Below are 72,089 nucleotides of genomic sequence, written 5' to 3' on the forward strand. Positions count from 1 at the left end.
CTTCTTGTATAAAAGTTGGCTACAAGGACACATGAAACCTAGGATGTCACAACATGCCAGAGAAACTCATGTGTCCAAAAGATATTCTTTGAGAGCCCTCTAAGTGTCATTGCCATTTCTCGCACACTTGATGTGATCCTGTAGTCCAGGAGGTAGCCAGATAGAGCAGGAAAAGTATTGACTTTTCAGCTAGATGAGTTGTGATTGTGTTTGATGTCTTGCCTTCCTGAGTAGCAACATTACAATAAAGGGAAGAATACATATGTATCAGTCAAAGTCTAATCAGGTAACAGAAACCACTTCAAGGGTTGAACCAGAGTAGATTTATTCAGAGAATTGTTTACACAAATGATAGAGGAGCTGAGAAACCAAATGAGGTGGTGAGACAACCCTGAGATTAGCAACAATAGGAAGCACCTACCTACCACTCCTGGGACTGCAAGGGCAAAAGGAGGGAGTGGTGATACTGGAGAATCAGAGATAAGAAGAACACTCAGCCACCACTGGAGACCATGTAGATGCAGACAGAAGGCAGGTAAGGGAAGTATCTTGGGTGGCTTCTCTTCCCCTGCTATCTTTGGGCAAACAAGAACCAAGACATGTTCACCATGATATGTCTTTGGTAGAAATTCACAGGTGGGATTTTTTGATGGCCCTTGATCTATTTGCTGCATTTCAGAGTTGAAGTGGAAATGATGTTTCAACCAGGTCAGAGAAGTACAAGGTCTTTCTCCATGATTTGGAGGCTTCTTCAGTCTTTGCTAGTTTTTGTTTGGGAAAATTGTGTTCTCTTTTCTTTTCTATCACTTTCACACCGAGCAAACACTTGCTACTGAGTTATATCAGCCATGTCCTGGAAACATGCAGGGTAGTTGGGAACAACCACATCTCCCGAAGCAGCTGACCTAGGCCTTTTGTTTCTCGCCCATTGTGGACAAAGTCCTGGTAATTTTCATTAAGCCAGCTGAGGAGATCAGCATTTGGCTATAGGCCCACCCATCCCTATAACTTCATAGTTCTGAGCCTGCCAAAGTGTAATTAAAAGACAGGCCATCCATGGGAAATAACCCCATCGACAAATTCCAAGAAAGGAGACAGAACTTCCTGAAACTCTTTGGTCATCTTCTCTGCCTTGTTTTATGTCTCCATGGGATGTGCCAAGCCAAGAGAGCTAGAAGGTCATTGAGCAAAGTTACTCATTTATGGGTTCTTTATTTGGTCCAGCCCCAATTTGTTATAGTTTGCTTCTCAACAGCAAGCAAGGAACAGCCTCAGCCTGGCAAGGAAATACTGCCTAATCTTTGTTGATATTGGGAGGGCCTGCAGTTCATCAAGTGGAAAATTGGGATTTAATGGGAAATGACTCTCAGGGAGGAACTGAGACATCTTCTTGTGTTTTACATGTTACAAAGGGTTGCGTGACTTCTAACTGCTTAATTATGGAGCCATTCATTCACCAAACATTTGTTGAGTAATCTGTTAGTGAGTCTTCTCGGTTTTTCCTCAGAAAACAAAACTGATGTGGGCAAAACCATGATAAACCTTTGGTAAAGATGAGAGATCCCCTTCGATATTTTTTCTTTTCAAGAAAGAGAAAATCAGTTTCACTAAAATCTGAGCAATTTTTAAGAACAGCTAAATTTCAGGTGAGGAAGATGTTTTACTAACTCAATCCCACAGAAGGATGATGTTTCCAAGAGGAAGGAGTTCATACTCTGAAGGCAGAATTGGATCTGATTCCTGAATCTGCCATCATCAGCTGCTTGGATATGAGTGAATCACATCCTTTCTGATCTTCAATTTTCTCGTCAAAAGAATGACCATCACAGTATTGGCTATGTAAGGGAAGACATCGAGATAAAGAAATCTCTAATATGTTAACAGTCTATTAGGCACATATTAAGTGATCGCATAATTATGAATATTATTATTTACTCAATATCCTCAGACATGCCTCTTTGCCAAACTAAAGTGCGCTCACAGTATTTCTCTCTGCCCCAGACCCATAGCTTTCTCCCTTCATTCCCTCATTAGATTAACCGGGAACCCAGTGCTGTGTCGTCTCTGATCAGGCTCCTAGTGCTGCATTTTATGAGCAGTCTTCACCCTTCCCCCACCTCCAAGTAGCTGATGCCACTGTGCCATTCTTGGTTTGTATAAATGCAAAAAGCATAGTGCCTGGCACGGAGTAGGTTCTTGGTACATATTTGTTGAGTGAGTGAACAAGTAATCTGACCTAATAAGAGAAATGATGGAACAGCATGCAAATTTCTTATTAACTCTAAGCACCTTGGGTATGTTTTAGGATGAGACTACTGACACTGGCAAATAACCCAAAGGAGGATCACTAATGTGAGAATTGTGAGAATTCTCATATTAGAATTGTGGGGCAATGAGTAGGGCAAATCCTTTTGGGAGAGGTAATTCTCAGATGGGTGTTCTTCAAATCATACCCTGACATTGTACTCCCACACCCTCTATGAAGCATTGCTTATTCTAGGAAGTATAGAAATTGGTGGTTGGATAATTATTGAATAATTACTAGGAATGACTTATAAGGCTTTAAAACAACTTGTGGAAAGATATATTCGAATGCCTGAGTATCTCGCCTCTAACATATACCTAGTACACACACTGCAAAATTATTTTGGGGGCAGTGGCAATGGATGTGCTCAGGCCTCCTTGTAATAATGGCAGGACACCAAAGCCTGGACTATGTAGTCTGTGCCCATATAACTCTGGTGCCCATGTGCCTGAACCTCCTAATTTGTCCTCATCACCCTCCAGGCTCTGACCAAAAGAGCTACCCACCCACAGACTGGAGACAAATAATCAGAGTTCCAGGTTTGTCACAGTGTCCCTTTTTGAAAAAAAAAAAAAAGCCAAATATTGAATATTTGGTGTTTTCTCCTGATGTTGAATATGGGAATTTTTTGGGGGTATAAAAGTTATAACTTACATATTTTATATTACTCTTCTATGCATTTTATACCCCACAAAAATAAACGGGGTGGATTGCTGGTTGTTTTTCACTTGCAGCCTCCCATCTGCTCTCTGCCCTTCTGCATCCTACTCTGTGCTTAGAGAAGGATGGAGTGGACTCTCCAGACTGTATCTCCCAGGCTCCCTAAGCCCTAGCTTCCGGTTGTTCTCAGCCAAAGGAAAGCACCAGCAAGAGATTATAGGGCAAGAGAGAAGAGTCAGGGTATTTTTTCCTTTACTGCCTTGCTGCTCTGCTCTTTGTTCTGGCAGTAACTGCATCTGTAAGTCTATACCTTCTCTAAGGAACCCTCTCTTTACAGCCTCAATTCTCATCAGGCTCCAGAAACACTTTTCTCACTTGCTCCTTTAGGGCTAGGAGGTAATGGCTTCTCTCTGTTGAAAGCCACTAAATTCCCTGACATTTTTTGTTGGTTTCTTAAATCTTTCCCATACCTGTATAAAGACTCCCCAGTAATTAATTTTTTTCAATATCCAAGCTGAGTACAGCTTCTGTTTTTTGTTGGGATCCTAAATCCTATAGATAATTATAACATTATATCTGTTTTGTAGTTAAAGTGTCATGCTCAGAATGTCTTGCACAAGAACATCCAACTTAGAATATAGAAAATACAGGAACTGACCTCAAGACTTCAAACTCAATACCCTCAACATGTCACTTTATGGACAATAGAAATTGTCTCCAGATTACAATGCTCTCTGTTTCCTATAGAACACACTCATTTCTTATATCATTGAAAGGGTCTCACCCTTATGTGGTTGTACCAAGACCGAATACATTTGTAAAAATTCATCCATTCATCTAACATCCAACATAACATTTATGTAGTGCCTACCTTGGGGCAGAATTTGGAGATGTAAGACAAGACATGGCTCCTGTCTTTGAGGAACTTTTCCATTCTAAAATATGGAAGTTGATCTAAAAAATGGGGAGGTATCCTTGAATTGAGTCTTGAGGATTAGGTAGGTAATCATCAGATAGATAGGATCAGAGACAGAATTCTATGAAATTCCCAAGGGAGGGAGCAGTTTAACAATGATGGAATAAAGAGATTGAAATGACCCAATTTGTTCAAGGTACTTCAGAATATCTACTATTGCACCTAAGGTGCAAACAGAAGAGAGAAGAAGGGGACAAAATAAGAGATTTGATTGCAGAATTAAGAAAGGACCAGAGCATAACAGGTCTTATATTTGATGCTTAGGAGTTTAGACTTCTTATTTAGGTTAGTGTATCAACTGAGGGCATTTCCATTGGAAAGTGGCATGATGGTATTGATAGGATTTGAGATAGAGTAATCTGAGGTTATTATGAAGGTTATATTAAAGGAGAACTGTAACTGGACACTTGGAGACCAACAAGATGTTACAAGAATATTGTAGCAGTCCAAACCCGATATGATGGATATGATGTCAGTTGGAGGAAGCTGGTAGCTAAGCAGGTGGAAAGAAGGGAAAAAATCCAAGAGATGTCAAATGCAACAACAAATCCAAGTGACAGCCAGGGTCTCATCAGGAGACAGAAGCCACATAGTAATTTGAATGGAAAAGTTTAATATAATTATCTATAAAAAGAGATTGTGGTAACGAAGAATTGGCTAGTAAAGAGAATTCTAAAGAATATAAGGATGGCATGTACAAAGATCACATATACCCCCTAAAACTCAGAAAGATTGCCCAAAGAAAAGGAAAATGACAGATCTAATTAAAAAGAAAAATCATAATTTTAAAAGTTAACAAAATAGACAAACTACTAGTTAGCTTGATCAAGAAAACAAGGAGTAGGCACAAACATATCAACTAAGAAGTGGCAAGGGAGATAAAACTATAAAAGCAGAATAAATTTAAAATATAATAAAAAGCCACTTCACAGGTTTCTAAGGCAAAAAATTTGAAAGCCTAGATAAGGTGGATAATTTCTTGGGTAAATGAAGATTACCAAATTTGACACCATTGGAGTAAAAGCTTAAACAGACTAATTTCTAAAACATGTAAAATTAATAAGGAAGTAGCCTACACCAAAAACGTTACCATGCCCTCTTGATTTCATGAGTGATTTCTACCAAATCTTCAAAGACAAGATTGTTCTAGTAATTGTTTTAAAACATTGAAAAGAAAGAAAAAATTCATAATTCCTTTATGAGCAAGCATAAAACTGATACATATATTAGAGAAAAAGTATCAAGAAAGAAAACTACAGAAAAATATCATTTGTGAACATTCTTGTAAAAATTCTGAATGAAAAATTCCCAACCCAGTTGGGATTTTGAAAAAAAAAAATTGGAATGGAGTCTTTTTAAATGTATGGCAAAAGTTAAGGGAATCAACAAACAAAATATTAGGAAATAGAATCCATTACCACATTAAAAAGAATAATACAGGCCCGATGAGGTGGCTCATGCCTGTAATCCCAGTACTTTGGGAGGCTGAGGCGAGCGGATCATGAAGTCAGGAAATCGAGACCATCCTGGCCAACAGGGTGAAACCCCGTCTCTACTAAAATACAAAAAAAAATATTAGCTGGGTGTGGTGGTGCGCGACTGTAGTCCCAGCTACTCGGGAGGCTGATGCTAGGGAATCACTTGAACCCGGGAAGCAGAGATTGCAGTGACCCGAGATGGCACCACTATACTCCAGCCTGGCAACAGAGTGAGATTCTGCCTCAAAAAAAAAAAAATAATAATAATAATAATACATGACCAAATAGCATATATTTAAAGAATACAAGTTGGCTCAATATTAGGAAATCTATTTATAAAATACACTATATTGATAAATCTAAGGAAAATGTATATGTCTATTTCTATAGATCCTGAGAATGCCTTTGACAAAATTCATTACCCATTCATAATAAAAACCCTCAAGGAAATAGGAATTGAGGGCTACTTCCTCAACATTATAAAGTATGTATATCTCAGTCCTAAAGTTAGTATTTTATTTAATGAGGAAACACTAGAGGTATTTTTATTGTAATCAGCAACATGCAGGATTTAAACATTGTACTGAATGTGTTGGCCAATGCACTTAGATGAGAGATCAATTAGAGGCATAAGAATGGGAAAAGAAGTAGTAAAACTGCTTGTATTTGTAGGTGATACAATAGTATACTTTGAAAAAACCAGAGAATCAATAATAAAACCAACTCAATAAAGTAATTCAGTGAAGTAGCAGGTTATAAAATTAACATACCAAATCAGTAGACTTCATATATAAAACAACAGTTAGAAGGAGTAAAAGTAAGGAATGCCCATTTATATTAGCAGCAAAGGAGATTAAGTGCGTAGGAATACATTTAACCAGAAATGGGCAAAACCTATATCTGGACAATTTGTAAGCACTCATGAAAGACACAAAAGCAGACTTGAACAACTGGAAATTCATTTCCTGTTCTTGGCTAGGATAACAAGATTAAGAGATATCAGTTCTCCCTAAGTTAATTTCTAAATGCAATGCAATTCCAATAAAAATATCAAGCTATTTTATAGACAAGTTGTACTAAAGGTCATACGGCAAAACAAACATGCAAGAATCACTAGGAAACATTGAAAAAGAACACCTACAAGGGGGGATTAGCACTAACAGACATGAAAACATAATATAAAGCTCCTGTAATTAAAATAGTGTGGTACTGGGACATGAATAGACAAATACTATAGTCAGTAGAATGGAATAGAAAGTTCAACATTTGACCCAAATACGTATGGATCTCTCTGTACTTCTCTCTTTCTGCCACGTGAGTATATAAGGAGAAGTCAGCAGTTTGCAGTCTGGGAGAGGGCCCTCACCAGAACTCCACCATCTTGGCACTCTGACCTTGGGCTTGCAGCCTCCAGAACTGCTATAAATATTTATTATTTAAGCCACTCAGTTTATAGTAACTTGTTATAACAGGCCAAACTGACTAAAACATGAGCCCTCATACATTGCTGGCAGGAATATGAAATGGTGTAACTGCTTATAGAAAACAGTTTGACAGTTTCTCAAAAAGTTAAACATAGAATTACTATATGACCCAGAAATTCCTCTCCAGGTTATATACCCAAGATAACTGAAAACAAACATTGACACCAAAACATGTGCATGAATCTTCATAGCATTATTATCTACAATAGCCAAAAAGTAGAAACAACCCAAATGTCCATCAACTGAATAATTAAAAATATAGATAGACAAAATATGGCACATCCATACCATGGAATATTATTCAGCCAAGAAAAGGAATGAAGTACTAATATTTGCTACAGCATGGATAAACCTTGAAAACATTTTACAAAGTGAAAGAAGCCAGATACAACAAAAGGTGACATATTGTATGAAGAGTCAAATCCACACAGACAGAAAGTAGACTAGTGGTTGCCAGGGGATAGGTGAAGGAGGGGGCAATTGGGAGTAATTGTGAACAGTTACAGGGTTTCTATTGGGTGATGGAAATGTTATGGAATTAGATAGTGATAATGGTTACACAACTTTGTGAATATACTGAAAAAGTTGCAGAATTTCATATTTTAAAATAGTAAACTTTAGGTTAAGTTTCACCTAATAATTAAAAAAAAACACACACGCACACAAACAAAAAACATTTTGCCATCTAGCAAAGGAAAAAATATTTATAGAAAGGGTAAGCTCCAGTTTCACAGAGGCCTAGATTTGAAGAAGAGACATGATACTAAATTGATCAATGGAAAAATCTGCCCCTTTGGTGACTCACTTTCCGTATGCACTCTACACATTTGAACTCTTGTTCACTCTGAAAACAGAAAGTTCAACATAAATGTGAATAATTTCACAAGATCTGCTTACATTCTGATATCCTTTTCTCTGCCTCTTCTCTCTCTGAAAACAACTCCATTTGAATTCTAAATTCTTTAGGATCCCATAGGGTGATTTTACATCACTGCACCACACAAAAGGAAGAGATAAAGGTTATATGCGACTTTTCTATCTTTAGTGAATCTAGAGCCAAACACAGATAAAACCAAATGAGATAGGTAGTGTGGGTGAAATCGCCTGGGAAAGCCCTGAACTTTTTCAGTCTTCAGAATAAAAAGGGGCCTTGCATTCACCCATCCTGTGTTCTTAGTAAAAGGAAAAAGTAGGAATAGCAGGGCTGCTTATCCGCCCCTGCCCATCCTTTTTCTGGACCAGCTCTACAGATTCTCAGTCTTCCTTAGCAAGGTCAGACTATGCAGGAGTGGCGGGGAACTCAGAGCTGTGGCTTCAAATGGAAATGTCTAGAATAAAGTATTATATATATTTTTCCTGCATACTGACGAGCTTGACGATAATTCCATTAGACACATTGGTCTTTCACATCTTCCTCTGCATGTTTGATTGTTCGTTGTTGTTGTTTGCCCTGAGAAGCCTATTTATGCATAGACCGGAGTGAATTCACTCTGAAAGTGAGTAATTCTTGATTGCCAGGTAACACAGTGAGGTCTATTGTCTAATTCTGCATGAAGCCCTTAAAAGATTTGTATTCATGTTAAGGTATATCAAGCGGTGAGTATTCCTCATAAGAGTGTGTCCCTTCTCCTTGTGGCGAGGTAACAAAACAGATGGCTTTGGTGCGCATTTCTCTCACCTAAACCGTCAGTGAACCAGCCATCTTGTCTCGATTACACCAACATTCCAGTCCTTGCAAGATGTGGAACAACTGAGGGTCTTCATTCAGCATTGGCTTCAGTTGTGAAAAAAACAGAAAGCATTTTTCCTTTCACATAATAGTGATCACCTAGGAGGTGCTGTATTTTCCTATAAGTTGATTTGAGTGATTTTGTTTTCAAGTAACCTTTTTTTTTTTTTGAGACAGAGTCTGACTCTGTTGCCCAGGCTGGAGTGCAGTGGTGCCACCTTGGCTCACTGCAACCTCTCCCTCCTGGGTTCAAGTTATTCTCTTGCCTCAGCTTCCTGAGTAGCTGGGACTACAGGCACCCACCACCACGCCTGGTTAATTTTTTTTTTTTTTTGGATTTTTAGTAGAGACAGGGGTTTTACCCTGTTGGCCAGGCTGGTCTTGAACTCCTGACCTCAAGTAATCTGCCTGCCTTGGCCTCCCAAAGTACTGGGATTACAGCCATGCACCCCCGGGCCCAGCCACATTTTCGTGATTATAGGAATTCAGTCTATTCTATTTTTCTGAAGTAAAATTTTCTACTGTCATTTTGGGTGGACAAGAACTGGGTGAGTGGAAGAGAGTGGAATTTCAAGCATTCACCATCAGTTTTAACGAGGGCCTTCAACCAACAGGAACTTCCCTCCTTTAGGAGAGGGAGCAAAATTTTAAGAACTCGTATCGAAGAACTTTAAACAATTTCCCGAGTATTTCTTGGGATCAGTTTACCTTCTAGATCTCTATCTCAGAAATAGATCTTTTGAGCCTGATGTTCAAAAAGATAAACCTAACTAACTAGAGGATTCCCAGTGATCAAAAGAAAGACTTCAAATGTGGTCATTCTACTACTCTACTGAGTAAGACATGAAAGATGGTTAATGCATTTATAAAAACTAAAATTGGGGGTTAATGTTTAATTAATTATCCAATTCAGTTGATTTGGGCCACAAACTTTCTGAGTAATTAAGATTTAATGAGGATTTATACATAAAGCTGTGTGCATACATGCCCTCTTTAAGAATTCCTAGAAACATTTATTTGACTATAAAGACCTTGCCCTAAAAATATGGTATATAATTAAGTTACTTTTTTTTTTTTTTCAGCGAAAACATTCATTCAAAGATAGTGCCGTGTTTTAATCTGGAAACATTATTTAGCCCTTGCTTTGTTTGAGAGAATCCTGCCTTGGCATCCCTCAATAAACCCGCATTTGACTTCCACTGGCCAAAATCCATTGATTAGAGGCCCCTCTGGGAGTTAATGGGGCAAGTGTGGGGGCAAAAGGAAAATAAAGGATGCAATATCCAGTTCCCACCACCAATTCGCCGGCCCAGGCTTGTCTCACAAGCTTTGTGATTAATCATGCTCCTTCACCTACCCTTTGTTTACATTTGACAGAGTCCCACTGAACAGAAAATAGCTAAAGTAGCAAGGAGAAGCAAATTTGGCAGAGCTCTTCAATTAGAAGCTAATGATTAAATTCATTTGGTATTCTTTGTGCCATAATGACATTATTTATAAGAAATTCTTTTGGTGGGAATGTAGCTGCCTTTTACTCTTCCAGCAACATTTCTCATCCATTATCACTAAATAATCTTTAGTTCTTGTAAATCCCTTAGCAAAGTCTTCTTATAAAAGAACTTAAAAAGGAAAGAAACCTCTGAGATATTACAGGGTTCTTGCTGTGTACCTCCCATAGACTTGGATGAGAACTGCTCAGCTTAAACTCTGTACATTGCTTTGAAGATCCAATTCATGTGCCCATAATTCAGGAGGGGAGAAAAAAAAAAGACAGCCATAAATATTTGCAACAGAGCTAACATCTGCACTGGTTTGTGGTATTTTGGGGATGGAAAAAATAGGAGAGTAAAACTCTGAGGTTTTTTTGCAGCCCCCTTTTTGGGGAGAATATCAGTGTATCTCTTGGGTGAAAGGAATTAGAATTTACTTTGGAGAGCGTGGATTGGGCAGAACTGGAAGACTAGGGTGGGGATAGAAATGAGAAGAAGAGAAAGTAAATAATGTTTGACATCTAACTTTTATTATTAAGAAGCCACTTATATGTTTGTTCATATATGCCTCTGAAATGTAGCCTTTTTTCCCCAAAAGGGCATGGATGAACACCTGTCACACGCTGCTTTCTGCAGCTGCCAGTGATTTCAGCTTCCCAAGGTATGGTCTTGCAGCTGCCAGATGAGCGACTTTCATGATTGCAGAGTTTCCTATTTTTAGTCAGACTTGCAGGAAATTGCGGGCATCTCTGTTTTATTTACTTGGTTTTAAAATGTTTCCTGCATGAGTTTCTTTTTTCAGCAGAGAAAATAAATTGTAGACAATATTATCTGTGGACTTCAAAAACATTCCCCGTTGGGCAGTGAGCTCCTCTTTTTACAGTCTGTAATGTAGGTTTTGAATGTTTAAAAAAGTCCTGAGTTTCTCACCATCAGTTTCTATAAGTGATTTTTCTTCCTTTATTTCAGAAGTGAAAGAAATAATCTAATAAATGGAATTTTACTGGGTATATGTTGAGTAGTACTGCTTTCTGCTGCAACACCAGTATGGTCAGGAGAGAGCTAGATAACTTCCTCTCCACTCCACCATGCTGAGTAAATTCTCATAACACCGACTCAGCAAATGAAGGCTCAGGATCAAGATTGTTAATTACTATATTTTATCTATGAGGCTGCTAAACAAGAAAAAAAACTGCCAATTAATTCTGATGCCCCATCAATTGAATGACTGATTTCACTGTTGAATGTAACAAAGTGTGTATCTTTGAATTGAAGAAAAGTCGTAATTAGTCTACAATTATTTCCTGAGCAGTTTGTGTGCCTGCCCCTTGGATGCTACAGTGGAAATATGAGACATGGCCCTGGTGTCAGGGAAAGTATGAGGAGATAAGACTATCACACATGGACCTAAAAGACAAACAGCCGCCCAAATATAATGAACAAAACTGAATGCCATGAGACTGCAGAGAAAGCAGAGGTGGGAGTTGGGAGAAAATCTCAAGAGAGTAATTTAGAGGAATAATACAAACTGCATCTTAAGGATAGCCCTATGGGTAGAGGAGAACATTCTAGGGAAAGACAAAAGCTCTAATAACAGGGGAAATGACAGGCAAAGATGTAGTGTGGACAGGCTCCAGAAGCAAGCTACCTGAATTCAAATCTCAGCTCAGCCTTGCTTTAACCTCTTCCTGCTTCAGTTCACCCATTTGTTGAAGGGAATTAGATTTATTACTGTGGTTATGTTACTTTATGAACAACAGGTAATTAATAGGAAATAACTCAAAAAGTAATAACAATGGCATGTGTAGAGGAGAAAAAATACTTTTCTGTCACTCTCTTAGGTTCAGTTCCTAAGGTCTGTGAAGTAAACTGACAAAAGACAGAATAATAGGAGAAAAGGCCTACACTCTTTATTGATGTTAATATGTTTGCATAAACAGAGGCTTCATAGAACAGAAGTAAAAATCCAAAGAAGTGGTTTGACTTAGGGGTTTCTATACCATTTTTACAAAGGGTGATAAATTGTGGAAAAGTAACTAGACAAAGGAAAAGGGGTTGGGCTTCTAGGGCCAATAAATTGTGGGAAAGTGACTAGGAAATATATTGGGAGGAGTGACAAAAGGTAAGGGTTATTTTAGGAAGATCTATTAATGGACACTCTTCTCAGTGCTGACTTTCCACCTCTGGGGACGAGGGTCATTTTCCTCATTGTGGTACAGAAAAATCAGGAGTATTCATGCTATCTTCACAATGGGAAAATTAGGCCTTGCTTCTAGGAAGAAAACTTTTCCTTTATGTGTTTATTCTAATTGTCTAGAGTAAAAATAATCAATATGCCAAAGTTGCATATTTGGGGGTATTATATCCTGGTCCCTTTCACATATAAATGACTTAAGTGACTGGAACATGAAGGTAGAGGAAGAGAACCTGGAAGAAAAAATTGTTGTTGGATATTTGGAAGGGTGAAGCTGCATTGACCTCTATACTATTCCTTAAACACAGGAACACATTGAAGTGCCAGGGCCTTTGCATAAGCTAATTCCCTGGCCTAGAATGCTCCTTCTTTAGCTGGCCATCTGACTTGCTCCTTTATATTTCCTTCTGGCCTTTGTTGAAATTAGATGCAATCTTTTTTTTTTTTTTTTTTTTTTTCCTGAATCACATTCTTACTCTGTTGCCCAGGCTGGAGTGCAATGGCATGATCTTGGCTCATTGCAACCTCCACCGCCTGGGTTCAAGTAATTCTCATGCCTCAACCTCCCAAGTAGCTGGGATTACAAGTGCCCGCCACCACATCTGGATAATTTTTGTATTTTCAGTAGAGACGGGGTTTCACCGTGTTAGCCAGGCTGGTCTCAAACTCCTGACCTGAAGTGATCTGCCCACCTCAGCCTCCCAAAGTGCTGGGATTACAGATGTGTGCCACTGCGCCTGGCCTGGCCTGTTGAAATGCAATCTGATCAGTGAGGCCTTGTCTGACCACCCTATATGAAATAGTATCACTATCTCTGCTCTGCTACTTTCCATTTCCCTTATCATACTTAAAAATTAGTTCTTGTTAATAAATATTTTATGTGTATATTTATTTGGTTAAGGGGGTGTGTGTGTGTATATATATGTTTGTGTGTTATTATTCTCCAACAACTAGAATGGATTAAGAAGGCAGGGCTTAGATGGATAAGAATAATAGGAAAGAACAAGTCTTCAAGGCTGAAAGACTTGGAATATCTGTATTAATAAAACACCAATGGATTCCACTGCCTCTGATATATAGTTTACTTTTAAATAACAACAGCAAAAACTGTGGAGCCACTTGAAGGCAGAGAGTATACCAATTTTTGTAACCTCAGTACCTACTCATATCCTATTCTATGAGTGAATGAAGAAGCAGCATCTCCCTAGATGGAGATGTCTCCATGGGAGAGAAACACATTCTCCCGGCTCATTAATTGACACCATGGCTCAGAGAGTTTGGGATTATTCACTGTGATAGACCAAATGATGGCCCCTCAAGGTATCCAGGTTCCAAACTCTGGAAAATGTGAATGTTACCTTATAGGCAAAAAGGACTTTGCAGATGTAAATTAAAGATTTTTGAGATAAGGAGATTATGCTAGATTATCTGGGGTGGACTCTAAATGAAATCACAAGTGTTCTTACAAGGGGGAAGTAGGAGATTTGACTATAAAAGAAGAAGCCAATGTGATGACGGAAGCAAGATGCTACATCGCCGGCTTTGAGGATGGAGGAAGAGGCCAGGTGCTAAGAAATGCAAAGAATGCAGCTCTAGAGAACGGAAGGAAGAGAAGGAAATGGATTTTCCCCTAGAGCCTCAGCAGTGTGCGTGGCCCTGAGCTTCTGATCTCCAGAGCTGTAAGAGAATAAATGTGTGTTGTTTTAAGCCACAATTGGTAGTCATCACTAATTTGTTACAGTGGCTATAGGAAGCTAATACACTCACCACATTACTTTGGTGTTACTTCATAGACATCATACTCAGTGTGCATTTGTTCAGGCAGTCATAGTTCAAGCTAACACACCTAGCTGTCTTAATGAGGACGTTTCAAATTTTGTGAAGGCTTAAAGTGGAACTTTATTTTACACTTCCCTTCATCAAAATGTTCAATCACTGGCTATAAATAGTGGTTCTCATCGTTTTTCAGCTTGTCCTACTTTAGGACAAAAGGCAATGTGAACCAACCAATGAGAATTATCTGAGGACCTACTATGTGTTGGCAACTGAGGCGTAAAGGAGCTTTTGACCAGTTAGCCTAACCTCTATTACACTGGTAATGGAATTGGGATGTGAAGAACTCATTTAAAAAGTACATAAAGAAAGCTTTGAAAAAGAAAATGCTACACGTATAAATGTATTTTTATTGGCTAATATTGTGTCAGGCCCATGTACAGAATCAATAAATATAATATTTAAATGACACAAGTTCTGTTGTTAAGATGTTTACAACTAGAGAAAAATATTTACATGGGAAATAATAGAGTTTCTAGATAATAAAATATTTTTCAAAACCCTAACAGTTGAAGCAATATGATCCTGGTGCAGGAATCAACAGATAACTGGAATGTCACAAACCTCTAAGAATAGAATAAGAATTTAATTTATAACATAAGAAGCATTTCAAATAATGGAGAAAAAACAGATTAGTATGACAAAACCATGTAACATTTTGGGGGGGAAAGTTTGGTTCCCTATTACATACCTTATATCACAATATCTTATCAGGGTTATGGATTTTAAAAAACACATGACACAATAAATTAATAAAAGAGTACAGGTTAATATTTATTTTGGAGTTCAAAAAGTATTTTTTAAAACAGTGCTCAAAATAAAATGCCATAAATTAAAATTTTTTAAAGTTTTATCACACAAAAAATTAATTTGTTGGTTTGTCCAAAGAGATCATACATATTCCAAATACAAAGAATCTAAAAACTAATTCAGAAGTGTGAAAGTATTTAGCTATAAGAGGTTCATTGCAATATATACAATGTGTGTGTGTATTTCTAGGTATAGACATAGATATGTGCATGTATGTATAAAAATGTAGAAGAGAAACATCAATATATTAACAGTGGTTATATTCTGTTAGTAGAATTACAGTAGACTGTGTCTATCTATGTATTGAGACATATATATTTCGTTTACTTGTTTATCTGATAATTTAACTCCTGGTAAATGACGACTCCACTATCTCATTTAATTTTTGGAGCAACAAGCACATCTCTTAACATGGATTGAAGTTTTGGTTTAGTACGAAAATAGAGTAGAATGAACTCTGAAGGGAAGCAGAAAACACTTAGAATTTTCTACTCCTTCCTCAATTTATTGCTAGGGATTTCATTGTTATTTTAAAGGCAGAATAGTTGGAGCGACTAGACAACTGCATATGGGTTATTCTTAAATTCCTTCATTTATTCTGCAAAATGAATTTCAAATTCTGGTGTGATTAATGTTTAATTTACTATGGGTGATTTAAAATATTTTGTGAGTTGACTTTAGAAACAAATCCTACATATATGCAGCTCCACTGTATAGGTGAGTTTTCTTGCTTTTTTAAAAAACAATTATTTTAGGCTGAGCACAGTCTCTCATGCCTGTTATCCCAGCACCTTGGGAGGTTGAGGCAGTTGGATCAAATGAGGTCAGGAGTTCGAGACCAGCCTGGACAACATGGTGAAACCCCATCTCTACTAAAAATACAAAAGTTAGCTGATCATGGTGGTGCATGTCTGTAATCCCAGCTACTCAGGAAGCTGAGGTAGGAGAATCACTTGAACCCAGGAGGCAGAGGTTGCAGTGAGCTGAGATCAAGTCACTTTACTCCAGCCTGGGCAAAGAGCAAGGCTCTGTCTCAAAAGAAAAACAAAAACAAAACAAAACAACAAAAAAAGAAAATGTATTTTAATGTGGGGAAAAAAAAAAAAACAAACCTACTTTGCTTTTCTTCTTCTTTTTTCTAATTTGTAACATTTGAAGGCTAAAATTGAGAGGCAGGAATAGCACACCCCAGAGGCTGGCCTACAAATGCCTTCCCGCAAAGGAGGATAAAGATGAAGCCCTAGGGTTTTCTTATTGCTAGCGATTCTGCTACAATCATAGTGAAATAATCGGCATATGAGCATAGTGAATAATGAGTGTAGTGAATAATGCTCCAAATGTGAGATGAGAATTTGGAAATGAGGGACCAGGTAAGAAGGAGCAAGCAGGAAAGTCCTTGACAGATTCCCATGACTCTGGGAGTTGATCCTGGGAAGGCAGCCCCAAAAATGGGAGAAGCCAAGTGGACCTGGAGAATGGCCACTCACAGGAACACTATTCAAATGCCTATGAGAGCCCAGTATTTCCCAACAAAGTGCCCAGACCCATAGAGTGGCATCTTCTGTTACCAAAACAAGGGGCCTCATGCTAGCAGATTCTCTGGGTGGGAAGCTGGTTGCTCGGAACCTCCCCAGTTATCTGACCATCGGGAGTTGTGCCTGTTCCTGTCCCAGTGCTTGATATGACACCCCCGTCTACAATATCCAAGATACTTTTCAGCTCAGAAATTGTGTGTGAGGGCTTGGGAGGACTGAATTCCTACATTGGTGGTGATGAGCATGCCAAATTGAGTAGTTGGAAAGAACTGGGCTGGGTTATGGTTAGCAACACCTCTGACGTGCGTTTTCTAACTTATGCAAACGTTAAATAAGAAAAACCTTAAGCAATGAATAAATCACAGAGGAAAATATCTATATATACCTTAAAAACAAACAAACAAAAACTCTCTGCTTCCACCAATAATATTAACCAGATTAAAAGGCACACAGTATAATGGGGGGAAATAATTGCAACCGCTCTACCTTCGTATCCCCAGATGGCATGAAGTATCTGCTAGAATTCAGACTGACAACAGGGATGCTGGTGTGGGAGGCTGTTTGTTTTGGTTAATTGCTGGAATGACTGGGGATTGGCCTTCATTTTCTGAGCACATGAATCCAGAGACCTTGAAAATTGGGAGGTACTAGAGAGCTTTGCCTTTTCCAGTGGAAGACAGAGACATACTAGGATACTGTCTGATGAAGATCTGATCCTACTGGGCCAAAAAGGAGAACTCACTAGCTGAGACTGACTACAATGAGAAATTGAGGAGGAGGAGGAGTACAGTCTGATTGATTTGTTATTGATGTAAACTAGACTGAAGACTTTATTTATAGGACTCTGTGAATTTTATAATGGGATGAGTTAATGTGTCCAAATTTAATGTGCTTTATTTAGGCGTATTTTGAGACTTTTAGTGAAATGTGTTGAATAAAATAAATGACCATAATTTGAAATAGAAAATAATAAATATTATGGAGGCAAAGTACACGATAGTATTAAGTGGTTATCTGGATACTAAGATTAGGAGTGACTTTTTGTCATATGTGCTTTTCTCTTTTCCTATGTGTTTTTTTTTTTGAGATTCCTCAATGTGCATACATTTTATAATACAAGCAAAAAATTGTTTTAAAAATTTAAAAACTAACTAACCCACAGCACTGCAGCACATCTATATTTTTCCTGTATTGTTAGGACAGTGCAAAAGTAATTGCGGTTTTTGCCATTGAAAGGAAGGCAAAAACCACAATTACTTTTGTACCAACTTAATACTTGCCATCATTTAAAGGTTATTATATTATTCTATGCTTAAACTGCATCTGTTTGCTCAATGGGGAATATTATTTGTTGGAAAATTGTTTTATGTATACTGTGATACAATCTGAAAAACATAAGCCTCATAAACTGCCAACTTTTTATGTTTTTCCTTATTGCATTTCTTCTGCATGGAGTAGTGACCTTGTCTTGGTGCTAGTTCTTTCATACTGCCAGGATGAGTAATTTACCCAAGACAAGAGAACAAAAAGAGTAAAGTGGAAATAAAGAAAATTTAAAGCAAGTAAAAACTTTTTAAATGTTACAGACAAATCTTGATCTCATTTGAGGGCTACCGAATCAGTGTTATCCTTTGCCTTTTAACAGAATACATGGAAAGAGAAGCCTCCACTCTCCCCCTACCTACAGGACCATGCCTATACCAAAGTTGTGACTATAGGAATTCAATTTTTTTCTCTTTTGCTTCCAGGAAGTGCATTTGTACTAGATGACTGTAGCATAACAAAGGTTACCCTAGAAGCTGGTAACTAATTTATATGAAAGAATTTGTGGAATTTTGTTGTTCCCTGATTTTCTTGTTGAAAGAGAGAGCAAAACAAGCAAAAGCCCTAAAATCTCTTTGAAATGAATATTGGAACAGGTTCCAACTTTCAAAACAACCACCACCGTAAGGCAGTGTGCTCCTGCGGTTTGGTCTGTGGCGAAGTTGCCAAAACTCACCAGCCTGTGGCTTCATTGTTCTGTGCTAAGGAGGGACTGAAAGAATGAAGTGAGCTTTTTGAAATCCCCTTGCTTGTTTTCACAGTTATTTTCCAGTCAGTGTGTTCTTCCAACTTGGCCACAACATACCCTTGTTTCTAGAAATGGGGTTAGCTCTCTCAAGGGCTTACCATAAAATAGAACGTAGCACATCTTTGGCTGGCCTCTCTGGGTTGCTGTTATGAATGAAGCCTTCCATGTTTTATGCAGAGTTTTCTGATTTTCAGAGAAATTTTAGGTCTTCTGTCTCACTAAGATGAGATAATGAGGACATGAATGTTGCTACCCTTCATTTAACAGGTGAAAAAAACCCTGGAGGTTCTAGAACTTCTATAGGATATTGTTGCTTGGGCCCTTCTGGCATCCAGATCCCCCTTCCTTTTACTTGGTCTGCCTCTGGGAGGCCCCAAACTATGGTTAATATCCTCCCTCTCTCTGCACTGGTACAGTTATAGGCACATGGAGTAGTCTCCCCCAGTAGGATGCTGTCTCCTGGGACGTTGTATCTTGAGTGTGACCCAAAGACAATTGTTGTCCCCAATTCCTCTCTTTTCATTCTCTCTCTCTCTCTGTCTGGGTCCTCTTTCATTGGACTTTTTAAAAAATTCATTACTTATAGTGAACATTCATTGACATGCAGAGAAGTGCTATATTTAAAGTTTAACCTGACCAGGCACAGCGGCTCATGCCTGTAATCCCAACACTTTGGTAGGCCAAGGTGGGTGGATCACTTGAGCCCAGGAGTTCCAGACCAGCCTGGGCAACATGATGAAACCCCATCTCTACAAAAAAATGCAAAAATTAGCCAAGCGTGATGGCATGCTCCTGTGGTCCCAGCTACTAGGGAGGCTGAGGTGGGAGGATCACCTGAACCTGGGGAGGTCAAGGCTGCCATGATCACGCCACTGCACTCAACCTGAGCGACAGTGAGACTGTCTCAAAAAAATTTTTTTTAAGTTTAACCAAATATTTTAAAGCAAACACACATATAACCACTATCCCAGTCAAGAAATAATGCTTTGCCAGCCCCCAGAGGTTCATGTTATACCCCTTCCAGTCTGCAATGTCCTCCTTCCCCAGGGTAACCATTAATCTGATGTGTAGTAATCACTCTCTTGCTGACTTTTAATTTTATCATCCAAATATGAATCCACAAACAGTATGGTTTAGTTTTGTCAAATTTGGAATGAAATCAGACACTGTGTATTTTTTTGTGTCTGGCTTCTTTCACTCAGCCTTTATTTGCGAATTTTATCTGTGTGGTTGGGTAAACCCACAGTTCATTTATTTTCATTGCTAAGTAGTATTCTATTGAATGAGTCTAACACAATCTGTTCATCTATTCTACTACTGAATGTTATCTGGGGTATTTAGGCTGTTATAAACAATGCTGGTACAAACAGTCTTATACATTTTATCTTGATGCCCATGGACACAAATTTATCTAAGGTATCTATGGCCAAGAATGGAATCAATGGATCATAAGTTTTACATATATTTAACCTTACCATGTGATGCCAGTGTTTTCCAAAGCAGTTATTCAAATTAACACTACCACCAGCAGCAAATGCGTATTCCCATCATTGCATATCCTCACCAATACCTGAAATAGTTGTATTATTTTTAATAGTATCATATGATTCCTACATTTGTAACCATCTGATTGGCATGAAATGAAAGTGAGTTAGAATACTTTCCTCACAATCTCACAAGTAGAGGGTAGTGTAGTGGTAGGAGAGTTGTCTTTGATTTAGTCTGTTTGAGTTGAAATCCCAGTTTACTGCTTAGCTGTCTGACCACAGGTAAGTTACCTAACCTCTTTGTGTTTCATTTCTCACATCTGTCAAATTGGATAATAATAATGCCAAACCTCATAGAGTTATTGTAAAGATTAAGTGATTTAAGAAACCTAAAACATTTAGAACAATGCTTGGCACATAATGAGTACTATATATGTCTTTGTCATTGTTATTATTATGGTGAAAGCAAAAGAATGTCTAGGATCAGGTGTTGCTAAAGAATAGTATGCTGATGTATTGGAAGGAAAAAGTGGTTATTTATTCATTCATTCATTTATTAATTAACAAATATTAAAGAACTATGGGGTATGAAATTGATAAGAGATGTAGTTTGCCCCTCGGAAGTCTCATAATTTAGGGGGACAGGAAGATATTCAAACAAGTACCAACAAACTCAAAATGGTACTATAATAGTTTTATATACATGGAAGGGAAAACTATTATTGAAGCTTGGGAACAAGGAGTTGGAACAAAGAAGACTTTATATTAGTTATAGCAATTGAGATGGTCTTCACAGTTTGAATAGGAATTCAGCAAATAGAAATATGGGGGAAAGAACATTCTAAAATGCAGTAAAAGCCTGAGGAAAAAAACTATAGAGGCATGATAGTAAAGAGCCTATCTTTTTTAAAAGTTAGAAGCGAGGCACCACAGCACATGCCTATAGTCCCAGCTACTCCAGAGGCAGAGGCAGGAGGATCCCCTGAACCCAGGAGTTCAAGTCCATCCTGGGCAACATAGCAAGACACTGTCTTAAAAAAATAAAAATAAAAGAATTAGAAAGTGGAAGAAAATTAGACTAAGTTTAGATTGTAAAGGGATTCTGTGTAATGTTAAAAAGTTTGTAAGTTATTCTTTACCTGATAGGCAGTTGCTAGAGGTGGTTTTGTTGTTGTTTGTTTGTTTGTTTTTTGTTTTGGGGGGGTTTTTTGAAGGTGTCTCACTCTGTCCTTCAGGCTGGAGTGCAGTGGCACCATCCCAGCTAACTGCAACCTCTGCCTCCCGGGTTCAAGACATTCTTGTGCCTCAGTTTCCCAAGTAGCTGGGACTACAGAGGTGCACTACCATGCCCAGTTAATTTTTGTATTTTTAGTAGAGATGGGGTTTCACCATTTTGGCTGGGCTGATCTCAAACTCCTGACCTTAGGTGATCCACTCACCTCGGCCTCCCAAAATGCTGGATTACAGGCGCGAGCTATTGCACCTGGCCTCGCTAGAGGTTTTAATCAGAGGAGTAGCCTAGAACTTTATGAAAGAGTAATAAGTCATCATATATATAGTAGCTTGGAAGGGGAAAAGATAAAAGGAATCCTACTATATGTGAGTTTCTACTAGGGGATTAGGATCAAGTGTACTTTGTCTGTGCTGGCTCCATTTTCAGACATGGCTCTCCAGTTGTAAGACTCCTGTATTAACTCTAGATCTTCCATCCTCTTATCTTTGAATCCTTGAGAAAAGAAAGAGTTTCTCTTCCAAACAGCTAAACTGCTACTGGTTTACCAGAGTGTAAATACTTAGAAGATGGGCTGCCAAACAAGAGTTGCCCCTTTACAATGGGGAGATCATTTAGGAGGTGATTAAACAGATGGGGCAATAAGGTGCTAGAAAAATTAAATGAAAAGAAGGGGATGAATAGCAAATATGATCAGATTTGACAATTGACGTGATATGTGGGGAGCCATGAGAAAGGACAAGAAGGCTTAAGATGATTTCAAGGGTGAAGGCCGGAACATTAGGGAGGATGATGATGTAATTTTCTGAGATAAGAAACACAGGCAGAGGAACAGGTTTGGGGGCCAGATGAGTTTTGTTTGCTGAGTTTGTAGCCCTGGAAATCTATCTCTGTGGAAAGGCTGACCAGGCAGATGGATGAGCAGGTCTGTAGGAGGCACAATACCCTGTACACAGTTTCCCCATAAATGTTTATCAAATACAAAATAAACAAAGATGAAACCAGTTTCCATGTTAGCATTCCCACAGTGATATTTACTGGTTGGGTCCTTGCCGAAGTGAGGCTTGAATAGCTCCAACTTAAAAATAATTGCTTACCACTTCTGTGCCCTCCCATATGGTCTCCTTCTAGTTCCTAATGCAATTTTTTGAAAAAATAATTAAGATTTTGAAAAATAAAAGCACCATTCAAACACATTGTCATTCTTGCCCTAATGTTATTAATTATCAGAAAGGTAGGATTTATCAAAAGCATTTTCAACCATGTGCAGTGGCACATAGACTGGCAAGGGTCCTTAACTTAGCCTTGCAGTGAACACGCTTTGCAGCCTCATTGTGCTGGGGCTACTGCAATCCTCTGTCAGTCTCATACTTCAAAGATTTTGTCTTCTTGTCATATTATGTTAGATAATGGGTTCCCATTTTTGATTCTGGAAATATGCTTGGTATAAATGTAGGTGTCCAAATATAAGGTAGCTTGCATTCTTTTTTCTGGCCCTCAAGTTACATTCTAAAGGCATCTCCAACAAAACACGTCTCATTCCAATTTGAAAGTATTTTGAGCCTGACAAATTCAATCCTCAGACTGCATTCCATGAATTCATGCCACCTCCCACCCTATCCTCTTTCCCATTATTGTATTATCTGTATGTTTGTCCCCTACATTGACCTATCAATCCCTTAGATGGAAGGCTGAGCTCTGCTCATTTTGGGGTCCCTTACTCCAGTTAAGTGTTTTGCATGGGAGTTACTCAGACAAAGCACGTGGGGGAATAGACTGGAAAAACAATTGTTTATCTGGTCTGGTCTGCTATGACAGCTTCATGCTGAATGCTTCTTGCTTCTGTTTGCCTGGTGTAGTGGGGCAGTAGCTTTGCCCAGACCCATTAGAAGTTGAGATGATTTACCGGGTAGGGTAAAACAATGTCATACATTTTCTCCTAGTAATAAAGCTGGTCTGGCCATAATTTTTCTCAATTGGACTCTGTTTGAAAGATTCTCTGCTAGTGTTTCCTTTTTTAAGTTTTCAAGAAAGAGGTTCTCTTTCACCCCCAGCCCTACTCATCTTAGCCAGGTGCCAGAACACCACAACATGGGAATGTCTGACTCATCCTCACAAAAGTAGAACTGTATAATAGGACACATTCTTCTCTGACTAATTTCTTCTTCTCAGCACATGTTGACTCATTAGAAATTGTGAGAAGAAATTTAGCAAAAGTCATTGGCTTTTATTGCTTCCTTTGCAGAAAAGTTTTTTTTCTTTATAACACATTAATTTGCATGCTGGGTGCCATACAATTCCACACCCGTTTTAAGAGCACCTACTAGGAAAAAGGCAAAGGGAAGTGCTTCCTTTGGAAGTCATAAAAATTAAGAAACTAGGGGGAAAATCTTAGCAGATTTTTATGGCTACAAATACAGGAATTTGGTAAGAATGAGGGAGACCTTTGAAGAAAAATAAGGGACAGACTTCCATGTAGAGGAAATCTTGCAAATGAACATTGAGCTGGGGAGTGAAGAATGGCAGGTACTTCTTAGAACATGGAGATGGAGGGCTGGGTGTGATGGCTCATACCTGGCCTGTAATCCCAGCACTTTGGGAGGCCGAGGGAAGTGGATCACCTGAGGTCAGGAGTTCAAGACCAGTCTGGCCAACATGGTAAAACCCGTCTCTACTAAAAAGATACAAAATTTAGCTGGGTGTGGTGGTGTGTACCTATAGTCCCAGCTACTTGGGAGGCTGGGAAACTGCACACTGCACACGGTTGAAAATGTTTTTGATAAGTCCTACCTCTCTGGTAATTAATAATATAAGGGCAACATTAGAGGTGGGAGAATCATTTGAACCCAGGAGGCAGAGGTTGCAGTGAGCCGAGATGGTGCCATTGCACTCCAGCCTGGGCAACAAAGTGAGACTCCATCTCAAATAAATAGATTAACTAATTAATTAAAAAAGAACATGGAGATGGAATAAGGATGTTTGCTCCTCAGTGGTCTCTTTCAGGGTGCTGCAGAATGAAGGCATTCTTCCTCATCTCAAAGGCAACAATTCTGGTCATTGATCTGTTTTCTCATAATTTTGATAACTTATTGTCTGTTGTGTTTTGCTTCTAAGATAGGACAGGTGTTCCCAGTAGGGGTAGAGGCAGGATTATGGAAACTTTTTCCTCAGGGTTCACTCATCTCTTTAAGGTTCATTTCAAATTCTACTTATTTTTTGAATATCTCTCAGATTACTCCAAAAAGTCTCTCTTTCCTACAGGTATTCCCATGGTGTTTTTTTAAATCTCTGATGTTTATTGTCATACAATAGCCATCCCCAAGTTGATGGCTTAAAGGAAAAACATTTTCTTGCTCATTATTCTGTGTGTCAGGAATTTAAGCAGGGCTCAGCAGGGACGGCTTATTTCTGCTCTGCAAGGTAACGGGTGGGAGTGGCTCCACTGGGATTGGAGGATCCAAGATATCTTTTTTTTTTTTTTTTTTTTTTTGAGACGGAATCTTGCTCTGTCACCCAGGCTGGAGTGCAGTGACGCGATCTTGGCTCACTGCAAGCTCTGCCTCCTGGGTCCAGGCCATTCTCCTGCCTCAGTCTCCCGAGTAGCTGGGACTACAGGCGCCCGCCACCACATCCGGCTAATTATTTGCATTTTTAGTTGATCCCATGTCTGGTGCCTCAGCTGGAGAGGCTGTGATCTTTGGAGGATGGCAAAGAATCACTTTCTAGAAGGGTAGTTCAACTTCTTTTCAGAGTAACTCAAGACCCCAACAGAGTAAAACTGGAAGTTCTTAGGTCTCTTAAGAAGTAGGTACTGAACTGACATGGTGGCACTTCCATGGCATCCTATGGGCCAAAACAAGTCACATGGACAGCCTAGATTCAAAGAGAGGAGAAATGGATATGACATCTTGATGGAAGGAGTGCCATGCCCAGATGGGGAAAAATAAATTGTTAGTGGCCATCTTTGCTGACAGCCCACTACAACTTCTTTTGTGTCTCTGTGATACTCTTGTTCCTAATATTCTCTTATTATTTGTCAGCCTACACTATCATTCTGTGAGCTTCTCAAAAGGCAAAGTCAAAGTCGTATCCTTTGCAGTGTCCTGCCAACAGTAGGGTCTCAAAGACTATTTGGATAAACAAACAGATTTGTATAGACTGGGGACAGAAAGTGGGGGAATATCTTGCAGAGAGCATTGACTTTGGAATCAGATGATGTGGGTCTAATTCCCAAATTTTGCATATATCTATGAGCTCTAAAAGTGCTTTTACTTTTTATTTCTATTTCCTCAAGTGTAAATAGAGGTGATGCTACACAGCTCATAAAGGGATTGTTAACAGTAAACAAGTTATTGTTTGTAGAAGTGCCTCATCCATGCGGCAAGGTTGGGGGAATGAGTCTTGTTCTCAACTTTTGCTTAAGTCCTCTCTGTTCTCCTTAAATGTTCAGACACATTTCAACATGGTTTTTGACACATTTGAGGGAAAAAGCTTTCTCAGTAAGTGGTTAAGAGTAGAATAATATTTTAAACACAACCCAGGATATAATCACATTAGAAATAAATGGTGTAATTGGCACTTAGCAGAGATGCTGAGGAAAGACACTGCGGCATTCTCATTAAGCCCTCAGGCATGAATGCACATATGGATATCAAATTAAGGGTCCAGTTGTGCCAGCGGTCATTGTTTTTTAGGAGTAGCTCTCATGTCCATGGCTGACATATCTTTCAGAAAACTGTCTATGATCTGTCCATAGATTACCCTAGCAAACCATAACTAATGAACATGCACTAGAGGACAAAAGAAGGAAATAGGCAGATGCTTAATATAATGGCCTTCGCATGACAAAGAGCAGAGAGCCATCTCTCCCTGACTAATTTTCAGTCAATCTCCTGCACAAAACTGAGGACAAATAGCAATTACTCACATTTCTGTAGTGTAGTAGTTCTCAACATTCTCAGTCTGAGCTCTCCCTCCAGAGAGTATATATTTTGTGTTGGCCCTTTCACTACTCTGAAATTTACTTCATAGATAAAATAGTTTATCTATAAGCATAAGTTCAAAAACACCCATATAATGCTTTAAATGTACTATAAAGACAATGAAGAGAAAGGTGATCTATAATCAAATAACGTGTTTCAATATGTATGTAGGTACAACTACACTAAAGAGAATAATAAAGTAGTCAAATGCTTACATATACTTAAAATTTGTAAAGTTTGAAATTAAGGTAATATTCAACCAGTATCACTCTATTTAAATTTTTCATGTGCTTAAAACAAGGGTAATATAAATACATATATGTGTGTATTTATGCATGTATGTAAATACATAGATATGTGTAGATATGAATATGTGTACGTTTATATATAAATAAACAAGTTCATAAATCACTGTGAATACTAGTTACAAACAAAAATTGAAACAGGTGTGTTACATTTGTGACTCAGATACCACAAGAAGCATCAATGATGTAAATTACAAAATGACAAATAATCCTTGGAAAAGTTCTGAACAAAACTAAATTCTGTATTCTTTCAATTTACATGGGAATTTTCATCTGGAAAACTCAGTGCATGTTACAGTCATGCAAAACTATTTGCTGTTTATATGTTAAACCAAGTAATAGTCTATGCTTGGATTATTAGAAACAAGTTCTTCACTTATCAGAATGCCTAGCTTCTCAAATTGAAATATCCTTGACTTTAGAAAATTCACTTGAGGCAGGACAATTCTTCATCATACAGGATTGTCTGCCCCTTGCAAGGTGTAGAGCACCTCTTATCCCCACCAATGGAATGCTCCCTAAACCATGGGTGTCCAAAAGCATTTGTATTAGTCTGTTCTCACTCTGCTAATAAGGACATACCTTAGACTGGGTAATTTATAAAGGAAAGAGGTTTAATGGACTTACGATTCCACATGGCTGGGGAGACCTCAAAATCATGGTGGAAGGCAAAGGAGAAGCAATGGCAAGTCTTACATGGCAGCAGGCAAGAGAGTATATAGAGGGGAACTCCCCTTTATAAAACCATTGGATCTCATGAGATGTATTCACCATTACAAGAACAGCATGATCATGGGAAAAACCCACCCCCATGATTCAATTTCCTCCCACCAGGTCCCTCCCATGAAACATGGAGATTATTACAATTCAAGGTGAGATTTGGTTTGAGACACAGAGCCAAACTATATCAGCATTGTAACCATCCGTATCAGTGCTGCACAGGTTGAAATCGTCAAATTTTGTATGGTTAGTTTCTAAAATGGCTCCCTCTTAAGTGATATTGTCTCATTGGATCATCACAATGAGAGATACAATTATTTTCAACTTTTGTCAATAAGGATAGAGGCTCACAGAGGTTAAATGGCTCCCCACATATTGTAAACAATAGTGTTGACCCATATATATTGTACTTGATTTAGGATTTGCCCTCATGCTCACGTTTTATGTGAACATGAAGGTTGGGGGAGGAAGAAATGAGTAGGTGGAGAACAGAGGATGTTTAGGGCAGTAAAACTACTCTGTATGATACTGTAATAATGGATACATGTCATTATACATTTTCCAAACCCATAGAAGGTAAGAATGCCAAGAATCAATCCTAATGTAAACTATGGATTTGGGTTGGTTATGATGCATCAATGTAGGTTCATCAATTGTAGCAAATGTACCACTCTGGTGAGGGATGTTAATAACTGGGGAGGCTGTGGTTTTGTGGGAGCAGGGGAGATATGGGAAATCTCTGTACCTTCCTCTCAATTTTGCTGTGAACCTAAAACTCCTCTGAAAAATAAAGGCTATTTAGAAAAAGAATAAGAAGGCCTGTTTCCATCAGTGTGGGAGTCTTTTCAAACGGTGTTGAGGGACTATATTAAGGGCTGCAGAGTCAGCACTGCAGAGGTTAGGGTTTGCTGACTCACAGAGCAGGGATGTAGTTCTCTGTCCAGCTATGACTTCTGGCTTTTCTTCATCTGGTCTCTTCGTTTTTGCTTACCTGCTGGAAATGGTTGGGGCTGCTCTGAGTTTACAGCGGTTAAGGAGGAAAAATGACTTGATTGCAAGATGCCTTAAGCTAATTACATGAATTACACTAGTTGACATTACACTAGTTGATATAGGCTAAATGCTTGGAATAGTGCCTCACATGCAAAAAGTCCATAAAGTTAGTTTAATAAGTGTTATCTATTACTACCAAAACCTTTGAGAAAAGACATAGGTCTATGACAATGGTGGCAGACATGGTGATAAATAGCTTTCTTGTGTGATCAAATTTAGTTTCAACATCTTTGTTTTGATCACCTACTATTTACAAGTCTCTGTACTAGGGCATTCTTTGAATAGAATCCAGTCTTTGCCCTGAAGGGCCTTATTAGTAGTGCTGGGGAGAAGAGTTGAGGTGAGGAAGAATGAACAACACAAATAAAACATACAGAAAGATAAATGTCTTGAGAGGCAGAAACACAATATTTATAAGGCATTAGGACTTCCAGCTTCTGCTAATAGCAAGGATCAAAAACAGGAAGAAATCGCATTTATCTAGAAATAAAGAAAAGTTGAGGTGACTCTGAAGGATGGTATTTGAAAGTGGAATTGGAGGAGAGACCCAGAAGGATTAAGAATTACAGGAGGAAATTGCTGCATCAACAAAACCACCAGGAGGCTTTGGGAACACATTCACCAGTGGAATTAGAAATAGAGTTGCTGTTCCCAAACCGGCTAAACATGAGGATCACCTGGGGAGCTTTAAAAATAGAGATTCCTAGCACCCAGCCAGCCTTACTGAATCATAACCTCCAAGAGTAGGTCTAGAAACTTGTATTCTTTTATAAACTTCTCAAAGAAATTCTACTCATCAACCAAGTGTGGTCCTTAGACCACCAGCGGCAGCTCCTGTGTGCATTTAGGAAATCCAGGCTCTTAGACCTACTGCAGCAGAAGCTGTGGGACTGGGGACCAGCAATCTGTGTTTTAACAAGCCCTGCAGATGACTCTGAAGCACATTAAGTTTGAGAACCACTGGACAGGTGCAGAGTAGAAAAATGTCTGTCGTCAACTGTCATCTTGGCAGTAAGGGAGTTAATGAATAAATAGGCGACAGAAAAGTGGAGACATGAGATATTGACACAACCTTTTAACCATTTTTTTTTCCTTCCCCTTGCCCCAAGAACTTTAGTAGTGAAGAGTATGGAAAAACATAAGGTGGAATTCTTCCTCTCCATTTAATTATTGTAGAACAACTATAACATTAACAATGCTAGCTACTTCCAGTATATTTTTCTCCAAGTCTCATAACAACCTGAGAGGGAGGTTGATATTATCTCTATTCTACCCATGAGAAAACTGTCTCAGATATTTTAAATAATTCGCCCAAGGTCATACGGTTAATAAGTAGCTGACCTGAGATGTGAATCTAAAGGTTTTTCACACTATGCTGAGCTGCCTCTCCTCTGATCTTTCTTTGATCAGGACACTAGATTTGGCGGAGAATTCAGAGACAAATGCCAATCTCCTAATTTTGGACACCGAAATCTAAGGCCTAGATGTGTAAAGTGAATTACTTCAAATTACCAGGCAGATGGGAGGCAGAGATAGGGTTAGAAGCCAGAGAGAGTGTCTATATTCCAACCTAGGGCTCTTCCCAATATGCGATGTTGAAGTTCATTCTCAAACCGCTGGGACACTTGTTACATAATGTTTAAATTTATGTAGGAATGTGACTAATCCACATTCTTTGGTATTTGATCAGATGTAGAATATAAATGAGGCAAGCACGTAATTGAAAAACTCAAGAAGTGGGAAGGCTGAGGAGTCCTCTGATACAGAACAACAATGAAATGCAGGCTGCATGAATATTTTTCAAGCTGTTATGGCTAGGAACTACAGTTTACTACCTCTGCCGAGATTGGTTCATATTACAGCTAAACAATTGCAGAGTTATGTGGCATCTATGTCTGACTAGTAGAGGATTTGGTAATTACTAATCTTCCTAACTAATACCTTCATGTGTGAATCAAGCAAAAATTAAATATTTGCTGTATTCCTACCCGTCTCCAAACAACTGTCTGAGTTGTTCAGCAAAGCAGTGATCAAAGCAATCTGTTCATCATTTCAGATTTTCTCTTTTAAAAAGTCATTATTTAAAATTTATTTTTTTGCTATAGAAAAGATAGCAAAGATAGCAATGAATAGAATTTCCTTTCTTAAGAAGCACCTGTCATTTGAAGAAGCACAAAGACCGTAGAAGGAAAATACATATTTTTAGTCATAGTTTTGTGTCCTTTTAATTATAATTATCTCAGAGCTCTGGTATGAAAAGATAGAATGTTTCACTAAAATAGATGAACAGATCTAAATGATGCTACTAAAAACTCTGTAATTTAATATATTATGTCTAGCTGGTTTTAAATGTCAGACAATAATCGCCAAAACTTTAAAATGTGGTGATCTTTAGGCTGCCTTTGACCTGAAATTTTAAAAGGCTAGGAAGTGAGAATGATAAGATTATTGAAACAAATTTACAGACTTCAAGTTGAAGTCCTTATGGGGCAAAGAATTTGCTGCAGCACGGATCCACCATCTTCATGTTTGTAGCTGGTACTGCTGGTAGCCTATGCAATACCTATACCCCAATACCACCTCCTTTCTCTGCTTTCTTCTTCCAGAAAGAATATTGTTTTTATTCAGGTGTGCTTCCTCCTGGGTATGGCCATATGGCAGTGGGTAGGTCTTGATTAGTGTCAGCTAATCACATCAATCTTATCCAACTTGGCAGTAACTGGCTGAAGACCTGATCAGGTAACAGGATTCTGGCCTTTGAAACATGAGGGCAAGGCTGTTGGGAGGATTTCTGGGAAAGGTATCTCCAATCTTTGAAAAAGACAAAGAGATGGCTCATTTTCTGCTTCTGGGTGTGGGACTACAAGGAGAGTCAGTCCAAGGAAAAGTGAACATGTGGAGAACAGAGTAAGAGAGTTATGGGGAACAAAACTCAGCCCTGATCCTGCTGTACCCAGAAATACCCTGTCTTTATACTTCCTACTTAGTGAGAAAGTGAATTTCCTTATTGTCTGAATCACTGGTTTTCAAAGTTTAGCATTCATTAGAATCACCTGGAGGGCTGGTTAAACCACAGAGCACTGGGCTATACCTCCAGAGTTTCTGATTCAGTAGATCCAGGGTAGGAGTGGAGAATTTGCATTTCTAACAAGGTCTCAGGTGATGCCAATGTTGCTGGTCCAGGGGTTATACTTTGATAATCACTGGTCCACAAGTCAATTGAGTCAAGTTTCAATTACTTGCAGCTGAAAGCATCCTAATTTATATGCCTAGGTGCTGTGAAACACATAAAGATGTAAAAGCCTACTGCCTTCTGGGATGTTTCAAGGCTGATTTATGTTAAGCTAACCAGGAAGAAACATTCTATCCTGCCTTTCCTTTCCATTAATGATGACACTCCGTGAAAACACATTGATCAAAACCTTGAAACATAACATATTTCTAGAGTAAAGAACACAGGAGTTGGAGTCAGTCTTGGACTTAAATGAGAGCTCTACAATGCTGACTTTACTTGTAAATTACTTGGATTGTCCAGGTTTTCTATTTATAAATGAAAATTAAGAACTTGTTCTATAGACCTACTGGCGGGGGGAGGGGGGGATCAAATGAAATAGCATGCAAAATGCTTCTAACATAGCACCTGATATAGGGTAGGTGCTCAGTACACATATCCCATTTTCATTTATTTTTCTAACTTCCTAACTGAAAGATAACATATAGGGTAAAAATCCTCATTATCTGAAACTTTGTTATCTAAAATCCTGTACTTAAAAGGTTTTATATGGAAACAAGAGTCTTCCTAATGCAAAAATATTTACTAATGAATTGCCCACTTATTAGTACCCATTTAAACATCCTTCCCTCTTAAAAAGTAGTATCTATTTCTATACATCTGTCATAATATTTCTAGATGAGTCTCTATAGATAGTAAAATGTAAACATCTGGTAGTGAACTTGATTGCAAATTGAGGTTGCAAATCTTGCACTTGGTACAAGATTTCATGAGGTTAATTAAAGTGCTGTCAGAAAATTAATCATATCACACTCAATGTCCCTGACAAATGAGGGTCTGGCAGAAGTAGACCAGTGAAAATTTTGAAGTGAAACATCTGGAATTTTGATGCTAGGATCAGGTCTTTAAGAGAATGATGTGGATACCAAAGGCCTAAGAGAAGCTCTTAGTAAAAGTGATGCATATTTTCAAAGAACCTCTCCATGATCACATAGCCAAAGACAAATAGAAACAAAGAATGTCCTATTATTAAATCATATTATATTCTCATTTCAATGTCATCAAATTAAATAATCAGCACTTAACTCATTCTTGGCCCAAAAACCTAATAAATAATTGATATTAAAACCTAAATTATATTAAATATAAAATAAAATATGCTTTCACAATTTTAGTATCATTTTTCATGGTAAAATTCCACTCAAAACTTCCCCCTTACCATTTACTATAAAAACTTGGTCTCTGCTTTAAGTAGGTTTGCTTCAAAATATTGAGGGAAACAGATATCAAGAGAGTAGCATTATGTTTGTTGTTTTGTATAATACCTAAATCCTGTTCAGGAGAAACTTCCAGTTACCTCCCAATATCTAGTCTTTTCTTCTCCAATAGTAACAGAAAGCTGAGTTTTAGCTGGGCCAATGTTGTCCAGGATAATGGCTAAATTTTCTGGTCTTCTTTGAATTTATAGTCTGATGAGATGTAATAAAACTGTTTTCTGAGAATTCTAGTAAAGCTACTTAAAAGTGGGAAGGTGTGCCTTTTTTTTTCCTTCCTTCTTCCTGCCATCCTGGAGTAGGCAGGAGCTCCAGCAGTCATCTTGGACCATGATGGGAAAACCACATACTGAGGATGGTGAAAAGGAAAAGTAAACATCTGTAACCTTGAAATCACCATGGAGCTTTCATACCAGTCCCCAAATACCTACTTTTGGATTTTGTTATATAACAAATAATTATTCTATCAAACTCCTGATATGTGGGGGCTTTCTGGTATATACAGCACAATTCTATCTCACATACCCTTTACGTTGTGCTGAAAATATATTACTAATTTTTGAAGTGCATGTTCACACATTGCTTTGGACTATTAGGGTAGGGGAAGTGGAGTAACGATGTGTGGGGGTGGGGAAGGAAAAGTCTCAGGTTTGATTCTAAGTAGACTTGCAAAAAGCAAGGCAGTCATATTTAGTCATCTGATTTAGCTTTGAGTATAAATGTACTCAATAGGTTGCTTTTGTAGATTATTTGCATCTTATTTTGTTATCTTTATTTATTTATTTATTTATTTATTTATTTTGAGACGGAGTCTCACTCTGTCGCCCAGGCTGGAGTGCAGTGGCCGGATCTCAGCTTACTGCAAGCTCCGCCTCCCTGGTTCACGCCATTCTCCTGCCTCAGCCTCCCGAGTAGCTGGGACTACAGGCGCCTGCCACCACGCCCGGCTAGTTTTTTGTATTTTTTAGTAGAGACGGGGTTTCACCATGTTATCCAGGATGGTCTCGATCTCCTGACCTCGTGATCCACCCGTCTCGGCCTCCCAAAGTGCTGGGATTACAGGCTTGAGCCACCGCGCCCGGCCAATTTTGTTATCTGTAGTCCACAATGTTTGATCAAGTTAGAAGAGCCTTTGTGATTATCCAAGGCAATATCTGTCTACTTCAGGAATCTTCTCTACAACATCCCTGTTGCGCTATCCACCCTCTGCTAAACGACATTGGTAAGAAAATATTTAAGGTCTAAGACACCCAATCCATTGATAGGAAGGACTTCCTTCTGCTGATGCTGCACCTGCCTATTCAAAACTTCCATCCACCAGGTTATGGTTCTGCAGAGCAGAACTTCCTCTCAATAGCTCCTGTGGCTATTTAAGAAAGCTATAATAGTATGTTGCCTTAACGTCTTCTCAGCTTTAGGCTAACCACTCCCAGTTCTTTCAATTATTCTTGTTTTCAGGTAGTTCCTAGATCTCTCTATTGCTCGTTGACACATTTTAGATTGTCAACAGTCTTCTTGGCTAAAATAAATTTTGTTATTCTGTGTCTCACAGAAAGCAGAGGTACATCATCTGCTATCATTACACTTTTATAGTCGATGGCTATGATCTCTGCCCTCTGCAACCTTCTGTTCTTCTCACAAAACAGAAACTTACTTATTTTCCTTATAGTTCCTTAAAGCCCCTTAAAAAACATTTAATCTCTTTCAAATAGGAGGTGCAGAAACACCCTCAATATAAAAACAAACAAGCAAACACACGATAAGTTAGTAGAGAGAATAGAATTTTGAAATATATTCCAAAGTATTTAAGCCCCCCAAATTAAAATGAATTAAGACATATGCAAATAGATCATGTTCCCAATAGTTTCTACTGAACATACACACACACACGCACACACGCACACATGCACACACACACCAGCAGCAACTAGTAAAGCCTTTTGCAACTTGTGGTGTTTCCCAATCATCTAAATATACGAAGCTATGAGCAGCTCCAGGCTCTCTTATCTCTCTCACAGACATCTGCCTCCTCTTGGTCCTGGGATTAAATCTTCTCTTGATCACTATCTCACCCTTCAGCTATTCAGTTCCCCATTGACAATGTAAATGTCACTTTGAAATAACTGTCCCTGTGACTTGCTTTGAGGATGCTTGAAAAAGTAGTGCTTTTGCAGAAGTTGATGTTGGGTTATATTATTTCACATAAAACAGAATGTGGTCAGTGGGCAAGTTCTGCTTTTCAAGGGTTTTCTAGTTCACCTTTTAAGAAAGATTTTATGCCAAGAGAAAATAAAAAGTAACTGACCCTACCTTGGGCCACCCCTCCTTTTTTCATGATTATAACATCCATATTATGTCAGGAGACTAACAGGTCATAGGTAGTGGGATTTTTTTTTTAACTAAAAATTAGTGTCCTCCACTGTTGTACATTTTGCCAAAATGTTTGTTCCATACTGGTGTGGAGTGGAGATTTCTGATGCTTCATGATTCTTAGAAGGCCTTGCCTAACTGTTCCCCCACCTTCTATCAGCTCTCACAACCCTCTCTTAATAACAAGCCTTGGCCAGGCACGGTGGCTCGTGCCTGTAATCCCAGCACTTTGGGAGACCAAGGTGGGTGGATCACCTGAGGTCAGGAGTTCGAGACCAACCTGACCAATATGGTGAAACCCCGTCTCTACTAAAAATACAAAATTAGCTGGGCATGTTGGTGCACGCCTGTAATTCCATCTACTCTGGAGGCTGAGGCAGGAGAATCGCTTGAACCCAGGAGGTGGAGGTTGCAGTGAGCTGAGATCGTACACTCTGGCCTGGGCAACAAGAACGAAACTCCATCTCAGAAAAAAAAAAAAAAAAGAAAAAAGCCTTAGTAAATCTCTTCTTTTGTTAACACAACCATGGTCCCCATGTGTCCCGTGGTATTTTTATAGCATCCCTAACAAGCCTATAAGAAAATGACCAGTAATCTTTGGAGAGAGGAGTCCTAAGTGCTACCATGTGCCCTGGGTTATCTCAAGAATGCTCAGAGCTAAATTTATCAGCTGTGCCATCTGTCATAGCTGACTCCCTCCTCATTCCATAATCTTATTTGCCTTTTTCTATAATATTACCTTATGTATTTTGTATTGTTAAGATTTCTCCACATCTTATTTGGAAACTGGCAGAGTACAATAGAAATAAAGAGACTAGATCCATTTTGTCAGCAATGAACTTGAAGCAGTACTTACCTTTCTAGTGCTCAGTTTCCAAACATATAAAATAAGAGGGTTCAACTGAATTTTGAGGCCACTTCTAGCTCTCACATTCTCTGACCAGGTGACTTTGGGGCTCTAATCGTGCATTTTAAAATAGAGTCTAAAAGGAATGTAGATCCAAGGTTTCCACCTGAATAACAGGGCTGTTTTTCTGCCAACTTTGGGGAAGAAAGAAGGGTATGGGGAGATACCACTGATTCATGAATAGAAGCTATGTCACCCTGGGAAGAAGCTATAAGCTGAATCCACTCCTCATTGTGGCTGAAGTGTGTCTCACTTTTGAGCTTTTGAAGGATTCAATCTGGTTTATTCAGAAGGTAGAGGTAAGAAAGTATCAAACTACTTGCAATAGCTTTGTACTAAAGATATTTAAGGGTGCTTCACAGAAAACTGAGATAGGTACTGTGAGCTGCACAAAAGGTGGTATTCAATCCAGACATCAGGATCACCAAGGCCCATGAGATCCTACCCATGCCAGAGACAAAATCTTCATTGAAAACTTTCATTATTTACTTGTTCAACAAGCACTAAAAAGTCCCAGCCTAGTGTTAACTGGTTCATCTGGTGACCTGATCTGACCCTCTGTGACCCCAGTTACTAAGTGAAATCTAACAAAAGTGAACCATGACCCATTTGCTTTCCAAGCATGCAATTTGGTTCATGAATCTAGAAAACAATAGTGTGAAAAGTCTTTCACTTTCTAACTTTGAAAAATGATTATTTTTTAAAAACTTCATTAGATACCATGTTTCCAGTCCCTCCTTTTTAAAATAAGTTAGTTTAGTTAGAAAAGGCATTTCTGTGATGCATCTAATGGACTTGTTTGCTGCAGTGTACTGGTAGAAATCTATAAAGAGTAAGTGCTGGGGGTGGGCCTGGAGTGGTGGGGAGAAGGAAAGCAAGCCACATCTCCTGATGCACAATTCTAAAGAATCCAGTGGTTCTTGAGTATACAGTGTACATATGAGTCAACAAGTAGACAAAGAAAATCCAGACCTTTGATGACCCCTGGTGAATAAACTAAGCACTGCATTGAAATGCAGCTAGAGCCACAAACTTCCCTTGCAGGCAAGCCTCCGGAATGGCTCCTCTCTCAAGTAAGGCAAAAGGTTTTTTCTCCCCCAAGTGCCTGTTTCATTTGTATTACAGACATACCTTACATACTTGAGGCATCTTTATCCTTCTGAACAATTCTCATGTTGGTGATCTCTGTTGGTAGAGACTAAGAAATGTGTATCCAACACTATTTTCTCTTTGTGCTGTGACCTCTTAGACCCGAACATTGTTATTAACGGAACACTGAAGAATTCAGTGACCTCCATAAAGCAAGATCTGTAACTTTCTTTCAGATTAGGTATATATTTAGTATTTTTATGGAATAATTATGAAGAATAAATCAACCATCTTACATAACTCAAATTTAAGATCAGAGTTTAAAGGTAATCACTTGTCTATAACTGCTGAGTACCAGGTAAAATACTCTTCTAGGCAGCAAAAGTCTGCATTTTTATAAACAGCTGTATGTGACCAGCATGTGGTACATGCGAGCCAGAAAGCAGGCTGTATTTTGTCAGCTTGTAGAAGAGAAGGGAAATTTGCCATTGTAAAAGAAGGAAGCAGAGAGGGGAGGTGCAGAGAATGAAATATTTTTATTGTACACCCCAGGCATCCAATTACAAAAGAAATGCCAAATCCCTATTTGTGATAATCCAGAATGGAACCTACCTGATAGAGTTATATAGAATGGAATACGAAACACTTTATACTGTTAATACAGTTTAGTTTATTAGTCATTTGCATACCATAACTATTGGTTTTTAAGTTTTTGTTGCCTGAACAGGAATTATTTTTTATATCTCTCAGATTGGTGTACACAGGGTGCTGAATTGTTAAATTTATTCCCTCTCCCTTCACCCTTTTTAATCACCACAGACTAAGGAATGCCCTTTTTCTCTGCTATGGTTTGAATGTTCCCTCCAAAACCCATGATGACACTTAATTTCCAATAAAATGGTATTGGGGAGTGGGGCCTTTGAGAAGTGATGCGGTCATGAGGGCTCTGCCTGGTGAATGGCTATTACAGGAGTGGGTTAGTTATCTCAGAAGTGGGGTCCTGATCAAAGGGTAAGTTTGGCCCCTATTTTCTCTCTGCCTCATGCACTTGCTCACCACTTGAGGCCTTCTGCCATGGATGACGCACGGGAAGGCCCTCACCAGATGCTGGGGCCATGCTACTGGACTTCCTAGCCTCCAGAGCCAAATCAACTTCTTTTTTTAAATGAATTACCCAGCCTGTGATATTATGTTAAAACAGCAGATAAATGGACTAATAAAATCTCTTTTAAAATGAACTAAGTTAATTTTTTTTTAAATACAAAGCATTACATATTCCAAATATGTGCTTCAGCTTCATGGATAGGCATCTCAGTCTCTCCACTGGGATTACAGGGGCTCAAGTAAACATAAGTCATCACTTTCTTTTGTGACCTTCAGCATATTCTTCTGGATGAGGAGGTTGGCATTCAGGAAATTTAATCAAAAGCCAGAGGTCTAAAATTTCAAAGGTGGAAAGAATCTTAGAAATTGTTTAGTTTAGTTCCTCCAATTAGTTTGAACATGAGAAAACTGAAACCTAGAATTGGGTGATGTTTCTAATACAGCACAACTAAACACAGAGATCTTCTTCCCAGTGTAGCTGTCTGTCCTTTCCATCACTCTGCCTTCCTTGGGGCATGTTGAACATTCTGTGTCTTTATAGAGGACAGTCATGCCACCCTTGGGAGTACTGAGTAAATTGTTAAATAAAAAAATGAGGTGAAAAGGGGATATAATGAAACATTAATATGAATTTAAGAAACAACTCGATTTGGAGGAACATTTATATAATTTTCAGTTTCTTTTTCAAATTAGAAAAAGTAGTTTTGATTTTAACCACAAAATCCATTTGTGTTTATTACTTCATTGCATGTTTTAATGACAAGTTATAGCATTATATATAGCACATTATAGTGTGAAAAGTATGTCATGAGACTATTATTGGTGTGATTAGGTATGTGTCCCACCATGTGGTTGAAGGACAAACAAATTACTAAGAATTTATGCACGGTGTGTCTCATTGCTACAAGTATTTTCTGAGACTTTTAACCCGGATATGATGCATTTTGAAATCTTTATCTTACGTTTGAAGTTCGCTCATCTTTCATTTCTATATGAAGTACATAGCACATTTGAGTAGGTATAGCACTAAAAAGGCTCTTGGGGCTGGGTGCAGTGGTCACGTCCGCAATCCCAGTGCTTTTGGAGTTTGAGGCAGGAAGATTGCTTGAAGCCAGTGTTCAAGACCACCCTGTGTAACAGAGCAAGACCCCATCTCTACAAAAAATTTAAAAATTAGCCAGATATGGTGGCATGCACCTGTAGTCCTAGATACTCAGGAGGCTGAGACAGAGAATTTCTTGAGCCCAGGAGTTCAAGGTTACAGTGAGCCATAATTATACCACAGCATTCTGGCCTAAGCAACAGTGAGACTGTCTCTAAAAGGAAATAAAAGGCTCTCCAGTAGGTCACTGAGGCAGAAAAGTATCTGTGTATAAAGTGTTGGAAGATATGTCCAAATGCCTTCAAACTAAAAGTCATGTGCTCTAAGCCACCAAATACAATATGGGACTGTTCAATGAATCTTTCCTTTCAAAAGATCAGCTGGGCATGATATGAGGTTCTTAGTAACCTGATCAAGGTTTGTTTCCCAGTTTTGAATCTGTAGAAACCAACAAATTTAATGGAAAAGTAGCAAGGTTTAATGGAAAAAGCACTGGGAATCTGAAGACTTGACTTTGCAACCCATCTCTACCCTCTATAGCTGTGTAACTTTGGGCAAATTCTTTAGCCTTTCTTAATGAATGAACTCAATAATGGAGGTTAAGGAAAATTAACTCTGACATACGTGGCTGCAACCTGAAGTTCTTCTGGACCTGGTTGTAGGGTAGTAATTTGGGGAGCCATAGCACAGGAGTAGTATGAGCTAGACTGATTGTAGAGCCTGCTATAACATCCACACAAGAATATCTCCACAGGAGTAATCAAGCATCCCCTGGACTGGGCAAGACCAGTGTTCAATGGCCACAGCTCTGGCTGAAGTTTGGCACCTATAAACTGAAGAACTATCAAGCTTCTTCTTCATCTAAATATAGGTGGTTTGACTTTTTGTGCACGGGTGTGTGGCAGAGGAGGGGAGTAGGTATGTATCAAATGATGTATCCTAGATTTTCTTCTTTAAATGGCAGGTTCAGACTCAAGCAATTAATTGCAAAAAATAATGCAAGCATGAGCAGTTTCACTTGAAGTTTAGATTTCTTGCACATCGTGCTGCTAAGGAAAATTAATAATTTTACTGACAATTCAAACAATTTTGAAGAACAAGCTCTTCCTGCATTGAAAACAAAAGCAAAACAAATAAAAAACCTTAAATGTAGAAAAGTGATACGATTTACGCTGTTCACCATAGTACAATCTGTCCTAGAGGATGGCGTTACAATCTCCCAGGTTGATGGCCAGGTGTGGTGGCTCATGCCTGTAATCCAAGCACTGTGGGAGGCCGAGGCAGGTGGATTACTTGAAGTCAGGAGTTTGAGACCAGCCTGGCCAACACGGTGAAACCCTGTCTCTACTAAAAATACAGAAATTAGCAGGGTGTGGTGGCGTGCACCTGTAATCACAGCTACCTGGAGGGCTGAGGTGGGAGAGTCACTTGAACCCAGGAGGTGAACATTGCAAGCGGAGATCCTGCCACTGCACTCCAGCCTGGTTGAAAGGAAGTCACTTTTTCTTTTCTTTTCTTTTCTTTTCTTTTTTCTTTATTTTGCGACAGGGTCTTGCTTTGTCACCCAGACTGGAGTGCAGTGGCCTGATCTCAACTCACTGCAACCTCCACCTCCCGGACTCAAGCCATTCTCCCACCTCAGCCTCCCGACTAGCTGGGACTACCATCATGCACCACCATGCCTGGCTAATTTTTGTATTTTTGGTAGAGACAGAGTTTCATCATGCTGCTCAGGCTGGTCTTGAACTCCTGAACTCAGGTGATCCACCCACTTGGCCTCCCAAAGTGCTTGGATTACGGGCGTAAGCCACCACTCCCAGCCAGGAAGACAATTTTTCTGATTTCATACATGTCACATGTCCCTTTCCCTCTTAGAATGACTGTTTAATTTCACAACAGTATTTATTAATGGATGTGAGTTGTACATATAAACAAGTATGGAGCCAGAAAAGCAGTTGCAAAATTTGTATTTAGCCACAAGGGCAAGTAGATAAAAAGGAATCGATTTATGATGTGGCATAAGGTTCTAGAACTGCACAAATGAAAGAAAATATTTTTCAGCTATCTAGAAATGTGTTATTCAATCCAACAATTATTTATTCTATGTTACCTTAAGTTTCCTGCAATGATGCCTCATGGCATCTAAGGCCTTTAATGATTTGTGATCTATCTGTCTGCTTGATCTCCTTTCACTGGCTTCTTGAGTTACAGTAATTCAGAATTTTTAACCTTTGTTTGAAAACATTATGCTGTTCCATGCCTCTACTCCTTGACATACTGTTTCTTTTTTTCTGGATTGTCTTCCTCCCCTAGTGAATTCCTACTCACTCTTAAAGACCTGGTTCAAATGCCTTTTGTCACCTGCCTTTGCCATGAGTAGGCACAATTAATTGCTGTTTTCCCTGCATGTGTCACATTGTATTCTAATTATTTGTAAGCAAGTATTTTAACCATCCAGACTATAAACTCCAAAGAGCAATGACTGTGTTATTTGTCATTCTTCCCCAATTCCTGGAACATAGTCTTTAAGCACCATTTTTGAATGAATGAATAGACACAGGCATAAATTCTAAGCATTGCGTCGAAGAGGTGGTAGGTTGAGCTACAACAATGAAGACATGGCCTTTAACCTAAAGAAGGTTATAATCACAGATAGGAAATGAACATCTTAATCCAATCTTCACTCAAAGACAAGTTTCCAAGGCTTGTCCTGAAGATATGAAGTGCTGTAGGAGCATGTGAGCCTAACGGTAAAAGTTTTGTTGAAAGAATAATGAATAAAATAAACATTTATTGAATAAGTAACAAAGGACAATGATGAGAGAGTTATTGTAATGGATAAACAGTAAATATTTGGTGGAGGAGACAATATTTAAGTTGAGGTTTAAAATATTTACCACTGAGCAGTGGAAAAGATTGCAAAGATTGAGCAGTAGTGCTGGTAAAAGCAGAATCATAAAACATGATGTGTTGGGGAAATGAAAAGCAATCCAGTTGGTTAGAACATACTGAATATAGGAAGGGATGTTAAGAGATTTGTCTGAAGATCTGTATTGCAAGTACTATGAAAGCCTTGGATTTTATGGGAAAAGCAGTGAGGAGCTGTTGAAGGTTTTAGAGCAGAGTTGTTAAATGAGCTATAAATACCTGTGTTGAATAAGGATTAAATGAGCTAATGTATAGAAAGTGCTTGGAATAGTGGTTTGTACATAGTGAGTAACTCATGCATTTTTGTTATTATAGTCAGATATTTTCTGGAAGAAGAAATAATGTGGGAAGAGATTGAAGTCAAGAAAAAAATATAAGCTATAGCAATAGTTCAGATAAAAGATAACAAATTTCTAAATCTAGACAGAGGTTGTAGGCATGAAAAGGAAAAGATTATATTCAAATGACATTTTAAAGGTAGAATGGAGGTAACTTGACCACCAATTGGTGATCCTAGAGCAATTTAGCCTTGCCATATAAAAGAGTGGTGGTATAAAAACAATGAAACCAGAGGATTGGGTGGTCTGGAAGGCAGGTAATGTGTGTGTTGGATATGTTGAGCTGGATGGATCTTGGGATTAAAAAATGTCTACCGACCCAGTAGATGTGTGGGTCTGAGGTCCAAGAAAGAGGAATAGAAGAGAGATACAAATTTTGTGAATCATCACCATAGAGGTGATCATTGACACCATGCAAGTGTAGAGGAAGAAGAGTGCTGAGGGCAGAAAATTGGTGACCACCAATTTTTAGCAGCAATCTGACTTTTTGTCTGATAATCCTTGAGAGTTGCAGAGTGTCTTCCTTTCTTGCTTGTCATGCTATTTTGGGTACCAGTGGATGTTGTGTGCAGGAAAATCAGAACACAGGGCAAGGCAACATACATATGTATAAGCTGAGACAACTTAATCAATAACCTTCTTATTTTAACAAAATATGAGTGCTTTAAAAGGGCAAAGTAAGCATGCTAAGATTTCACCATAGTGCCCCTTAGTGTAATTCTAACCTGATCATTGACATACTTCAAATTAGGGAAATGCTTCTTCATTAGGAGAAAGCTTTATTTTTTGTTGTCTCTTGATTCTGATATTGCATGGAAACTGACTTTTAATGATGTGTCTCACAGCTTTCACTTCACAACAATTGTTTTTAAATGGTTATACCTTATAATACTTTATAATTGTATAGCTCTTTGCAGCTCGTAAAACACTCATCAGATTTTCTCAGTAACTTCATAAGATAGGTTGTATTTATTCCCATTTTACAGACATAAAAATTGAGTTGGAGGCATCATGACCTGATCATGATATTGAAAGGAAACTTCTGTGCAGCTGAACTTTAAAAACTGAAATATAACTAGATGCTTTAGAATGATCATCTTTCTTAATTCGTTGCATGTGGTCATTATTGATCCATGCAAGTTACTCTTTTATTTTTCTGTTCTTCATATCTCATTCTCCATTTCTAATTCTTTTTATTGCCACAATAGGCACATACTCTCATATATATTGTATGTAATATAGAGTGAAAAAAGGCGCAGAATGAATGTGTGGAATTTATAATATACTTGTAGAAAAATCTATGTGTTATTTATGGGTAAGTTTATATGTGTGTAGGGTAGAGGAACAAGAATATTAAAACCTCTCTTCTGTCTCCTAGGAGGCTTTTGGAAATTCTACTTTCCAGTGAAGGCATCTTCAGGTGTAGAGAACTGGTTGTCAAACTTGAGCATGAATCAGAAGCTCCTGAGGGTTTCTGAAAACACAGATTACTGGGTCCCCTGCCAGAGTTTCCTATTCAGTAAGTCTGGGATATGCCCGAGAATTTACATTTCTAACAAGTTGCTGGGCAATGCTGATTCTGCTGATCTGGGACCACACTTTGGGAGATGTAGGCATAGGAGGAAAGGAAAGCCTAAGGGATGGGCATGTAATTCACAGGACTTTTTCAAATTTACCAACTGTCACCAAACTTTTTTTCCTTTGAAACAAACACAAAATTTATCTTATTTCCTTCCAATTTGTATTTTAGGTTCACTGGTATATGTGCAGATTTGTTACATGGGTAAATTGTGTACTTTGGGGGTTTGGTGTACCAATTATTTTGTCACCCAGGTTATAAACATACTACCCTGATGGGTAGTTTTTCAATTCTCACCCTCCTCCCATCCTCACCCTCAAGTTGGCTCCATTGTCTATTGTCCCCTTCTTAGTGTCCAGGTGTACTCAATGTTTAGTTCCCACTTACATGAGAACGTGTGGTATTTGGTTTTCTGTTTCTGCATTAATTCACTTAGGACAAGGCCTCCAGCTACATCCATATTGCAGAAAAGGACATGATTTTGTTCTTTTATGGCTGCATAGTATTCCATAGTGTATATGCACTACATTTTCTTTATCCAATTCACCACTGATAGGCATCTAGGTTGCTTCTATGTCTTTGCTTTGAATAGTGCTGCAATAAACATACACATGCATGTATCTTTATGGTGGAACAATTTATATTCCTTTGGGTATGTACCCAGTAATGGGACTGCTAGGTCAAATGGTAGTCCTGTTTTAAGCTCTTTGAGAAATCTCCAAATGGCTTTCCAGTGACTAAACTAATTTACATTCCCACCAGCAGTGCATAAGCATTGCCTTTTCTATGCTACCTTGCCAGCATCTGTTATTTTTTTGACTTTTCAATAATAGCCATCCTGACTGGTATGACATGACATCTCAGTGTGGTTTTGATTTGCATTTCTCTAATGATAGTGATGTTGAACATCTTTCTCGTATGCTTCTTGGCCACATGTATGTCTTGTTTTGAGAAGAATCTGTTCATGTCCTTTGCCCATTTTGTAATGGTTCTTTTTTTTTTTTTTTTTTTTTGCTTGTTAATTTGTCAATTTTTGTTTTTGTTGCTATTGTTTTTGGAGTTTTCATCACGAAATCTTTGCCAGGGCCTGTGTCCAGAATGGTATTTCCTGGGTTTTCTTCTAAGGTTTTTATAGTTTTGGATTTTATATCTAAGTCTTTAATACAAAAATGTCTTTCACCTTTTTTGTATATGGCGAAAGGAAGGGATCCGGTTTAAATATTTTGCATATGGCTAGCCAGTTATCCCAGCAGCATTTATTGAATAGGGAGTCCTTTCTCCATTATTCGTTATTGTTGACTTTGTCAAAGATCAGATGGTTGTAGGTATGTAGTTTCATTTCTGGGTTCTTTATCCTGTTCCATTGGTCAATATGTCTGTTTTTTTATCAGTACCATGCTGTTTTGGTTAATGTGGCCGTGTAGTATAGTTTGAAGTTGGGTAACGTAATGCCTCTGGCTTTGTTCTTTTTGCTTACTATTGCTTTGGTTGTTTGGGCTCTCTTTTGGTTCCATATAAATTTTATAATAGTTTTTTCCAGTTCCGTGAAAAATATTATTGGTAGTTTGATAGGAATAGCTTTGAATCTGTAAATTGCTTTGGGGAGTATGGCCATTTTAACAATATTGAGTCTTCTTATCCACGAGCGTTGACTATTTTTCCATTCGTTTGTGTCATTTCTGATTTCTTTGAGCAGTGCTCTGCAATTCTCATTGTAGAAATCTTCACCTCCCTGGTTAGCTTTATTCTTAGGTATTTTATTCTTTTTGTGCTATTGTAAATAAGATTGTGTTCTTGATTTGGTTCTCAGCTTGGATATTATTGATGTATAGAAATGCTATAGATTTTTGTACATTCTAAGTCCCTTTCTGGCTTTTTTTGTTGACTCCTGTTGTCATTCTATTTCCCTCCAGCTCTGCCTATAGTTTGGTAGAGTGGACAGAGATGAAAGAGTTGTAGCCAAATAAATCAACTCTGCCACTTTGATTAATGTCTCAGCAAATTACTTAATTTCCTGCTATACTGTATTCTCATTTCTACAGACCATAAAAATACTGCTAGTAAATCTTCAGCTTTATTCAGTAATTTCATTGTTCATAGTAATATTGGCAATACTAGTTTGAAACCATGTTATGAATATTATAAAATATGGCAAGTCAGTTATTAGAAATCAAGATATTCTAGATACAAGAAAACAGATATAAAATAAGTTCAGCAAAAACTCTAGACTGTCAAATGAGAATTGAAAATATTATTATTAATTTCTGCTATTAAAAAATACATTTCCTAGATCTGCCCACTGAAAGGACCTAGAACAATGACATCACGGTAGTAATAAACATTCCTGGTTCCTTGATTTTGGTTTCTAAATACTATTTCCTACTAAAAGGACTCAGAGCTCCTTTAAGAAATATGTGATTTGGCTAGGCATGGTGGCTCATGCCTGTAATCCCAGCACTTTGGGAGGCCAAGATTGGTGGATCACTTGAGGTCAGGAGTTTGAGAACAGTCTGGACAACATGGTGAACCCCCATCTCTACTAAAGATACAACAATTAGATGGGCATGTTGGCGTGCACTTGTAATCCCAGCTACTTGGGAAGCCGATGCAGGAGAAATGCTTGAACCCAGGAGGCAGAGGCTGCAATGAGCTGATATCATGCCACTGCACTCCAGCTTGGGGGACAGAATGAGACCGTCTCAAAAAACGGGGGGGAATAATATGTGAATACGTGATTTTTGGTCTGAGGCAGCAGTTGTACAAGGTGAGCAAGGACATTTTTGGGGTCAGAAAGCTAAGAAGTATTTAAAGATTAATGGGAGAATGATAAAAGTAGACAGACTTAAGGGGCTCCCACAGGCCAAATTTGGGACAACCTGAACATCAAAAAGAATAATTACTATAACCAAGTGAAGCACAGTGAATATGTAAAACTTTATGAGTCTATGTGATATTCAAACAGAGAAAAAAAAGAGTAATGAACTTCATTTGACACCCCTGGGATGACTATTATACCACTCCTTAATTTGAAAATTGGTTATTAAAGAGAGAGAATTAACCATTTATCCTGCTCTTGATGAGAGTAATTGCTTCTTTACACACACACACACACACACACACAGACACACACATGCCAGCTGATAAATGTAGAAAGAATGATAGCATTAGACAAAATATCATTTTTGCAACCCTAATACAATAATTGGTTTACATAAAAGTCATCAATTATTACAAAACCATTAACTAAAAGGTTTATAGAAAAGTGGATATTTGCTAGCCAGTTGCAAAGGGAGGACCATATCTTTACGATGGAGAGATTTGGCTGTTACCACCTTAATCCACTAATCAAACACAGCATCACTGAAAACGGGACAACTAGGTAGTATGTGCTTCCTGGTGGGATATAATATAGAGTAACTTTCAGGAAATCTTGCCAGCATGTTCTATCTGAATCCAATCAAGCCTTTAGATCCAAATTCTGGTATACAGAGAATACAAGAGTTGCAGGAAAATGTTTAACAACTTACATGGGAACAATTCTGCAAGAGAGCTGGTCTGAATTCTTTAAAGAGCTAATGTCATAAGGAAAAAAATTGAAGGAAGTATTCTGATATGATAAGAGATATAAGACATACAATAATTAAATAAATGTATAATTCCTGGTTAGATCTTGGTTTGATACATTTTGGGGTCTTTTAGGGAAATTTAAATATGGATTAAATATTAGGGAATTATGTTTAAGTGTGATAATAGTATTGTGGTTTTGTGGGAGAATACCTTTAATTTTTAAAAATGGATGTTAAATCGTTTATGAATGATGTGTCATGATGTCGATAACTTATTTTAAATAGCTCAACAAAAAGCTATCTAGATAGATAAAACAAATATGGCCAATTGTTAAAAATTGCAACTACGGGTTTTCATTTTACTATTTCTTCTACTTTTCTGTACATTTGAGATTTTTAATAATGTAAAAATTTTGAGTTTAAAAATATTTTTAAATTTATATTCTATATGCAACATATATTTTAAGCTGTATGTGCACAGAATATCTATCACAAATAGTAGGGGTTTAAAAATGTTAGTTCCCTTCCTTACACTGAAGTAAGAAGAAAAAAACAAACCTTGTCTTTGGCTCAGTTTAAATTCTTTTTTGAAAATGAAGTGAAGTTTAAACAAACATACACATAAGTAAACAAGCAAGCAAACTTCTCACCCCATACTTCCTTCCACCCCATTCCTCTAATTGTTTTACTTGGCTTCCCTTTGTTGTACCAACAGAGAGAGCCTTCAGCTTTTAATTCACTCTGGATAGTGCCAAAGACATTTTGCACTTATTCAAATCATAAGGTCTAAGAGAGAGAAAGTGGGAGAGAGAGCAAACAATGAGAAGACAGATGGAGTGGGGAAGAGATATGAGACAGATGGGCCTCTCTCAGAACAAGCAATATTGCCATAATAATAAAACTGTAAAAACAATTCAAGGAGAATGGTTTAAATACTAAGAGCTGGACTGCCCCAACTTGCTAGAAATATGGCCAGAGGTGACCTAAACTCACTCTAACCTTCCTAAAATCAGAATTCAGATTCTTTCATTCTAGTGAAAGATCACCTTGGTCTATTTACATATAGGCAGGCCAAGGTCATCCAAGTTTCAATTTACATCTAAAACAAGGAATACATAAGTAGTCACTCTTTCAACAGATATTTATCAAGCTTCTACTATATGCCAGGCACTTTTCACGGAGTTTGAGATATATCAGAGAACAAAACACACTAAAATTCCTGTCCTTATGGACAGATAATAAATAAATAAATAATAAGCTAAATGGAGCATGGTTTGCAATTTAAAATAGGACAGTAAAGATGGACCTCGCTGAGACTGAGCCATTTAAGCAAACACTTAAAGAGGGCGATGGAGTCAGCTGTGCTACTGATTGCAGGAAGAGCTTTACAGGCAGAAAGAATAGAAAATGCAAAGACCCTATGGCAGCTATGTGCCTAGTAAGTCCCAGGAATGGAGCACAGGCTGGCAGAACTAAGAGTGAGATTGAGGAAAATGGTAAGACATAAGGTCAGAAGTAATGATGACCAGGTCATGAAGGGCCTTGAAATCACTGAAGAATTTGGATTTTACCCTAAAGTTAAATAGGATCCAAGGAGCATGAATAGAGAGGAATGACATGCTCTGACTTACATTTTTAAAAGAGGGCTCTGACAGCTGTGTTGTGAATAGACTGAAGGGGAGCAAGGTAGAAGCAGGGAGACTAGTTAAGAAGCTACTGCGGTAATCAGGTGAATGGTGATGGTTGCTTGGATCAGGGTGAAAACGGTGGAATATAAAAATAAATGTAACTGGATCAGATGCTTGCAGTAAGAAGAAGCAAAAAAAAAAAAGAAAAAAATTTAGCTCCCTAATTCTCAATATCAAATATCAAGATGTTTACTTTTTCATCTAAACGTAAGCTTTATCCAACATGTAAATGACCTTGTGAATTACTATGGAGTGAGTTATCTTGTATGGCTTTCTGTGTAATTCAGGGAACAATATAATGGGAAGTATCTTTAGGGCTGATGGGAGCATGAGTGGAATGAGTACTTACAACAAGGACCCAAGAGTCCAGAAGAAATTTCAGGACTTGGCTATACTGCGTGGCTATATGGCATATCAATACAAATTTTGTTTAAAACCATTTAGACAGTCTGGACTTGCTGGGATGCCAGATTTTTTTTTTTTTTTTTTTTTTTTTTTTACCAGAACCAGGGCCACTTTCAGGGCTCCATGGGGGTTCTTCATTGATAGTTACTTTAAAAATGCTAGACATCCTTCTTGTTAAAGACGAAGACATAAAGTGAAATTGTAATTATAAAGTTACTTTCAAGTGATAAAGTCAAAGGTTTGACTCAAGAATAGAACTTAGCGAATAGGGGGAAGCAGTGACTCATGTCCAGGCTGTGTGGTCATCCCACCTCTGAATGATCTTGGCAGCATCCTGGAACTACAAGAAAAGCAATTAGAAGAAACTGGGATTCCAGGTCAGGGCAGTAGAGTCTACAACTCTCCTCCATAGTGGTTGCACTAATTTACATTCCTAACAACAGTGTACGAGGGTTCCTTTTTCTCCACATCCTCTCCAGCATTTGTTATTGTCTGACTTTTGGATAGAAGCCATTGTAACTGGGGTAAGATAATATCTCATTGTAGTTTTGATTTGCATTTCTCTGAGGATCAATGATGTGGACCACTTTTTCATATGCCTCTTTGCCATATGTGTGTCTTCTTTTGAGAAATGTTCAAATCTTTTGCCCATTTCTTGATCAGATTACTAGATTTTACCTATAGTTATTAATCCATTGTCAGATGGATAGTTTGCAAATATTTTCTCTCATTCTGTGGGTTGTCCCTTCACTTTGTTGACAGTATCCTTTGCTGTGCAGAAGCTTTTTAACTTGATGTAATCCCAAATGTCCATTTTTGCTTTGGTTGCCTGTGCCTGTGGGGTACTACTCAAGAAATTTTTTGCTCAAACCAACGTCCTGGAGAGTTTCCCCCATGTTTTCTTGTGGTAGTTTCATAGTTTGAGGTCTTAGATTTAAGTCTTTGATCCATTTTGATTTTACTTTTGTATATGGTGAGACATTGGGGTCTATCTTTATTCTTCTGCATATGGATATCCAGTTTTCCTAGCCCAATTTATTGAAGATACTGTCCTTTACCCAATATATGTCCTTGGTACCTTTGTTGAAAATGAGTTCACTGTAGGTGTGTGAATTTCTTTCTGAGTTCTCTATACTGTTCCATCGGTCTGTGTGTCTGCTTTTATGGCAAAAACCATGCTGTTTTGGTTACCACAGCTCTGTAGTATTATCTGAAGTATTATCTGTAGTATAATCTGTGGTATTATCTGAAGTCAGGTAATGTGATTTCTCAAGTTTTGTTCTTTTGGCTTAGGATAACTTTGACTATTCTGGGTCTTTTATGATTCCATATAAATTTTATGATTAGTTGTCCTATTTCCATGAAGAATGTCATTGGTATGTTGACAGGGATTACATTAAATCTGTAGGTTGCTTTGGGCAGTAGGGGCATTTTTTGGATATTGATTCTTCTAATCCATGAACATAGAATATCTTTTCATATTTTTGGTGTCCTCTTCAATTTATTTCATTAGCTTTTTAAAGATTTCATTGCAGACATCTTTCATTTCTTTGGTTAAGTTTATTCGTAGGTATCTTATTTTAATTTTAGCTGTTGTACATGGGATTACTTTCTCAATTTCATTTTCTGATTCCTTTCTTTTTTTGCTGGCATATGGAAATGCTACTGATTTCTGTATGTTGATTTTATATCCTGCAATTTTCCTGAATTTGCTTATCAGTTCTCATAGTTTTTAGGGGGGGCTCTTCAGTTTTTTCCAAATATAAGAGCATATCATCTGCAAACCAGGATAATGCAACTTCTTACTTTCCAATTTGGATGCGCTTTCTTTCTTTCTCTTGTCTGATTGCTTTAGTTACGACTTTCAGTACTACGTTGAATAACAGTGATGTCTTGTTTTACATCTTAGAGGAAAGGCTGTCAGTTTCTCCCATTCAGTACAATACTACCTGTGGGTCTGTCACATATGGCTTTTATTATGTTCAGGTATGTTCCCTCTCTACCCAGGTTTTTGAGGAAGGGATGTTAAACTTTATCAAATGCTTTTTTAGCATCAATTAAAATGATAATATGTTTTTTTGTTTCTCATTCTGTTGATATGATGTATCAATCTGATGATTGATTTGCATATGTTGAACCATCCTGTCATCCCTGGGATAAATCCCACTTGGTCATGATGGATTTGGTTTGCTAGTATTTTGTTGAGGATTTTTACATCAATATTCATCAGTGATATTAGCCTGTAGTTTTCTTTCTTTCTTTTTTTTTTTTAAATGTGTCTTTGTCTGGTTTTGGTATCAGGGTAGCACTGGCCTCATAGAATGAGTTTGAGAGTATTCCCTCTTCCTTTAATTTTTGAAGCAGTTTTATTAGGATTGATATTAGTTCTTTAAATGTTTGGTAGAATTCAGCCATGAAGTTATCAGATCATGGACTTGACTTTACTGGGAGACTTTTTATTATGGCTTCGATCTTGTTATTCATTACTGATCTGTTCAGGTTTTGTATTTCTTCATGGTTCAATCTTGGTAGGTTTTAAGTGTCTAGGAATTTATCCATTTCTTCTAGATTTTCCAATTCATTGGCATATAGTGGCCCATAGTAGCCTCTAATAAGCCTTTAAATTTTTGCAGTATCAGTTGTAATGTCTCCTTTTTCATCTCTGATTTTATTTATTTGAGATTTCTCTCTTTTTTTCCTTAGTAAATCCAGCTAAAGCTTTGTCAAATTTGTTCATCTTTTCACACACACAAAATAAAAACTTTTTGTTTCCACTGATATTTTTTATTTTTTCATTTCAAATTCATTTATTTCTGCTCTGATCTTTATTATTTCTTTATTATTTTTTTCTTCTACTAATTTGGGGTTCAGTTTTCTCTTGCTTTTCTAGTTCTTTAAGATACATCATTGTGTTATTTCTTTAAAGTTTTTCTTCTTTTTGAAGTAGACAAACATAGGTATAAATTTCCCTCTTAGTACTGTTTTCACTGTGCCCATAGGTTTTAGTATGTTGTGTTTCCATTATCTTTTCTTTCAAGAAAGGTTTCAATTTCCTTCTTAATTTCTTCCTTGATCCACTGGTAATTCAGGAGCACATTGTTTAATTTCCCTGTGTTTGTATGGTTTCCCAAATTCCTTTTGTTGTTGACATACTAGTTTTATTCCATTCTGGTCAGAGAACATGCTTGGTGTTATTTCAATTTTTTCGAATCTTTTAAGACTTGTTCTGTGACCTAACATATGGTCTATCCTAGAGAAAAATCCATGTGCTGAGGAGAAAAATGTGTATTCTGTAGCTGTTGGGTGAAATGTTCTGTAAATATCTATTAGATCCTGTAAATCTCTATTTGTTCGATAATGCAGATTATGTCCAATATTTGTTGATTTTCTGTCTGGGAGATCTGTCCAGTGCTGAAAGAGAGATGTTGAAATCTCCAGCTATTATTGTATTGGGGTCTATTTCTCTCTTTAGCTCTAATGATATTTGTTTTATATAGCTGAATGTTTCAGTGTTAGGTGTATCTATATTTACAATCATAATATCCTCTTGCTGAATTGACCTCTGTATCATTACATAATGACCTTCTTTGTTCTTATGATTTTTGTCTTGAACTCTACTTTTTCTGATTTAAGTATAGCTATTCCTTCTCTTTTTTCGGGTTTCCATTGGCATGGAATATCTTTTGCCATCCCTTTATTTTTAGTCTACATGTACCTTTACAGGTGAAGTGTGTTTCTTGTAGGCAAATGATTGGATTTTGTTTTTTCAACCATTCAGCCACTCTGTGACTTTTGATTGGAAAGTTTGGTCAATTTACAATCAATGTTAATGATAAGTAGGGACTTACTCCTGCCATTTTGTTACTTGTTTTCTGGTTGCTTTGTGGTCTTGTTATCTATCCTTCTTTCCTGTGTTCTTTTAATGAAGGTAATTTTCTCTGGTGGTATGCTTTAACTTCTTGCTGTTTATTTTTTTGTGTACCTGTTTTATGTCTTTTTATTTGACGTTACCATGAGACTTGCAAGTAGTACTTTATAACTCATTATTTTAAACTGATGACAACTTAACGCTGACTGCATAAACAAACAAACATGCAAAAATAAAACTGATTAAAAACTACACTTTCACTTCATCCCGCTGCTTTGTAACCTTTTGCTATTTCTCCTTATGCCTTATTGTACTATGTCTTCAAAATTTGTTATAGTTATTTTTTATCGGTTCATCATTTAGTCTTTCTACTTAAGTCAAGAGATGTTTATACACTGCAATTACAGTGTTATACTAATCTGTGCTTTTCTGTGTGCTATTACCAGTGAGGTTTGTACCTTTAGATTATTTCTTCTTGCTCATGAACATCCTTTTCTTTCAGATTGAAGAACTCCCTTTAGCATTTCTGTAGGACAGGTTTGGTGGTGATGAAATCGCTCAGCTTTTGTTTAGCTGGGAAGGTCTTTATTTCTCCTTCATGCTGAAAGGGTATTTTTACCAGATATACTATTTTAGATTAAAAGGTTTTTCCCCTTCAGCACTCTAAATATGTCATACTACTCTCTCCTGGCCTGTAATGTTTCCACCGAAAAGTCTGCCAGATGTATTGGAGCTCCATTGTATGTTATTTGTTATTTTTTTCTCTTGCTGCTTTTAGGATCCTTTTATTTATCCTTGACATTTGGGAGTTTGGAGATTGAATGCCTTGAGGTTGTCTTATTTGGGTTAAATCTGCTTGGTGTTCTATAACCTTCTTGTACTTGAATGTTGATATTTTTCTCTAGGTTTGGGAAGTTCTCTGATATTATCCCTTTAAATAAACTTTCTACCCCTATATCTATCTTTATCTCTATCTCTATGTCTATCATCTTTATCTCCTCTTTAAGGTCAAAAACTCTTAGATTTGTCCTTTTGAGGCTGTTGTCCAGATCCATACACATGCTTCATTGTTTTTTATTTTTTTTCTTTTGTCTCCTCTAACTGTATATTTTTAAATATCCTGTCTCCAAGCTCACTAATTCTGATTAATTCTGCTATGAAGATAATCTGATGCAGTCTTCAGCATGTCAATTGCATTTTTCAACTCTAGAATTTCTGCTTGATTCTTTTTATTTCAATCTCTTTGTTAAATTTATCTGATAGAATTCTGAATTCCTTCTCTGCGTTATCCTGAATTTCTTTGAGTTCCTACAGCTATTTTTAATTCTGTGTCTGAAAGGTCATATATCTCTGTGTCTCCATGATTGGTCCCTGGTGCCTTACTAAGTTCATTTGGTGAGGTCATGTTTTTCTGGATGGTGTTAATGCTTGTAGATATTCTTTGGTGTCTGGGCATTTAAGAGTTTGGCATTTATTGTAATCTTCACAGTCTGGGCATGTTTGTGTCTGTTCTTGGGAAGGCTTTCTAGGTCCAAAGGGACTTGGGCCCCAAGCCCAATAATACTGTGGTTTTTGCGGACTCATGGAAGTACCACATTGGTGGTCTTGGATAAGATCCTGAAAAATTCTCTGAATTACTAGGCAAAGACTCTTGTTCTTTTTCCTTACTTACTGCCAAATATACAGAGTCTCTCTCTCTCAGTGCTGAACTACCTGGAACTGGGGGTGTGGTGATGCAAGCACTCCTCTTGCCACCACCTCTGGGACTGTGCTGGGTCAGACCTGAAGCCGGCCTAGTACTGGGTCTTGCCAAAGGCCCTTCTTTTTAGCGTGGTGAGTTCCCCCAGGCCCCAGGTATGTCCAGAGATGCTGCCTGGGAACAAGGGATTGGAGTCAAAAACCTTAGCAATTTACCTGATGTTCTATTCTATTGTGGCTGACACTCAAACCACCATACAAAGACATTTTCACTCTTCTCTCTTACCACAGAGAACCCTTTTCCTGTGGCCACCACCAGCAGTAATCTACCATGAGTTCTGCCAGGCCACCACTGATGTTTGCTTAAAGCCCAAGGACTCTTATGTCAGGTTTTGGTGAATGCTGCCAGGCTTGGGACTCACCCTTCAGGGCAGTGGGCTCCCCTCTGGCCTAGGGCAGGTCCGGAAATGCTGTTCAAGAGCCTAGGCCTGGACTTGGGGACCTCAAGAGCCTTCTTATTGCTCTACCTTACTGTAGCCAAGCTGGTATGTAGGGTGCAAGACAAAGTCCCCTTTACTTTTACCTCTGCTTTTCTCAAACAGGAGTCTTTCACTATAGCCACTATAGCTAGGAATGTGCTGGGTCTCCCCTGAAGTCAGCATGTTTCAGAGCCCAAGGTCCAGGGTGTAGTTTCTGGTTATTACTGATGGTTATTCAGGGCCCAAGGCTCTTTAGTCAGCAGATGATGAATCCTGCCAAGACTTGATCCTTCCCTTCAAGGCAGCAGGTTCCCTTTTGGCCCAAGGTGTGTCTAGAAATATCATCCAGGAGCTAAGGCCTGAAATGTGAGCCTTGTCAACCCATCACCTAGGTACTAAGCCCAGCATGCATTAGCTCTTTTTCTTAATGTTCTTTCCACTATCCTCCCCTGACAGGCCCCTGTGTGTTTTGCTTCCCTCCTTGTGTCCATATGTTCTCATTGTTCAGCTCCCACTTATAAGTGAGAGTTTTACTTCTTTGTTACCACTCTAGATGCCTTGTATTTATTTTCATTGCCTTATTGCTTTGGTTAGAACCTCCAGTACATTGTTGAATGTACTGTGTACTGCCCAGTGTCCTATCTTACTGTGGCTGAGCTGGTATCCAAGATGAAAGACAAAGCTCTCTTTATTCTTCATGCTCCTCTCCTTAAGCAGAAGGAAGACATCACGTCTTCCTTCTATGACATCTTCCTTCTACAACTATGACTTTCTTCCTTGCTATGAGCTGCACTGCCTGAGGTGGGGGGAGGGATGGCTTAGCCATCAGCTGATGTCTCCCTAGGTCATGTGCCACACTAGTTCACTGGCTCTAAGCCCAGCCTACCACTAGGGGCTGCCCAGGAATTGTAGTCCTTGTGTCCTAGACTGTCTTTAAAGTTTACCTGGGACCCCAGAGCACTTTGGCTTGCAGTGGTGAGGCTTGCCAAGAAACTCAAGTTCTGATTGATAGGATGGATGACCCTCGTCTGGCTAGGGTTGGTCCAAATGCTCCCTCTGTGTGCTGGAGCTGGCTGAGCCCAGCACAGCTTTATTTTCCACTGTGACAGAACAGCACTGTGCTCAATGTAAAGTCCCCCAGTCACTGCACTCTTCCACCCCAAAGTGCATAGATTCTCTCTCCTTGCAGCATGGCCACTGCCAGGGGATGGGGAAGGGATGGTGTTGGTGATTCAAGACTGCCTCTCCTGCCCTCCTCAATGCCACTTTCCACAATATGAAGTTAAAACCAGGTACTGTGATTGCTCACCTGATTGTTCTTGAGACAGTGCTTTGCTGTGTGCAGATAGTAGTTAAAATTTGGTGTTCCAGTTGGGGAGCTAAGGGGGTGTACAATGTAGACTTTGATTCTACCATCTTGCTTTGCCTGCTCAAGAATTGCATTTAAGTTACAAAACAATTTGTAGAGGATTGATATCTTAATATTAAATTTTAACCAATAAATAATTATTTAGGTCTTTAATATCTTTTAGCAATGTTTTATAGTTTCAGTGTACAGAACTTACCTATTATTTTTTAGATTTATCCCCAAGTATCTTGTATTTGTTGATGCTTTTGTTTCTAAATTTCCATTTCTGATTACTTATTGCTAACATATAATCAATTATATTTTTCAGGTACCTACAACTGTGTTAAGCTCAGTAGTTCTAGTAATTTTTTTTTGTAGAATCCTTATAATTTTATGGACTGTCATTGCTTCTGTGAATAAAGATAGTTTTACTTCTTTCTTTTTTATTATTTTATTTTTTAAGTTCTGGGGTACATGTGTGGGATGTGCAGGTTTGTAACATAGGTAAATATATGCCATAGTGGTTTGCTGCACCGGTCAACCCATCACCTAGGTACTAAGCCCGGCATGCATTAGCTCTTTTTCCTAATGTTGTTTCCACTATCCTCCCCTGACAGGGCCCTGTGTGTTTTGCTCCACTCCCTGTGTCCATGTGTTCTCATTGTTCAGCTCCCACTTATAAATGAGAGTTTTACTTCTTTATTACCACTCTAGATGCCTTGCATTTATTTTCATTGCCTTATTGCTTTGGTTAGAACCTCCAGTACATTGTTGAAAAGAAAAGGTGAGAGAAGATATCTATGTCATGATCCTAAAAGTTAGAGGGAATGTGTGCAGGCTTTCCCATCAAGTATGATGTTAGTAGGTTTTTCATAGATGCTCTTTAACTGGTTGAGAACGTTCACTTCTGTTTCAATTTTGCTGGGAGTTTTCTTTTTCTAATCAGGAATGAATGTTCAATTCATGTTCAGGAATGTTCAAGAATGCTTTTCTATGTTTATTGAGATGATTATATAGGTTTTCCTTTTTAGTTTGCTAATATAGTGAGTCACATTTCTTGATTTTAAAATGTTAAACCATTTGAAATTCTACATTCATGAGCTAAACCTCATTTGGTCATGATGTATTGTTCCTTTTGTACATTATTGAATTTGATTTGGTAAACTATTGATTTTTTGCATCCATATTCATGATAAATATTAATCTGTAGTTTTCTTCTTTTATAATGTCTTACTTTGATTTTGGTATCAAGGTAATGCTGAACTCATAAAATGAGTTGTGAATTGTTCCCGCTCATGTTAGCTTCTGGGTATTTGTGTAGAATTAGTACTATTTCTTCCTTAAATTTTTGATAGAATTTACTTAACCCATCTAGAGTTCTTTTCTGTGAGAAGATCTTTAACTATAAATTCAATTTTTTATAATAAACACAGGGCAATTCTAATTACCTACTTTTCTTGAATGAGCTTTGGTAGTGTATCTTTTTAAAAATGTGTCCATTTTACTCATGTTGTCAAATTTCGTAGCATAAAGTTGTTCATCATACTCCCTTCTTACTTCCTAGGTATCTTTTAATAATTTTAATATGAGTTTAGTAGCTTAGTAGTAATGTACCCTGTTTTATTCTTAGTAATAGTAATTTGTATCCCTGACTTCATCTTGTCATTCTCTGTTTCTCTCTCTCTCTCTCTCTCTCTCCGTTTGTCTCTCTCTCGTCAACCTGACAAGGTTTATTGATTTTATAGATCTTTTCAAATAATTAGTGTTTTTTTCATGGATTTTCTTCATTACTTTTCTGTTTTCTATTTCATTGATTACCATATTGGTACTTATTATTTTCTTTTTTCTAATTTATTTGGGTTTAATTTGTTCTGCTTTTTCTAGGCTTAAGGGAGAACCTTCTTTCCTATTGTAGGTGTTAAATTCTATAATATTTATTCTAACTTCTGATTTAGTGACAGCTGTGCATTTTGTAATGCTGCATTTTTATTTTCACTCAGTTAAAAATAGTTTCTAATTTCCCTTTGATTTCTTGTTGAGTTCTGCTTCTTATCCAATTTGATAATCTCTACATTTTATTTGCAGGGTTTAGCCCATTTACATTTGTGGAATTTTCAATATGTTTAGATTTAAGTCTATCATCTTGCTATGTGTCTTCTAGTTGTCCCGTCTGTTATTGATTCTTCTTTTTCTGGCTTCTTTTGGAGTAATTAAATATTTTTCATCATTCCATTTGATCTCCTTTGTGGCTTATTAGCTATAACACTGATGATTTTAGTGATTGCTTTAGGGCTTACAATATATGGTTTTTTTTTTGTTTTTTTTTTTTTACAATATATGTTTTTAAGTTGTTATAGTCTATGTTCCAGTTATGTTATATCATTTACATATAAAAACCTTATAATAGGCTGGGCATGGTGGCTCACGCCAGTAATCCCAGCACTTTGGGAGGCCAAGGCAGACAGATCTCTTGAGTTCAGGAGTTCTAGACCACCCCGAGTGACACTGCGAAAAGCTGTCTCTACAAAAAATACAAAAATTAGCCAGGCATGATGATGCACACATGTAGACCCAGCTACCTAGGAGGCTGAGGCAGGAGGATCACTTGAGCCTAGGAGGCAGACGTTGCAGTGAGCCAAGATTGTGCCACTGCACTCCACCCTGGGTGACAGAGTGAGATTCTGTTTCAAAAACAAACAAACAAAAAACCAAAAAACTTTACAATATATTTTCATTCTGCCTTCGAGACCTAAATTGCTGTCATAATTTATTTGTACACATTGACTCCACAACACATTATTATTATTTTGCTTTTATAGTCAATTATCTTTTAAAAAGATTTAAATAGTAAGAAAGTATCTTGGCTATGTGTGTGATGGCACACACCTGAAATCCCAGCACTTTGGGAGACCAAGGCAGGTGGATCACTTGAGCCTAGGTGTTCAAGACGAGCCTGGGAAACATGGCAAAATCTTGCCTCTACAAAAAATAAAAAAATTGGCTGGGCATGGTGGCACATGCCAGTAGTCCTAGCTACTCGGGAGGCTGAGGTCGGAGAATCACATGAGCCCTGGAGGTCTAGGCTGTGTGAGCTGTAATATGCCATTGCTCTCCAGCCTGGGCGACAGAGTGAGACCGAGACCCTGTCTCAAAAAAAAAAAAAAAAAAAAAAAAGAAAGAAAGAAAAAGAAAGAAGGAAACAGAAAAGAGAAGAAAGTATCTTTGATAATTACCCATATTGTTTCCATATTTGGTGTTCTTCATTCATTTGTGTGATCTAAACTCCAGTTATACATTTATTCAGCCACTTGAAAATGTATTACAATTTACTTATGCTATATTCATTTTTTAAAATTCTTTTTTTCTTTGTGTTTAAAGTGAAAAGTTTCTATCGATAGGCTAGGTTTTCTTATCTCTTTTTTGTAAAGTCTAATTTGCTCTTAATTCTATTCAGTATAGTTTTCATCTGAGATATTTATAGTTTTCATCTCTAGAAGTTCACTTTGGGTCTTTTTATATCTTCTATGTAGTTAAATTTTAGAACATCTAGTATACAATTATAATAACTGTTCTTCTCTTTTAATTCTAATATTTATGTCAGTTTTAAATTGGTTTTGATTGATTAATTTTCCCCTATTACAGATCATATTTTCTTGCTTATTTTCATGCTTCATATTTTCTGATTCTATGCCAGATGTAATTTCTACCTTGTTGGTTACTGGATATTTTTGACCTGTGTTACAGTCAAGTTACTTGGAAACAGTTTGATCCTCTGGAGACTTGCTTTTTAAGATATGTTAGTGAGACTAAAGCAGTATTTAGTTCAGGGACCATTGTTCTCCACTACTGAGGCAAGACCTTCTGGGCATTCTGCCCAATGCCTCATAAGTTGTCAGGCTTGTGAGAGTAGTCACTATTCCTGATCCTGTAACAGTACCAGCCTTGTGCCCTCCAACTCTTGTTTTGTTTTTTGAGACAGGGTCTCACTCTGTCACCCAGGCTGAAGTGCAGTGACATAATCATAGCTCATTGCAGCCTTGAATTCTAAGGATCAAGAGATTTCTCCTCTTCAGCCTCCCAAGTAGCTGGAGCTACAGGTGTATGCCACCATGCACAGCTCAATCCTCTTATTTGGTTATTTTCCCAGTATTGGGTAGTTTCCTTATGAACAACATGCACCAATCAGTATTCCACTGAATTCACTGAATTCCCCAGAGGTACTTTTTTTTTTTTTTGAGACTAATTCTTCCTCTGTTGCCCAGGCTTGAGTGTAATGGCGCAATCTCAGCTCACTGCAGCCTCTGCCTCCCAGGTTCCAGCAATTCTCCTGCCTCAGCCTCCTGGGTAGTTGGGATTACAGGCACATGCCACCACGCCCAGCTAATTTTTGTATTTTTAGTAGAGGCAGGGTTTCACCATGTTGGCCAGGCTGGTCTCAAGCTCCTGACCTCAGGTGATCCACCCTCCTTGGCCTCCAAAAGTGCTGGCATTACAGGTGTGAGCCACTGTGCCTGGCCTCCCGAGGGACTTTTTACAGATTTCCAGAGAATGTTTTTGTGCAGCTCTCTCCTCTATGGTCCTCTGTTCTGAAATCTCTAGCCACTAAGGTCTCCCCGGATCCTTAGCTCTGTCTTCTCAACTTAAAGAGGAAGTTTCCTGGGCTCCACCTGGATTTTTGCTTCTTGCACTGTGGCCTTAAAATTTTCTCAAGGCAATCAGTAAGCTCAGCAATCATAGGTCTCACCTTTGTTTCCCTTCTCTCAAGAATCACTGTCTTTTGTTGCCTGAGGCTAGTGTCTTATTGTTTTATATATTTTGTCTTTTTGTTTGTTTGAATTTTTCAGTTGGAAAATAATTGTCTGGGTTACTTCATTTCGGCCAGAAGCAGCAATCCCTGGTGAAGTTTTAAAGTGCCGGCTGAAAGGAGATTCAAACGTTATAGATTCTGTGCTATTGGTAGCAAAGCTGAAATTTTGTGTAGAAATCACAGAGCTTGCTTTGAATATTTTTGCCTTTGGCCTGGAAGATGCTTGAAGTTACACCAGTGGCCAGGGGTACCTTATGGTTTCCTTATTTGACATTACAACTATAAATTACAGTGGTTAAACTCAGTTGGTACAAGTCACTTATTTATTTATTTATTTATTTATTTATTTATTTATTTATTTATTTGAGATGGAGTCTCCTTCTGTCACCCAGGCTGGAATGCAGTGGCATGATCTCGGCTCTCAGGTTCAAGCGATTCTCCTGCCTCAGCTTCCCAAGTAGCAGGCGCCAGCCACCATGCTTGGCTAATTTTTTTGTATTTTTAGGAGAGATGGGGTTTTACCATGTTGGCCACGCTGGATTCGAACTCTTGACCTCAAGTGATCCACCTGCTCCGGCCTCCCAAAATGCAGGGATTACAGACATGAGCCACCACTCCTGGCCCACCTCACTTCTTTTAAAATGCAAAATCCTTGGGAATTAATGACTAGTAACCTTCTAACAAGTTAAGAGCTACTGATTATTGGAAATTTCCTGGTATATGTCAGCCACTTTCGTGAACATTTTGTGTCCATTCATTCGCTGAATCTTCACATTAATCCACTCAGGTACCTTTGTAGCTTAAATAGACTGGAAGAAGTTGAGAAACTTGCCCAAGGTCTGAGAGCTCTTGAGTGCATTAGAACCTAGACTTAGAAGATGCCAACCTCTTCCTTTTCAAAGTGTAGTCCACAGACCAGCAACAGTAGCACAGCTTCAGGCTCTACTCTAGACCTACTGAATCCAGACCTGCATTTTAATAAGGATTCTGCATGATTTACCTGGACAGTCAAATTTCAGAAGTCTTGCTCTGATCCATGCTCAACCTGTTCTCCCTGTCCGCTGGTTGAGAGAAAAACATTAAAGGAAGTTGAGCCTTAAGACTTAAGTTAGGCAGGATAATGTGAAAGCTTGAAGTACTTCTCTCATGGTTCAGGCAAGGTTGGGGTGCCATGGTGTATGTATTGCGTAATGAGAGGTATTGATGAAACACATCTTACACACTGAGTACCTCCTATGTGCCAGGTACTATTCTAAAGAGCTTTGCAATATTAACTGATGTAAACTTCACAACAAATCTATAAAGGTTTGTGCTCATTTTATAGATGAAGAAACTGGAATTCAGAAAGCTTACGTACCTTGCTCAACCCAATTTATTAGTGGCAGAGCTACAGTGTGACCTCAAGGCAGTGTAGTTCTGGAGTCTAAGCTTCTAGATCACATACATCATACATCATCAGAAAGCATGGAGAACTTGGGCAGAAGGTGGAAAACGCAGAGAACATGGAAGAAGAGGAGAGGTACAAAAGATGACCTCTATCTTGCTTGCTTTTTTTGCCAAAACTATGCATAGTAGTATAACATGAAAATGTGCTAGGAACTTTAAAATATCTACAGAAGTCTATTTCTTTGCATATCTGAAATCCAATGTGTCATGGCTCTGCAGGTGAGCACAATTAAATAGTGATGAAGATTTCTCATCTATTGAAAGAAAAGACTAAGAAATAGAGAGTAATAGTTTTGGCTATACAATTTTCTGCTAATTCTGAGCAGAGAGAAAACAACATACTCAGAGGCTATTTCAGTGTACTGTAAAGCAAAGAGATAAAAATATGAGAGCTGCTGGCCCTCATTAAAAGGATAAAGGGTTGCTGATTGGTGTTTCCTTTTAGGCTTTATAGAAGCTTTAAATTTAAGAGGACACTGCTGCTTGCTGACATTGGTGAGGATTTTTGCTTTATGTAGAGTGGATTAATTATGCTCATGCTTATTTGCAGGTTTACTGAGATATATTTAGATATAATCTATAGCTCCTCCTCCTAGAAGAAAGAAATACAAAAGCACAAGTCAGCTGGCTTCTGGGGCACAATTCAGAGCCTCTGTCTTTTATTGTGCATTGCCTCAGTTAATTAGCTTCCTAATTATGATTTTATTCTAAATTGTTATTTTAAATCAATGCCCAGAGATTGTGTTGAGGTAATGTATTACTTGAGAAATAATAGGGATTTGGTTCTCTGCCTTTAGCTCTGAAAGTTACACTGTTCAGAAAAACATTGTTTATATGCTTTCTTTTCCTGCACCAACCCTGACTTATTTTGATATTTCAAGCCACCAACAGGACTTGTGCATTAATCAGGAAAGGTGTTCATTCAGCTCTGTTCTCAGAAATCACCCATCTCACTTTACTTTCCACCTTATTTTATTCTGCTCCATTTCCACCTAGACTTTTACTTGGTTTTTGCCTGTCTTGTTTTTATCTGAATTTCTACTCTTTGGACTTGCACTTCTTTAACATTTTTTGTCCAAGGACCCTTGGAGTCCTGTAGCAATTCAGTGTTGACCCAGTGTCTCCTCCTGATCTTGCCGTGGATTGCATAACTTGATCACTCGATTTTACCTGCTTGAGAGCCAAACCTTGGAATTAATCTGCTGGGCAAGTGCCTTGGCTGGGTATATTTGGAACCCCTCGACGAAAGGCAGACATATCTATCCCTTGATTCTACCAAGCCTGGAAAAATATGCGATTGGAACAGGGTTGGCTTCTACTATCATCTCCTTTTGGGTTTATCCTTTCTTTGCCTCTTTCCTTCCCACATGTATCTAGAAATTTTGTTGATGTTGTCCACCTTTATTTCTTTCCGAAAAGCTCTGATCTATATCCCATTCTCACCGTAACTTACTTTTTGCTGGATTTCATGTGTCTGGTCTGTTAAACCTGAGCATGGATTTCTTTAAAAGATACTAGTAGATTATACTTCTCCCACTCGAGGTAACATGTGCATCTTAATAAGCCACTTGACTGAGATCTTCTGACTCACATACTGAAGGTGCCTTAATACCTTGCTGGAACAAGGTATGATGTGAGTAAATATAAAACAAAGCAAATCAAAAAATAACAACAGCGATAATGCTTATCGCATTAGGAAAATCTGATATTGTGGTACATGCTACAACTATTTGTTGGTTGTGTTCTAGAGACTTTTTTTCTGGGCACAAAGTTGCCAAGATGATATTTCTCAGCCTTTCTTGCAGTTACATGTGGTCATATGATTAAGTTGGGAACAATAGACTATTAGAGTATATGATGTGCTCAAATACTGTGTCACTTGCAAATTCAGATAAGATTCTGGTTTTGGACTTTGTCTCTATCCCTCACATCCCATGGTCAGCATTTTGATATGACATCACCCTAGTTTTGGCTACACAGGTGAAGACACAACTCAGGAGAAGGCAGAAGCCCAATATGAAAAAAACATGGGTCCCTGAATGATTTTGTAGAGCAGAGTTGTCCCCACCAGCCTATATTGCCTAGACTGTTACTTGAGTGAGAAATAAATGTCTCTCATTCAAGTAACTATCTTTTGGGTTCTTTTTGTCACAGCATCTTAGCATTTGCCCAAACCTACTGGGGGGAAATGTCTGAATCATTGCCTTGGGGATTTAGGGTTTGGAGATCTGGGTTCTATATATCTGACACTGGAAAAGTTCTATCTAGGCCAGGCGCGGTGGCTCAAGCCTGTAATCCCAGCACTTTGGGAGGCCGAGGCGGGTGGATCACGAGGTCAGGAGATCGAGACTATCCTGGCTAACATGGTGAAACCCCGTCTCTACTAAAAATACAAAAAACTAGCCGGGCGTGGTGGCGGGCGCCTGTAGTCTCAGCTACTTGGGAGGCTGAGGCGGGAGAATGGCGTGAACCCGGGAGGCGGAGCTTGCAGTGAGCTGAGATCACACCACTGCACTCCAGCCTGGGAGACACAGCGAGACTCCGTCTCAAAAAAAAAAAAAAAAAAAAGTTCTATCTCAGTCTTCCCTGGGAAGATAAATTGATTTGTGGATGGGGCCCTTGCTATCTTTAGAACTCTGTTGTTTGCAGAGTTTTCATCTGTATCACAATCATCTTGAGGGCTTTTTAAAACACAGATTTTTGGGCAACACTCTCTGAGTTTCTGATTCAGGAATTCTGGGGAGGGCCTGAGAATATGCATTTCTAACAAACTCCCAAGTAGTGCTGAGGCTGCTGGTCCAGGGACCACTCTTTGAAATCCTCTGACTTTCCTCTAACAACGCATTAGAGAAATATTTTGCCAACCCTGATTTGAAGGGCCACTGTAGGAGATATAGAGGCTCTAACCCATAACTTTTGGATCACCTGTGAGTTCTCCTGTAGCTCCAGTGGACAGTTTCTACACATGCTGACAGATTCCCACCCAAGTCCATGAGTTTCTCTATTTCTCTGCCTGAGGGCTTTCTCTAGCACCAGGGCATCTTGCTCAGCCTGCCTGTATGGCAGCCTGGAAGGGCTAGGGATTGGTGGCTTCCAATGAAAACCCTCCACTAACAAGGGATGGCTGTTGGTGGATAAATACCCAAGCTTCCCTACCCCTGAGTAGAACAGTTCTGAGGCTGTTTTCTTTGTAATACTTCAGATGATCAAGTTGCAGTTGCCCACAAGAAACTCAATACTCCTTTTATTGTTTTTTTCTCCCTTCTTGTCTCACTTTCCCCTCTCCCTCACTCCTGCTTTCCAAGATCACCTGCAAATAAAGTACCTACACCAAAGTCCTCCAACCAGGATCTCCTTTGGGAAAGGGGGGCGGATTTCAATAGAGCCACCTTTCTACTTATTCCATTGCCCAGGCATCCATATATCTTGATACAACTCTAAGTAGGACAGAGTCTCAAGGGGAATTGGCTATCACTGAAGGTGAGGCATTTATTATTATTAGAGACGTTGAAATAGCAACAGGACCACATTTCAGCAAGAACAAATGAGAGACAATAAGGAGCAACCTTTATGGGAGCAAGCTCTGGAGCCATAGTGGCTGATTCAAACCTCAGGTTTGCTGCTTACCGGATGAGAGGCTGGGCAAATTATTATGTCTTTGTGCCTCAGTTTCCTTATCTGTAAAATGGGGGTAGTAATACCACCATATAAGGTTTGGGGAGGATTAAATGAGTTAACATATAAAAAGTTATTAGAACAGTGCATACACATAGCAAGCTCAATAAGTGTTAGCATGTTATTGAATTTCTGGGGCAGGGACTCCAGAATAATGGAGGACGAGGCTTCTAAGTCCTTTCCAACCCTAATGTACCTTCTCTTCATGTCAGAAACAGAACAGTGATCTCTCTACCACTTGCCAGAGCAGACAGCTGGCAGAGAGCTATGTGTTCTCAAATTGTTTGAAAAGTGAAATGACTCTCTTCTCCTTCTGTTAGCCTATGTTTCTTGTTGATTTTGGTAAACTACCAGTTAAAATTTTAAAAAAAATGGAGACAATGAAGGATTGTTGTAATAGTTCAAAGTCATTAGCAGTGGAAGCTTCCTAATATCTTTTTGCTAGACACATCCACAGCAAGTGATTAAGGAGCATAAACATACCATTTACTTTAAAAATACTTTTAATAACAACAGTACATCCTTTCTGCAAATGAATCTTTAGAAAAAAAACTGAAGATCAGCCATAATAATCCTACTTCTTACTAAGATGTTGGCATATTGCCTTACATAGCTTTCTCTATAGATAGATGGATAGATAGACAGATAGATAGATAATAGAGAGATAGATTGAAAATGAGATTGTTCCATACAAGTTGCTTTATAACATTTTTCACTGAATATAGAATGAATAGCAAACTGTGCCTTGAAATATTATTTCACATTATTTGACTCTAATTTTACTCTTAGAAGGTAACTTACTTTGAAATAAAAAGGGTGTCTTGCTATCTAACTAATGTCTCTGAAAATACAGATAAACAAGAGATTTTTAAAAATCTATAGATAAATGTCCATACAAAGCTTAAATGGATTAGCTGAAAACAGCCAGTAGGGAAATGTTTTGCACATAGATAATTTTTTTGAGTGGAACTGGGATCACCAAACCTTTTCCTAAAGCTGCTTAAAAAAATCACATTCAAAAGTATTTTTTAAATCCCTTCTCTTGGACTCTACCCTTCCACAGGAAAAATTACTGAAGATAAGTTAAGAAAGATATTTTATCAGCATTAGCAAGGAGAGTTATCAAGTTGATTAGACAGAATATAAACTGAATTGGAAGCTTTGAAATAATTCTGATTTCAATTGTGGTGATCAGGGAGGAAGCAAAAAGTAGACACTGGACCAATATTTTGTTCTCTAATTTAAAGGCCACGAATGTGAACTAATTACACAGGGTACATTCCTCTGCGGAACTACGGAGAGCTCCACTTTTGTGTATATGTCTCTTTCAGGTGCGTAATGTAGAGGACACAAAAAAATTAGACTCTTCCTTCATTCAAGGACATATTGTCCCCCTATGGCTATATACCACCAGACATAAGCAGCATAACCCAAAATTGATTTCTGACTTTTATAATTAGTTCCTAAATAAAAAGAATGTAATAAGTATACTAATACATTATACAGTGGTTTGAATGGAAAATAATTAGGGATAAAAATAAGGTAAAGGATTTTAAGTCTGTTTTGGGGTAGTGACTACCAGAAGAGGTCAAGGTGATTTTGAGGCAATGATGCCCTCCTCCCTGTGCAGCAAAACAGTGTGGTTATGGAATTCAAATAGAAATGAAAGCAGGCAGAGGGACTTGGAATGGCACATGGAGGGGAAAGAGGTAATATTGAGAACTTTGAAGTGGCGAGTTTGACTTTCATGTGGAAACAATTGGTGACATCACCAATATCTTAAAAGAATGATGACACAATCCAAGTGGCAGGAAAGATGGGAAATCTTGTTTTAACATACTTTGAGTGTACAGGACATAGAAGCAGAATGTGAGCAGAAGAGGTGAAAAGACTTGAACCTGCTCATTGATAAGTAGAAAATGAGTCTGTGGGCAGAGCAGAGAGGAAAAGGGCATCTTAGCTGGATCCAAAAATAAGACCCATACTTGCTAAGGATCTAAATATGTGATATATCAACAGAAAGGTAAAAGAAAGTGGTAAGCATCTCTGTTTTGGACCTGGAAGGAGAATTATGTATTCTTCGAACTGGCATGATAAGAAATAGGAAGGGCTTTAAAATTATGCTAAGCTAAATAATGGGAAGTTAAGAAAAGATGCTGTTCAGTCAGAGTTGGAGATTTCAAGTCCAAGTAGTCCAAGTCATTGTGATAGTAAAGTTTGAACTCACCACTAAAGTGATAGACCAAAAAATATTATATCCACAGGATAAAATATATTATCCTGAGGAAAACAGAGAAATAGAGAAAACCTCTTTACGTTAATTTCCTTCTTTTCACAAAAAAGGTGATGATAGAAAACTGATCTTCTTACTGGTAATGGTAAATCAGCATTGAAGCTCAAACATTAGATAATATCTATCCTGGGAAATGGAAGAGACAGATTGTGAATGGGCTAGGATCACATTTCTGTCTGGGGAACTGTTGGGTAAAAGAGAGTGAACCTAGATTAGACCTGGAATGGACTTTGGTAAAAGCAAAAATCTTTACATTTTACAAGTGTTTGAATGTCTCACTTTTCAAGTTTTGCCTCAGAGAAAGTTTGCCAAACCCATTCATGTGTTAAGGTTTCAAAACAAAGTAAACCTTAACAAGGCAAACAAAAGCTTTGCTTAGGCAAAATAGCATGAACAGGCTTGAAAACAGACACATTAAACAGAACCTAGAGTATGAACTTGACTAATTGTTTTCTTTCCTGTTATTTGATTTGGATGTAAACAATGATACACAACTTATCCAATCCTGTCTCCACCCTATAAAGGTATTTCCTTTTGATATTTCTGTTTATTTTTTTTCAAGAGGAAGAGAACTATTATTGGCTTCTGCAAGGTGTAAATGGGAACTAAAGTCAAGTCTATACATCACCAGGCAAATGAGATGGGACGATACGATTGGCTAACTCACACTAGAATTTTAAAGTCATGATCAACAGGGGGCTTTTGACTCTCTTGGCATTAAGAAGTACACCAGGGAACTGGACACAGACACCGTTTAAAAATTATGATTGTCTACTTCTCTCTTAAATAGAGGGATATGACCGTAAATCACTTTATCATATTTTTATCACTAAGGTCACAGCTAATTTTCATGGAAGGACCATTAGGTAGATGGCACTGATTATTTATTTTGACCAGCTATTGAAAAGCTCAGATTGTATCCACTAAGTGTTTTGAATTGACTACTTAATTGAGATATATAACAATTTAATTAAATTAAAAATGCAGACAATTGACAAAACCATTACAAAGAAAAATTCTTAAATAGAATTGAACAAACGGATGGTTAGGCTGAATTATTAAGAATGGGTCATGTGAAATAATATATCATAGCCACAGAGAAGAATTCGTCATGGCTCAGAGAATGTCCAACTTAGCTGATCTGAGGCCAGCCTTTCTCTCTGCTTTATCAAGGAGTCTCCCAGGACGAGGAGCTGTGGATAGAGGGAGAGACTGCTAGGATTTGAATGTAAAGATGAAAATGACTGAGTGGGTATGGAAGGGAGTCATGGTTCTAGGTATCCAGAACAATATGAATTTATGTGGATGCTTTGAACAAAAGGGTGAACTCAGTAAAGTTACTTCATTTTTTGAGCCTTAGTCAAAAAACTGGGTGAATAATATGTATATTGTGGTAGTTTGTGGGGAATACATGAAATGGTTTAATGTTTGTAAATTACCTACAGTGGGGCTTACAGCAAATGATCAACAAATGTGGCTGTTATTATTGTTGTTGTTAACATTATTGTGAGGTCAGGGTCAAGCTTGTTTCCCAGATAGAGAAGTTGATTTTTCTGTGTATGTTTGCCTCAAGGCCAGCCGCTTCACAAGCTTATTAATGAGCACAGTAAGTGAGGGACACAGAAAAAGTAAAGGCCACAGACAGCAAATAAAGGGCACATGTGTCCCATGCTCACTACTTCTACACCCAAAGCAGACATAAGTAATCAATTGTAGTACTCCCCACTGACCCTGAACACAGCCTCGAAATCCTTCCCACATTCTTTTTCAGGTAGCTCCCAGCCCAGTGATTCAAAGGGAGCACTTGAGATGAAATCTACTTGGTAAAATAGAGTTAGCTTCAATGAAATTGCACTCAGGGGAATAGTACTCATGGGGAAAATGAGCCATAGTTTTACCATTTTTAAAGGATAAAACAGCTTTGAAGAAAAACGTGAGTTGATTAATGCAATGAGCCAATGAGCAAAGTTTGTTCTGATAGGAGATTCAAAGATTCAGGATATTGTTCTGTCATAGTAAAGGAAAACATTGAGGCTAGGTTAGGGAAAAACCATATGCTGAAACAGTGTTTTCAGTAACAGCTGCTGAACAATCGAGGAGACATCATGTCCTGCCTCTGAGTCCTTCACCTTGCTCCTCTAAATGGAAACACAAGTGCCTGGGGATATTTGAAGCATGACAAACTTTGGAGGAGTGCTGATGTAAAGCCCTGTAAAGAATTTCCATGCCTGATCATATAACAGATGGCTCCCTACAAAAATCGTTTTAATATTAAACAGACAATTCAGGCCTATGAAAAATTCTGCCATAAATCTGTAATTGAAAATATTAAACAACATCCATTCAAAAAGACTATAAATTTTACAAGGAATTTCTTATGCATTTCAGAGCTTATATCAAAAGATGGAATGCCCCCTCTTATTTAAATAGGGGATTTCAAATCAATTCAAAGGTCTATAGACTTAAAAAAAAATCTTAGATGGAAAGAAAGGTGTGTGTCTCTGTATGGCTGTATGTGGGCATGTGTGTGTGTTACTTTGTCTATCTGAT

The sequence above is a fragment of the Theropithecus gelada genome, chromosome 15, assembly GCF_003255815.1.
Source record: "Theropithecus gelada isolate Dixy chromosome 15, Tgel_1.0, whole genome shotgun sequence".
In the NCBI taxonomy this organism is placed as follows: domain Eukaryota; kingdom Metazoa; phylum Chordata; class Mammalia; order Primates; family Cercopithecidae; genus Theropithecus; species Theropithecus gelada.